The following is a 71269-nucleotide window of genomic DNA, read 5'->3' as shown; positions in this document are numbered from 1 at the left end:
CTGGGTGTGACCCTGGACGACCAGCTGTCGTTTTCAGCAAACATTTCATCGGTTACACGCTCCTGCAGATTCCTGCAACATCAGGAGGATTCTCCTCTTCCTCACTGAGGAGACGGAGCAGGTCCTCATTCAGGCTCTGGTCATCTCCCTCCTGGACTACTGCAGCTCTCTACTTGTCGGAGCCCCGGCGTCGGCCATCAGACCTCTGGAGCTCGTCCAGAAAGCTGCAGCTCGTCTGGTGTTCAATCGCCCCAAGTTCTCCCACAACCTCCCTTCTCCGTGCTCTAAACTGGCTCCCTGTAAGAGCTCTCATCCAGGTTCAGACTCTGGTGCTAGTCTACAGGTTCAGACTCTGGTGCTAGCCTACAGGTTCAGACTCTGGTGCTAGTCTACAGGTTCAGACTCTGGTGCTAGTCTACAGGTTCAGACTCTGGTGCTAGCCTACAGGTTCAGACTCTGGTGCTAGCCTACAGGTTCAGACTCTGGTGCTAGCCTACAGGTTCAGACTCTGGTGCTAGTCTACAGGTTCAGACTCTGGTGCTAGTCTACAGGTTCAGACTCTGGTGCTAGCCTACAGGTTCAGACTCTGGTGCTAGCCTACAGGTTCAGACTCTGGTGCTAGCCTACAGGTTCAGACTCTGGTGCTAGTCTACAGGTTCAGACTCTGGTGCTAGCCTACAGGTTCAGACTCTGGTGCTAGCCTACAGGTTCAGACTCTGGTGCTATTCTACAGGTTCAGACTCTGGTGCTAGCCTACAGGTTCAGACTCTGGTGCTAGTCTACAGGTTCAGACTCTGGTGCTAGCCTACAGGTTCAGACTCTGGTGCTAGCCTACAGGTTCAGACTCTGGTGCTAGTCTACAGGTTCAGACTCTGGTGCTAGCCTACAGGTTCAGACTCTGGTGCTAGTCTACAGGTTCAGACTCTGGTGCTAGTCTACAGGTTCAGACTCTGGTGCTAGCCTACAGGTTCAGACTCTGGTGCTAGCCTACAGGTTCAGACTCTGGTGCTAGTCTACAGGTTCAGACTCTGGTGCTAGTCTACAGGGCAGTGAAAGGAACAGCTCCTTCCTGTCTCCAGGCCATGGTCTAGCCCTACACCCCCCCCCGACCACTCCGCTCTGCTGCCTCGGGGCGATCGGTTCCCCGTCGCTCAGAGGTCCCTGCGGCCGATGGACCCGGTCTCTGTTCTCTGTCCTGGCCCCACGATGGTGGAATGAACTCCCCACTGACGTCAGGACAGCAGAGTCGCTGCCCATCTTCCATCAGGCTGAAGACTCACCTCTTCATGAAGCTCTACCCTGAGCCTTCCTCTCAGCACTGGTTGTGTTCATGCTAGTGTGTTTCTGTACGTCTGCTCTGGTTTCTGCTCTGAGATGCTTGTTCAACTATGTTGAACACACTTACTGTAAGTCTCTTTGGATAAAAGCGTCTGCTCAATGACTGTAATGTGATGTCTCGACAGACATGACACTTTATGCATTATTCGAAAAAGTATTTTATAAACATATACATATATATATATATACATATGTGTGTTATTTTCTCTTATTTTAAAATGTCTGCATTCTTGAATTGAGTTAAATTGTGTTTTTATTGTAAAGATGAGACTCTAGTTGATCCAATGAGCTTCTTTATGTTCATGTGTGATGTTTGTTACCAACTTTAAAGCCACAAACTAGAGACGCAGAGCGTTCAGAGGATGAATGTTTCTGAGCATCAGAACACAAGAACTCCATCCAATCAATGAAATATGAGGAGTCTTAATGTGGTATTTTGGAGGGATTTCTGATTATGTATGAGAATGAGCATCATACTCTTCCATCATAACGTCCTGACATTTATGAATATTTATGACTTGAATTAATGTTCAGGTTCTCAGCTTATGAGGAACATCTTCTCTGTGGTGTAGACCGTTAAAAAAGAAAAGAAAAGTGTTTCTGTGGGTTTCTAAGGGTTAAAAGGTCACGAAAGTCAATAACTGAGAAGCTTTCCTTGTTTTTTATTAACGTTTCTGTTGATTGTGTTTCACAGACCTTTGAATAAACTGCTGAACAGAAGCAGAACATCAGAACCACCAGAAGAGTCTGACTGGACCTGATTCTGGTGCACAGCTGGAAAATGTCGCTGAGCGACATCGGACGAGAAGCGGACCGGTGAGGCGGAATCAAACCCGCGTCGTTGGCGTGATGTTAGCGTGTCGCTCCCTGCTGCTCACCTGGGTGATGCTCGCCACCGGAGTCCGAAGCCACAGCTGGAGACCCTGTACAGGTACGAGTCCACCAGAAACCTTCAGAGGAAAAGTCTTCTCTCCTCCTCCAGAGGCAGATGGATATCATGTTTCCAAGGCCTGTTTAGCCTAGCTTAGCACAAAGACTGGAAACGGGGTGAACTGTTAGCCTAGCTCAACCGAAGCCCAAAACCAGCAGTGTTTATACTAATAATAATATTGTCATAATAGTAATATAAAAATACCAGCTGACTTCACCTAAACATTGTTCAATGAAAGTTTTATTTTATGAGAAGACATTCAACTTTACAGAGTTGGAAGAGGAGTTTTGCTGGCATAACATATTAAGAAAGAGACACTTTGTATGTGTTCGGCCTAGCTTAGCATAAAGACTGGAGGCTAATTCACCGTCCAACTTTAAAGTCTGTCAGATTTACATGTTAATTAACAAATTAATCATCAATCCATCCTGTAGTCAGCTGGGTTAACTCAGAGCGAACTAACTCAAAGATAACTGAACTTAGAAGACGACTTGATTGAAAATAGCTTTTTAAAACTATTTTGTATTTATTTTAGTTTTATTTATTTTCACTATCTAATCCAGGACCCTTTTAGCCGTCTAGCTTAGCATTGATACCTCGTTCACAATGAAACAGGTAGACGGCGGACAGACAACACCTTCTGAACAGAACAGGAAACACACAGTTTGTTGCTATCGCAATGGAATCAAATATATGAAATAAAGTTATTTTGTGTGTACTGTCAAAACTAAATTCCCTCTTAAACGTCCTCTGTCTGACTACAAGCTCTCTCTGGTTTACATGTTCGATGTTATTTACTCGACAGGTGCAGATATTAATTATGTAAACAGGAGACATTGTGGTTTTAGCTGTTAGCATTGGAGCTATTTGTTGACCAACATCAAAGTCCAGCTACTCAATGAGAGACTTCTTCTACTCCATTGATTGATTAGTTTGTCCTCTTAGTAAACTCCTGATATTAACGTCAGTGTACAGTTTGTGGTCGCTGTGTTTCATGTGTTTCAGACGACTCTCTGCTGCTTTGTGCTTCTTTGAAATGTGAGATCCGTTTCTGTGCATGTCGTCCCCTCCCTCCATTCATCCTCCATTCATCCTCCATTCATCCTCCATTCATCCTCCATTGATCTGTCTGCAGCAGCAGAACACACAGACAGACTCAGAGGAGCTTAAAGGGGAATTCCAGCTAAAAAGCTAACATCGAGCTTTTGCCCTCAGTTTAGAGACAAAGTATTTAACTCCCTCTACGTCTCTTCTTTCATCTAATTTCTGTCACCTTTCACTTTATGAACACAGTATATATTGGTCCTCGAGGCTGAAGCTTATGTTCGGCTGTGAAAAACACAGCAAAATCTTTTTTTAATATTACTTAAGGATTCCAGCTATTCCCAACGTTACTCCGTACGTTACTCCGTACGTTACTCCGTACGTTACTCCGTACGCTACTCCGTACGTTACTCCGTACGTTACTCCGTAAGCTACTCCGTACGCTACTCCGTACGCTACTCCGTACGCTACTCCGTACGCTACTCCGTACGTTACTCCGTACGCTACTCCGTACGTTACTCCGTACGCTACTCCGTACGCTACTCCGTACGTTACTCTGTAAGTTACTCCGTACGTGACTCCGTACGTTACTCCGTAGGTTACTCCCTACATTACTCTATAAGCTACTCCGAACGCTGCCAGAAGCTGATATCTGTGACTTGACTCACCTTTGGTTCTATTTTTAGATCACTGAAGCCACAGGTAGACAAGTCAAACGTCTTCTGAGGTGATAATGTGATCTGAGAGCAGATGAAGATTGATATCAAAGACCACAGAGTTGACTCTGTTCTGTTGTTCTCTACATGGTGTGTTTAAAAGGTTTAAAAGGCCAAAGTGTTTCTGAATGAGGAGTTTCTGTTTCTTTCTCAGACCTGCTGCCTCTTGACCTGCTGGCCAGAGCCCTGCCACGCCCAGAACAAGCCCCGCCCCCACAGGTAGGACAGGTGGGGGGAGGGATGAATGACTTGCTAGATAAACAAATGATCAATGAAATGACCGATCAGTTGCAGATGGTTCAGTCCAAAGGGTCCAGAGGCCTCCGATTTGTTGGCGCCGTGACGACAGCTCTGAGTTTTCCCGCCTCTCAAATCTTCAGCAACTGTGACTACTTCCCTGCAGAGTTCTCATTGGTCGCCACCATCAAGATACCGAGACTGAGACAGAAGGTGAAACCCGTAGAACCGAGTGGAACCTGGTCTGGTTTCGTTCTGGTTTGCTCTGGTTCTAACTTGTCTCGCTCTCTTGTTTCCAGAGGAACGAGTACATCTTCTCTGTCGTGAACGAGGAATCTGATTCGCTGCTGCTCGGCCTGCGTGTCTCAGAGACCCGCCTCCACTTCCTGACCACGCCCCCCGGTGTCGGTGGGCGGAGCCGGCTGACCTTTAAGGACGTTAGACTGGACGATAACCGCTGGCACACGGTGGTGCTGGCCATCACCGGACCGTACGCCACGCTGACCGTCGACTGTGGACTTCCTCTTGAGCTGTGAGTCTCCGTCAGACCACTTAAGACTGGTTCAGCTTAGTCCAGTTGAGACTGATGCAGTTCAGTTCACTTCAAGTCAAACTGGTTCGGTCCAGTTGAGCTCGGTTGGCTTGGTTTACTTTAGTTTAGACTGAGTCCTTCTGACTTAGTCTGGTTTTAACTTGACTTTGGTTCAGTTTGGTGAATTAAAGTAACTGAAATCAGAAGTATAACCCTGATTTGTCCCTGATTATTTCAACAGCACACAGACCAGTAGAGACCAGTGGAGATGAGTCTAACTGGTTTCTTGTCTCCCAGTAAACAGGTCCAGTCGTTCCCCAGCGCTCTGAGCACCAGAGGGTCCAGGTTCTTCATTGGCAGCAGGAGGAGGTTGAGGGGCCGCTTCTCTGTGAGTCTGTATTCAGGATCAGGACTTCAGATCAGTCCTTCAGGGTCTTGAGCTGGGACAAGATCAAGACCATGTGGATGACATGCTAGCACCAACATCTAACGTTAGCATCAAATTGAGTTCCAACTGGTTCTGTCTGTGTTCAGGGTCTACTTCGTCAGCTGGTTCTACTTCCTGGTTCAGACGCCACGCCCAGACTGTGCCCGACCTCTGACCCCAGCCTGGCTGAGCTGTCCGTCCCCCAGGTCCTAAAGTCAACCCCTCTGCAGGCCGAGCACCGTGGACCGGTGTACCCGTACGGTGAGGAGGGAACCTTTTCTAGTTTCTGGTGGTTTTCGGTCCAATTGGACATTTTTTGAACTATGTTAACACATATTTAGCTGTCCACATACTTCTGGCCGTGTAGAGAAACCCGGATCAGAACCTGTGTTGGTGGTTCAGGTTGTGATGGTATCAGGGACTCAGTAACCTGAGCTAATGAAGGACTGACAGGATGGAAGAGCTTCCTGTGTGTGTGTGTGTGTGTGTGTGTGTGTGTGTGTGTGTGTGATTGACAGACGGGGTCTGCTCTACTGTTTGATGTATGTTTCCAACATCACAGGTGCTGACTACCTGGTACAGGTGTGTTCTTGTTCCTGTTCCAGTTCTTTAACTTCGGACATTTAAAAATGTTTCACTGCAGTCTCATCTCTGTGTGTCCAGTACAGAACCCACGGTTAGCCTAGCTTAGCACAAAGACTGGAAGCAAGAGGAAGATGTTATCTTCCTAGCTAATGCTAGCATAGCTTTGTGCATCCCTAGCGTTGCTAGGATCTCAAGGTTTGATGTGATTATTATGGCTTATAATGACGCAGAGACAAAACTATATCAATCTGAAACATCTAAAGAGAGATTTCTGTGTGTGAGCAGCCTGAGGCTCAGAGAGGTAATAAAGCTCAGCAGACTGAACTCTCTTCTCTCTGTGACTCACAGTTTAAATTAACCTGTGTTTGTTTTATGTCTGCTTGACAAAGTTAACTTCAGTCTCAGGAGATGTCATGCTAACAGACTGAGGCTATGAAGGCAAATCACTGTTAAAATCCGAGAACGCAAATGAGATTACCTGCTTGACTCCATTCACAAGAGAAACACATTTTTAATTATTGTATTTCAAAACTCTATTAACATAATTTGTATTTCATCAGCCTCTACAGTCTGAAAAGTTTACAAAACCTGTAAGACAAATCCTGAGATATAGTGTAGTGTTTAGTGGCTCTAACAGACCGTCTGAGTCAGAGATATCCGGTTTATCCAAAGATGAGGATTGTAACCAATCAGATGTAGAGATACAAGGGAGACAGGCTCCGCCCACTTACTGTCAAAAAGAAAAACTACGAGCAGGTAAAAGACTCGCGAGCGACTGTTGCTCGTGCGAGAGCGACTGTTGCTCGTGCGAGAGGGAATTTTGCTCGCGGCGTGATGTAAAAGCGCTCACCAAAGTCAAATACACGCGCGGCTGTTTGATTTGCGTGTGTGTATGGATCTCATTTGCGCTCTCGGATTTTGACAGTGATTTGCCTTCATATGAGGCTAAACAGGTCTCAAGTCATGATGTCATGCTAACAGACTGAGGCTAAAGCTAACAGGTTTCAAGTCATGATGTCATGCTAACAGACTGAGGCTAAAGCTAACAGGTCTCAGGTCATGATGTCATGCTAACAGATTGAGGCTAAAGCTAACAGGTCACAGGTCATGATGTCATGCTAACAGATTGAGGCTAAAGCTACATCTTGTGCTACCAGGACCTGCTAACAGGAGGTGCTACCAGGCCGTCCTTATATAGCACTAACAACGACATCATGTCTGTTGAGTTCAGTGTTGTGTATCTTTGTGGTCGCTCTGTCTTCAGGCAGCTTAAAGCTTCAGGTGACTAATGTGTTATGATGATATATAAGTGATCGCTCTCTGTCTACTCATAATGAAGACGTGCGGTTGAAGGAGTGACGGAAACCTTCATTACCTTCACTTCATGAACACAGAGCTGTCAGTTCTCTCCGTCTGCCAACCACACAGTCAGATACAGTTACTGATTAAGTGCAGACGCTGAAATGACAAATGATAAATGGTTTCTACTTCTGTGTCACTGGGATTGTTCCAAAGAAAAAGGGGGTTTCCATCCCTTCACACTGTCTGCAGGGGTAGACTGTTAACGGTGAAAATATATGTAAGAATGTACTTTTAATGCCACTTAATACTTTTATACTCCACAATATTTCAGAGGAAATAGAAAGTATTCTTTTCTTTACTTTGGAAACTAGTTTTTCTCTAGTTGTTGTATAACCTACAGCTAGTAGTGAAAGGGTTGTGTACTGCAGAGAGTTTTAAATACCAGTCATGCATAATAATTATTCTATAATAAGTTCAATAAAATAATTTAAATGTAAGTTTGACGAACAACATTCTTTTTGGAAAATTGTCAATCACCGAAATTAGTAGTTCTACTACTAATATTGATTGTTTTCATTATGGATTAATCTGCTGATTATTTTCTCCATTTATCTATTGATTGTAAAAAGTGAGATATGGCTTCACAATTACTGAGACAAGGGACACGTTACAATGTTTGTTTAGTCCAAACATCTTTACTGCTGCTCTTTTTTTACTATACATTTACATATTTTAATATTATTACTAATATATGGGCATTACTAACATTATTACTAATACATTAACATTATTAACATTATTAACATTAATACTAATACATTAATATTTTAACATCTGGAACCAACAAATGGTTTTACAGGAAAATTACTTCCACCGCCACAATAGTTTCTGTCAATGGACTAATGGATGAATGGACTAATTGATGAATGGACTAATGGATGAATGGACTAATTGATAAATGGACTAATTGATAAATGGACTAATTGATGAATGGACTAATTGATGAATGGACTAATGGATGAATGGACTAATTGATGAATGGACTAATGGATGAATGGACTAATTGATAAATGGACTAATTGATGAATGGACTAATTGATGAATGGACTAATTGATAAATGGACTAATTGATGAATGGACTAATGGATAAATGGACTAATTGATAAATGGACTAATTGATGAATGGACTAATGGATGAATGGACTAATTCATAAATGGACTAATTGATGAATGGACTAATTGATGAATGGACTAATGGATGAATGGACTAGGGTTTTCACGATATCAAAATTATGACTTCGATACGATACCTGCCATAAATATCATGATACCCGATACTTACGATACGATACCAGAATTCGATACAATACCACAAATACGATACGATACCACAAATACGATACAATACTGGTATATTTATCTATAATAGTAATTATTAAAACATCTGTATGGTTCCCTTTTTTACCAGCTTGTTCCTGCCCAGCTTTTTGAACATTAACAAATGGCATAATATTAGTATTAGTCTACAGCAAGATATTAATGAGACTACCTGTCGTTCTTTGAACTCTGTGAACAGTTGGGGGTGTCTGTCTGAAAGGTGCGTTGCCATGTTTGACGGGTTGCCTCTCTTGGTCTGTGTGGCTTTGAAACACGTTTTGGAAGCGGAACAGCGAGTGCGCTCTGATCGCACGCTATTTTAATGAAGTATCGATACTAAAAATATGCAAAATCGTATCGTTTTTAACGTACGGGTACCGCGGTACTTTTTTAGTATCGATACACCGTGCAACATTAGAATGGACTAATTGATGAATGGACCAAATTTACTCAAAGTACAAGTACCTGAAATGTGTACTTATGTACAGTCGGCTACTTAAGTAAATGTTTCCAGCTGTTTACATAAACTCCTGAATACGTGTTGTTGTTGTTGTTGTTGTTGTGGTGTAGAGGCAGAGGCCAGAGTGACTCTGGGAAATCCTCTTCCATGTTCTGGACCTGAACAGGGTCAGCTGTGGTTCAACGCTCCGAGGAAAGGCCTGTTCATCTGTGACGGACTCACATGGAGGACTCTGCTGCAGAGTGAGTCTGCAAGTCTGGAAAGTTCAAACACTATTTGTGAAATGTGTTTGCATCCACATCAGATAACAGGAGTTGTAGTAATAATAGAGATTTGCAGTGAAATGAAAAAGAATCATGAGAGTAAAGTTTTAAATCAGGATGCTGTTTGTTCAACACTTTCATATCGTGACTGCGATGAAAACTGCGGCCTTTGACTTTTACTCAAAAAATATGATTAAAATAATAACTAGAAGGGACCTCCACAGTTTCCATGGGTGGACAATAATTAGTTTATCCGCTCCAACATGTAATGGCTTCCTCCTGGTCATTGATCCTTCTAAGTTTGGACCATCATTCTTTATCATTACAGTACAGTACATTACAGTCATTTAGCAGACACTTTTATCCAAAGCGACTTACAATAAGTGTATTCAACATAGTATTCAAGAGAACTACTAGTTACCAGAAGTCATAAGTGCATCTCCTTTAAACAAACATCTAAGAGCATAAACCAGAGCAGACGTACAGTGCAGAAACAAACGAAAACAATAAGTGCAACAAACTAGTATGAATACAATAAGTGCTAAGTGGAAGGCTCAGCGTAACACTTATCAGACTTTGTTTATGTGACCGGTGGACATGAAGGCCACGTGGAATAGTTTGCACTACCTGCTATAATCTTTACCAATCTGCGCTCCATCACCAACAAAATAGACGAGACAAGACATCTTATGTTATCTTAATGGAAATCAAACTAGTAGTTTTTATGCAATCCTGCTGACAAACAAACCCACAAACCCAACAGAAGACAAAACAACATAAAAACGTGTCTTGATCTAGCACATGTCCAGAAAACCAGTTATATCATTGCTGTCATTCAAGGTTCTGTATGGTGGTTCTACTTCATCCGTCTCCTCCACTGTCTCACATGTCAGGTCAGGAGCGTCTGGACTACATGGAGGACTACCAGGATCTGTACACCAGCTCAGAAACCTTTGATGTGGAGGTCTTCTCCATCCCGTCTGAAGGTCTGTTCATGGCTGCAGCCAACAGGTAACAACAGATATAAGAACAGGACCGGATTGTTGGACCACGTACAGGTCTTGAGGACACGAAGGACTGGCCTGTGTAACCCCTCACGTCTCGTCCTGTAGGGACTCTCGTCCCGGTTCAGGTCTCTACAAATGGAGGAACGGGTCATTCCAGCTCTACCAGAACGTCAGCACTCAGGAGGCTCGAGCCTGGAAACACTTCACCATCGGAGATCAGGTGAGAGCTGCTGCAGCTTTCAACACAAATCTCCTCCAGAGAGAATAAACTGGAACCTTTTACAATCAATCAAAACGATTAATTATCAAAAGATGCCGATCTACGAATCAACTAGAAAAAATACAGTCTTGTTGATTTAACCTAAATAGAATATTTTATTATGAGATGTAAGGGAACATATCAATCACTGTTTTGTATTTTCACACAAAAGTTAATGTTGTGCTTGATTTTGATTTCTGGTCATTTCCGGCCGCAATCTTTTCAGATTAAGATAAATTCACTCGTACTTCCTCTCACTGTTATGGCTGTTTGACCTGCTGCTGTTGTTGTATTACTTCTCATCAGATTTTCCTGGTGGTGGCGAACTCCAGGGAGGCGGAGCCTGAGCTGTCAGTCATCTATCGGTGGAATCGGCGGCGGCGGCGTTTCCTCCGTCACCAAACTCTGGAGACTCACTCCGCTCTGGACTGGGAGGCCTTCCACATCCACAACCACAGCTTCCTGGTGGTGGCCAATCACAGACGAGGTAAACAAACCAGAAGAAGAACCTGTAACAGGATCAAAAGCTCCAGAGCAGCTACCAAAGGGTCTCGTGTGAAGTTTAAAGCTCTGTGAAGAGTTCAGAGAGTTCAGAGCAACATTAACATCAAACACATCTCCACCTGCACATTCATGTGGTGTGTGTGTGTGTCCTATAAAGATAAAACACTCATTGATCTGAGCTGAAAGGAAGGAAAGAAAGATTGTTTATGATCTGACCGTCTGAAAGAAAAACACAGAAAGAAAGAAAGTCAGCTGATGCCGGTGTACTGTGGTTAGATCACACACACACACACACACACACACATTTAAAGCAACAGTCCAACGTGTCTTCTCCAGCATCAGATGAGACGTTAGATATTTATTTAAACTACATGAAACTAATTATATAATAATAATAATAATAATAATGTGATTAAAGTGTCTCTGTGTCCTCAGCCAGAGACTCCAATCACAACATCCACAGTGTGATCTACAGGTGGAACGCAGACACAAAGGTAACGTCCTCACAAACACTGTCCTCACAAACACTGTCCTCACAAACACACGGTCCTCACAAACACACTGTCCTCACAAACACACTGTCCTCACAAACACACGGTCCTCACAAACACTGTCCTCACAAACACTGTCCTCACAAACACTGTCCTCGCAAACACTGTCCTCACAAACACACGGTCCTCACAAACACACGGTCCTCACAAACACACGGTCCTCACAAACACTGTCCTCACAAACACTGTCCTCACAAACACACGGTCCTCACAAACACTGTCCTCACAAACACTGTCCTCAAACTCTGTCCTCACAAACACACGGTCCTCACAAACACTGTCCTCACAAACACACTGTCCTCACAAACACACGGTCCTCACAAACACACGGTCCTCACAAACACTGTCCTCACAAACGCTGTCCTCAAACTCTGTCCTCACAAACACACGGTCCTCACAAACACTGTCCTCACAAACACTGTCCTCAAACTCTGTCCTCACAAACACACGGTCCTCACAAACACTGTCCTCAAACTCTGTCCTCACAAACACACGGTCCTCACAAACACTGTCCTCACAAACACACTGTCCTCACAAACACTGTCCTCACAAACACACGGTCCTCACAAACACCTTAAATCCTTAATATCCTCTTATCTGCTGACCTGTTGTTTCTTGTCTTCACCCATTCTTTCCTGTCCTGTCCTTTCATACTGAGTTGTATCCTCACCTGTCCTCACCTGTTCTACCTTGTCTACCTTCATTGTGTCTCATCGTCTCTTGTCCTGACCCTCTGTCCTCTCTGTCACCTGCAGCTGTTTGAGGTGAACCAGACTCTGTCCACGTCCGGAGCGTATGACTGGGAGTTCTTCTCCGTGGGACCGTACCACTTCCTGGTGGTCGCCAACACCTTTGACGGTCAGACTACCACCATCAGCTCCACCGTGTACGTCTGGCTGGATGGCTGCTTCCAGACCTTCCAGAGCATCCCGGTCAGTGTCTGTTGTCTTTGTGTCGTAGACCTGAAGAAAGCAGGTCTGGTTTACCTGTACAGGTGAGTCTCTATCTGAACAGGTGAGTCTCTACCTGAACAGGTGAGTCTCTATCTGTACAGGTGAGTCTCTACCTGTACAGGTGAGTCTCTATCTGTACAGGTGAGTCTCTACCTGTACAGGTGAGTCTCTACCTGAACAGGTGAGTCTCTATCTGTACAGGTGAGTCTCTACATGTACAGGTGAGTCTCTATCTGAACAGGTGAGTCTCTATCTGAACAGGTGAGTCTCTATCTGTACAGGTGAGTCTCTACCTGAACAGGTGAGTCTCTATCTGAACAGGTGAGTCTCTATCTGTACAGGTGAGTCTCTATCTGAACAGGTGAGTCTCTACCTGTACAGGTGAGTCTCTATCTGTACAGGTGAGTCTCTACCTGAACAGGTGATGAAGAGGGTTATCTCAGTTGAATGTGTTATTGAAGCTTCTGTCTGGATTAAAGGAACATTCAGGTTCTTTGAAGACCTCGTAGATCTTTATCAGTTTACTGATGATCAAACTTCACCTGTACCTGGTTTATTGGGCTTTTGTAACCTGTATATTAATGAAATAAGATCCTTTATAACACAGCTGACCTGCATGTTTCCTGCTTCTTCATTCTCTCCTGTAATAATTCTGAAGGCAGGACGTCCTGCAGGTAAAAAGGTATTAAAACTAAATGTGATGACAGACGTTCACATGAAAGCACTTCTTTAAAAAAATCACTTTATGATTTATGAAAATGTCTTTTTACTTTTTCTGCTCAGTTAGTTCATTAAAACGGAAAATAAACCCTCCAATTAAAACACAGGAACCAGAGGACTGTAATTAATGTGTGTATGTGTGAGTGTGTCTGTCTCTGTGTGTGTGTGTGTGTGTGTGTGTGTGTGTGTGTCTATGTGTGTGTGTGTGTGTGTGTGTGTCTCTGTGTGTGTGTGTGTGAGGGGGTTTCCAGCAGCAGACTGTTTGGACTCGTCCATCAGGGCGGATCATCTCACTGAAGACTTTTATTGGATTTTTAAAAACCACAAAAAACATGTTAAAGTTTCATGAATCTTTAATTCCACTTCTGACAGAAACAGACACAGAACATGTTGTGTAATTGATCTATAAATAGATCTCAGATCACAAATAAACACCCTGCTGGCGTCCTCTAGAGGCTGCAGGAGGCATTACATCCACAACCAAAAATACACACTGATGATTTCTCTGATGACTGAATTAAAAAGGCTCTAAAATGTAGAGCGTAAATTCTCGAGTTCTGCATTTTGGCCGTCGTCATCTTGTTTTTTGCAACCAGTGAACAGGAAGTGACCATATTTGGACTGAGGAGGAGTGACGTAGAGACGCCGTATACGTCTCTGGTAGAGACCTGTCAATCACTGTGTAGCCCCGCCCCCCTAAAGAACTGTGATTATAACATGCTGTTGCTTCTTCTGTAACTCTTTTTTATTATTGTTGTAAAAATAAATTGTATTTTTATTCTTAAAGAGCCGTTAAAGTGGTAGAGAAGATCTTGGGCTGATTAAAATCTGAAGGGTTCACCCTCTGGAGCGCAGGAAGCAGATAAGAGCATTTCAGGACAATCTGATCAGTTATGATCAGAACGTTTTGATACTTCTTGTGTGCAAGTGGAACCTGATGGTGGGGCTGGAGAAAAGGTCAGGGGTCACCAGAATGACTGGGATTCATCCTGCGGGGAACATGAATTCCCACAGTGACTTTAATGGAAATCTGACCAGTCGTTGTTGAGATGTTTCACTCTGGAACAAACTGCTTTACGTGCTTATTTTAGAATAAAAACACCTGGTCATCTTTCCTGTTACGTCATTGTATTCAATGTTTGTTTTTAAAAAGTAAATGTACCTCGATGCGAACGTTTACCGTCAGTGGTTACCATCCATTTATTCCTCTCCCTAAAGACGGTGGGAGCGACGGACTGGGAAACGTTTCAGATCGACGGCAGGTTCTTTCTCGCTGTCGCCAACAGTCAGAAGGTTTCGAGCCACGGCCCGAATCTCTACAGCATCAACTCCACCGTGTATGAGCTCAACAGGCTCACGCAGACCTTCATCCGCTTCCAGGACATCCTCACACACAGGTGACCAACCGGCTCATTGCAGAGCAGCAGGTCTATAGAATCAGGTTTCTTTGGGCAATTCGGCAATGTTTGTCATTTTATGTTGCTAATTCAACAGTCTGCCTCAAAATATTGAGAACCGATCAGCTGCCTCACACACACTCACGTTTATACGAAATGTATCGCCAATCTCCAGTTGTTGGGCTGATGTTGGCCGGTTGTCGCCCAAACCTCATTGAGAATGGAGAGACCAAAAACATGACATGAGGTTGTTTTGTTCAGTGCTGTGGACTGGGAGTTCTTCACCATCGGAGAGGAAAAGTTCTTGGTTGTAGCCAACTCTCATGACGGCAGCTCCTACACTCTGAATAGTGTCGTCTACAGGTGTGTACTTCCTATCTGTTGGTGTCTGTTGGATTCTGTTAGTGTTTGTTGGTGTCTGATGGTTTATGTTGGTGTTTGTTGGTTTCTGTTGGTGTCTATTGGTGTTTGTTAGTGTCTGGTGGTGTCTGTTGGTGTCTGTTGGTGTCTGTTGGATTCTGTTAGTGTTTGTTGGTGTCTGATGGTTTATGTTGGTGTTTGTTGGTGTCTGTTGGTGTTTGTTGGTGTCTGGTGGTGTCTTGGTATTTTTTGGTTTCTGTTGGTGTCTGTTGGTGTTTGTTGGTTTCTGTTGGTGTCTGTTGGTGTCTGTTGGTGTTTGTTGGTGTCTGGTGGTGTCTTGGTATTTTTTGGTTTATGTTGGTGTCTGTTGGTGTTTGTTGGTGTTTGTTGGTGTCTGGTGGTTTCTGGTGGTTATTGTTGGTGTTTGTTGGTGTTTGTTGGTTTCTGTTGGTGTTTGTTGTTGTCTGTTGGTGTCTGTTGGTGTTTGTTGGTGTCTGGTGGTGTCTTGGTATTTTTTGGTTTATGTTGGTGTCTGTTGGTGTTTGTTGGTTTTTGTTGGTTTCTGTTGGTGTCTGTTGGTGTCTATTGGTGTTTGTTAGTGTCTGGTGGTGTCTGTTGGTATTTTTTGGTTTCTGTTGGTGTCTGTTGGTGTTTGTTGGTGTTTGTTGGTGTCTGGTGGTTTCTGGTGGTTATTGTTGGTGTTTGTTGGTGTTTGTTGGTTTCTGTTGGTGTTTGTTGTTGTCTGTTGGTGTCTGTTGGTGTTTGTTGGTGTCTGGTGGTGTCTTGGTATTTTTTGGTTTATGTTGGTGTCTGTTGGTGTTTGTTGGTTTTTGTTGGTTTCTGTTGGTGTCTGTTGGTGTCTATTGGTGTTTGTTAGTGTCTGGTGGTGTCTGTTGGTATTTTTTGGTTTCTGTTGGTGTCTGTTGGTGTTTGTTGGTGTTTGTTGGTGTCTGGTGGTTTCTGGTGGTTATTGTTGGTGTTTGTTGGTGTTTGTTGGTTTCTGTTGGTGTTTGTTGTTGTCTGTTGTTGTCTGTTGTTGATTGTTGGTTTCAGTTGGTGTTTTGGGGTTTATGTTGGTGTGTAATGGAGTCTGTTAGTTTCTGTTTATTTGTAGCTCACTATCTCTGTATGTTTTGTGTTTTCAGGTGGCAGGGTTATGAGGGCTTTGTTCCGGTCCACAGTCTGCCAACGTTCGGCTGCAGAGACTGGGAATACTTCAGCACCGATGAAGGCTCCTTCCTCGTGTACTCCAGCGCCACCTCCAGGCTCAGTAAGGTCTTCAAACTCAGGACCTACTGAAAGAAACTCAGACTTCGAAAACAAAACTACTGCAAGACTCGACTGTCGTCACCTCCAGACTCGACGAGGTCCTTAAACCCCAAAACAATTCATGATTGACCAAATTCATCAGCATCACAACACTATTGTTTTCTTCAGAACTGAGGGAAGTCTTCGGACTTTAATTGATTCACAGCTTCAGCTTGTGGAAGAAGTTTCAGGACTCCAGTCCAGCTTCATCTCTTCAGGGAAGGTAATGATAGTAAACTTGATCTATATATGAAGCACTTTTCTGAAACAAATTATTTAAAAAAGTGAAGTCATGTCAAGCTCAGGTGATAAGGACGCCGCCCCCGAGTACTCATCCAGGACGGGATGGTATCTTCTTATGTTGGATGTATCAGACTCTACTGTGGTCACAATTCAGGTTTACAACCATTAAAACACTCTGAACGTTTGGTTTGAATAAATGAGTCAACGGCTAATTTTTAGATTTTATGTTTTATCATTCAGCGTATCATGTGACTTCTTACCAAGACTTGAATATCGGCATTTGATCTATAAATTACTTGTTTTGTTCGAAACACAAAGATATTCACTAGACTATCGAAGACACAGAAAACCAGCAAACATTCACATTTGAGAACCTGAAACTAGAGAACTTTAAGCTCTTTAGCTTTTTTCAGTCTAAAGCTCCATTCAGACTGGATTTATGTCTGTAGGGGATTTAAACCTGAGCTAATCTAAGCAGGTGGAAACAGACACTGAACATCAGAAGAGGGTCTCAGCTTTAGTCCTGAGGCCAAACTCATCAGAGAAAGCTCAATAAAAACACTGAACACTCAAATGAAAATCCACTTAATCCATTCAAGTTCATGAAAACACACCTCAGCGTCTTTAACCTGAAGAATATCTTGAAAAATATCATTTGTGTCTTTGCTTCCTCCTGACTGAATCTTCTTTGGCTGCAGAAATAACCTAAACAGAAGTAAGATAAACGCTTTAGACGATTCAGTGAAGTTCATATTGAGTTGAAACAGCTGGAAGCTTGTGGCTACTTGAAGTCGTGACTTTCAGTAGCATGCTAGTGTAACCTCTGTGAGATGTCTCCTGGCTATGTGAATCTCATGGAGCTGGTCAGGCTTGTGGTAACAGCAGGTTTATTCCACAACTGCATTTATGACAAAGGACACAGTAGAATGTTCATCACTTGTGGACAACTGCGCATGCTCTGTCTAGAAAGACGGCATCACGCTAGTGTTAGCTAGCTACACTGGAGACATTTTTACTGGCAATAAAACATAAAAAACGTATAGTTAACTTAATGAAAACACGGCGAATATAATCTAAAACAAATAATATCCAACAAAATAAAGCCAGCTCAACTCTTATGTACTTTTTAAGTTAACATTATATTGTCCACGGACATTCACGGACACGTTACCTAATAGCGAATCCTCCGTTGTGTTGAGGATTACCCATAGTCCTTTGCGTCTACTATTCAGTGCAGGTAAAAATTTAACAATTCTAATAACTAAACATCCAGCCTTGAAACAGTGTGACTGGCTTCATGTATCTTTAGTTCGCCAAGCTAGCTAGCATGCTAACTAGACTTGGTACATGGACAGTTAAAGAAAACTACAAGTTAGCAAGTTAGCTAGCTAAGATGCTAACTGAATGCAGTTTGTACGATTACTTCCTGTCTGATGAGCAGTTTGAGCTTTAATAGAACTGGACGGTGACACGCAGCTAGCGACGATAGCTTCCTGCATTTTGTACTCTCCGGCTCTCCGTCCAATCACAGCTGAGCTCTGTGAAGGAGTTTTTTGATTGGTCAACATGGTGAATTCTGTCGTCAAAGCTGAACTTAAAAAAAATATGTCCAAAGTTTTATTTGTCAAAACTGCAGAATCTGCCAATTAAAAAAAAAAAAAAAACGCTTTTAGATTTTGAAACGCTGGTGTGACCACATCCTGAGAATGGTGTATTTTCAAAATAAGAGCACACCTTATTTTGAAAGTTGCTTTGCAAAGCAAAAGTGATTTATGTTTTTTTTCTGTAAATGTACGTTTGTTATTATTTATAGATGATTGATAAGCTATTAATTAAATGTTAATTAAAAGTGCCTCAGCTGTTTCTGATTTAGTAAATCAGAATATGACATCGTCATGTGATGCAGCATGTTTCTGTTAAACCAAAGAATAACTGAATATTATCTTAATATGTTGAGAGCTGTGCTGTGCACTTTTATTCTGAAATACAGATTTGTGTCGTGACTTTTGTTTTACACATCTAGAGACAACATTAGACCCTCGGGTGTCTTTTGAATATCATCACGTAGCCAAACAGTAGTTTATTCAATGTGTTGTGTTTGCTTATAAAAATTAGATATAAAATACGTGTTTTGGAGTAATAATATATATTATTTTCATGATAAACAACTCGTTATCTCAGAATATTCCAGTTTTATATAAAAACGAGCTGTTTGTATCTTTGTGTGATAATAAATTCTCTTCATTGTCTGATTTCTCTGATGTTTTTTATTTCTGTTTGATTTTATTTCTGTTTCCATGTCAACAGGTTTTCTATGATTTCAGCCTTATTTATATCTTCATACTTTATTTTCCTGTTATTTACAGATGTTATCGTGTTCCACCTGTGCCTCTGATGTGACTCGTGCTCAGTGGAGCTGTGATGTGTTCAATTCAATCTAAATTATTAGTATTTATTATAATTAATTTGCTATTCAAACTACACATTTGAAGTCAACATACATTTTTCTTATTCTTTTGAAATATACGTTTGAAGTCAACATTTTTGTATTATATTATATATATATATTTCGGTCAACAGGGGTCGCTGTCTGAATTTCATCGCCTTGTTTCCCGTGACGTGACCTCATTGTCTCCGGCGTCAAAGGTCACGTCCGCTGGTTTGAATATGCTAACAACAAACAGCAGCTCGTGCAGACCGGATAACTGAAGCGGTTTGTAGTTTTTAAAGTGTTCTAAAAATGTTTTCGACACTTTTTTGAGTGACGCTCGTACAGCAGCTTCAGCAGGTACCGTCACGCACTTGAATTAACTTTATTGACAGTCTTGTTTTCCTGCTGTTAGCATGCTAACAGGCTAGCTACAGTCTGCTGTCTCTGCACTTTAACAGATTAATACAAGCTGATTAGATACGCACACCAACAGAGTACCTGCTAATACTACCATTACTGCAGTACAAGTACACAGCACACACGTGTGAAGTATAATATTTATACGTTAATATTTAATGTTGGTTCAGAGAGTTGGAACTGGTGTTTCTGTTATTTTGTCCCCACAGAGGAAGTTATAGTACATCATAGTACATCATAATACACCATAGTACATCATAGAACATCATAATACATCATAATACACCATATTACACCATAGTACATCATATTACACCACTTTATATATGTAGAAGTATTAATACCACCCCATTATTGAAATACTCTGTGAATATATTATGTGACAGTAAAGGTACTAATACCACACTGTAAATATACTATGTAACAGTAAAGGTACTAATACCACACTGTGTTACATATATATAAACTCTTGTGGGTCTCCACTACACCAGGATCCCTGAAGACCAGGTCTACCAGTCAGCATGCAGTCGGAGCTGCTGATTGGGTGGCAGCAGGAGAAGGCGGAGCTTAAGCGGGAGGTGTGTCATCTGCAGGAGGAGCTGGCTGTGAGTCGAGCAGAGAGGGAGGAGCTAGAGTCCAGGAGCAGAGCTCTGAATGAGAGGGTGAGGAGTGGGAGGAGCTAGAGTCCAGGAGCAGAGCTCTGAATGAGAGGGTGAGGAGTGGGAGGAGCTAGAGTCCAGGAGCAGAGCTCTGAATGAGAGGGGGAGGAGAGGGGGGAGGTCATGTGATCATCGGATTGGACTAGAGTTGGACTGGCGTTGGGCTAGAACTGGGTTGGGTTGAACTAAATTCTCTCTCTGTATGTATGTAGCTGTACCAGTCAGTGTCTCCCTCCCTCTCTCGGCGGGGGGAGAGTGATCAGAGGGAGTGGAAGAGGAGGGTGAGGGAGGGGAGAGAGAGAGAGGCCAGACAGGCTCTGTTGATCCACCGCCTGCAGAACAAGGTGAGGAGTACTACTACAGTCCAGATATCACAGTATAGTCAGTAGTATTACTACAGTACTGAGAGTTCTGACTGTGTGCAGGTGTTGGAGTACAGAGATCGATGTCAACGGGTGGAGCTTCAGCTGGAGGACGTGAACAAGCAGCTGGTCAGCACCGAGGTACCAATACTACTAGTACTACTAGTGTACGATGTACTACTAGTACTAATACTACTAGCACTACAATTTTATTACTACTGATTCTAGTACTACTACGAGTAGTAGTTTGTAGATGTTGTGTACTGTAGTCTCACTGTAGTACTCCAGATGTTGTGTACTGTGTTTGTTGTGTAGAGGAGGATCAGGGATGAACACAGTGACTCTCTGGAGAGCGCCCTCATCAGGCTGGAGGAGGAACAACACAGGTGAGGATCAGGTGTGTGTGTGTGTGTGTGTGTGTTACAGTCTCTCGTGTGTGTGTGTGTGTTACAGTCTCTCGTGTGTGTGTGTGTGTTACAGTCTCTCGTGTGTGTGTGTGTGTGTGTGTGTGTTACAGTCTCACGTGTGTGTGTTTGTCTCTTCAGGTCTCTCGGATTGGCTGACACAAACGCTCTTCTCCGGGAGCAGCTCAGCCAATCAGAGCAGGCCAACCAGGCGCTGAGGGAGGACCTCCAGAAGGTGACATCTGATTGGACCAGAGCTTTGGAGGAGACGGGGCAGAGAGAGGATGATTGGCAGAGAGAGAGAGAGGTTTGTTGGTTTCACTCTTGTGATTTTTAAGATGGATTTTCTGACCGATCCACCTTAAAACTGAGAGCGTGTGTGTGTGTGTGTGTGTGTGTGTGTGTGTGTGTGTGTGTGTGTGTGTGTGTGTGTGTGTGTGTGTGTGTGTGTGTGTGTGTGTGTGTGTGTGTGTGTGTGTGTGTGTGTGTGTGTGTGTGTGTGTGTGTGTGTGTGTGTGTGTGTGTGTGTGTGTGTCCAGTGTCTCTCAGGTCATGTTGGTCATCAGCAGGATCATCTTCTCTCAGTCTGGAGGTCTGTAGTCTCTCTGAGGAGACACTGTCACACCGTGAAGACCGCCGCCGACAGGTACGTCTGTCTGTATGTTGACCCAACTTCGAAGTTGACCAACTTGATAGAACTTGACGACCTGATGTAAGTTGACCAACTTTATGTTAGTAGACCAACCTGATGAAAGTAGACCAACCTGATATTAGTAGATCAAGGAGGTAAGGAGGTAGGGATGTTTACTGTCATTGTAAAAACATACAACGAAATTAAGTTGTCGCCTCATCAGTCAGTACAGCAGCAACAGTTAAAAAGTGTATAAAAACATTACGACAAGGCGATTGATGTAAGTAGACCAACCTGATGAAAGTTGATCAACCTGATGAAAGTTGACCAACCTGATGAAAGTTGATCAACCTGATGAAAGTTGACCAACCTGATGAAAGTTGACCAACCTGATGAAAGTTGACCAACCTGATGAAAGTTGACCAACCTGATGAAAGTTGACCAACCTGATGAAAGTTGATCAACCTGATGAAAGTTGACCAACCTGATGAAAGTTGATCAACCTGATGAAAGTTGACCAACCTTGTCTCTCTGTCTGTAGGGATCTGTTGCAGTTGAGGGCGGAGTTTTCTCGTCTCTCCTCCTCTCTCCTGTCCAGCTGTGACTCCGTCTCCTCCTCTCTGAGGCTCACTGCTCCTCCCATCAAACCCTTCTCCTCTGCTCCTCCCCCTCCTCTCCCCTCTGACCTCACTCCTCTGTCCTCCACCCTGGTCCTTCCTCCTCCAGACTCCTCATCATCTCTACCTCCTCTCACCTCCTCCTCCACACTGGGAACTTTCTCCTTAGGAGAGCTGGAGCACAGAGAGGAGCAGGAGGAGGAGGAGAAGGAGCGAGAGATTTCAGAGTTGAAGCTTTTTCATGAGACGAAGGTTTTCCAGCTGACAGAACGGTCAGTTAGCTACTGAGCTACCTAGCATGCTATGGCTAGTTTATATATATATTATGTTAATATGTAACAATGTTATACTGTTGATCTGTTCATATCATTTCTCTCATTGTCTACATTTGGTTTGTTTTGCTCTATTGATTATCTTTATTTACATTCTTTCCTGCTGCACATCTCTCACGTCTCCCAGCATTGAGGAGCTGTCTCGCTCGCTGCAGGCTGAGGACAGACAGAAGGAGGTGCAAAGACACGAGGACACAGAGAGGAGTCTTCAGTCGGTCAGTCAGGCTGTGGTCAAACTGGTGAGTCAGTGACATCACCACAGGTCAGAGGTGAGAGGTCAGAGTTTAGTGTGTGTTCTGTCTCCAGTCCAGAGTCCTGAGCAGCAGCAGGTCCATGAGCGTCTCCACAGACGGCGTCTCCACAGACGGCGTCCTCAGTCTGGACCTGTCCTCCCTGCTGTCTGTCCTGTCCCACACTGAGAGCGCCCTGCAGTGGAGACACGAGGAACTACAGGTGAGTCCACAGGAAGCCCCTTCTGCTGCAGGTCAGAGGTCACGACGTCATGAAGCTCATCTGAGTGTGTGTGTGTGTGTGTGTGTGTGTGTGTGTGTGTGTGTGTGTGTGTGTGTGTGTGTGTGTGTGTGTGTGTGTGTGTGTGTGTGTGTGTGTGTGTGTGTGTGTGTGTGTGTGTGTGTGTGTGTGTCCTAAGGGGGCGGAGCTCTCTCTGCGGCGGCTCGGTGAGGAGAAAACAGCTGTTCAGCTCCGACTGAAACAGCTGGAGGACGACAACCAGCTGCTGCAAACACACTCACAACACACACAGCTGGAGCTCACACACACTGTGGACTTACTGAGCAGGTACACACACACAACACACACACACACAGATAGTAAGTAGTTAATAGATAAAACGGTGTGTGTGTGTGTGTGTCACAGGGAGCGGGAGGCGTCGTCCTCGCTGCATCTCCGGTTGGAGGAGGTGCAGAGAGAGAAGGAGTGTCTGAGGAGGGAGAGAGACAGACAGGAGGAGAGAGACAGACAGCTGGAGACAGAAACACTCAGACGGTGTGAATAATATTCTATATATTGTTTATATTTCATGACATATCTGATTTAAAACAGTTCATCTTTGTCTCAGAGTGGAGGCTGAAGCGATGGAGAAGCTCCAGCTGACGGAGACAGAGACTCTTCAGAGGATGGAGATCTTCTCTCTGAAGGTGAACCCTGGTCTTCTCCTCCTCCTCCATCATTCATTCATTCATTCATTCATTCATTGAGAGCGAGAGACAAAGTCAGTAGCTCCTCCTCTCCTCTAGGGGGCGCTGGAGAGGCAGCAGCTGGACACCCAGAGAGCAGAAGAAGAAGCAGCTGATGCCAGAGACACTCTGCAGAAGGTACAGCTGATGATGACATCATCTTTATCTGAACATGTTAGAACCAATCAGTGAAGGTCAGAGGTCATCTGTGTTAATGTCTCCACATGAACATGTCTCCTCCTCGTGTCTCCTCCTCGTGTCTCCCCCCGTGTCTCTCCCTTCAGTGCAGAGACAGAGTGTTGTGTCTCTCGTCCTCTGAGTGTGTGTTGAGGAGGGAGGTGGAGGATGGACGTGACTCTTTGGACAAGACGGCCGCCCTGAACTGGTCTCTGGCGTTGGACAAGAAGGAGCTGAACAAACAGCTGCTGAAGGTACCGATGCTGTCCTCACCTGTCCTCGCCTCTCTTCACCTGTCCTCACCTGTCTTCACCTGTCTTCACCTGTCTTCACCTGTCTTCACCTGTCCTCACCTGTCCTCGCCTCTCTTCACCTGTCCTCACCTCTTCACCTGTCCTCGCCTCTCTTCACCTGTCCTCGCCTCTCTTCACCTGTCCTCACCTGTCCTCACCTGTCCTCGCCTCTCTTCACCTGTCCTCACCTCTTCACCTGTCCTCGCCTCTCTTCACCTGTCCTCACCTCTCTTCACCTGTCCTCACCTGTCCTCACCTGTCCTCGCCTCTCTTCACCTGTCCTCACCTCTCTTCACCTGTCTTCACCTCTCTTCACCTGTCCTCACCTGTCCTCACCTGTCCTCGCCTCTCTTCACCTGTCCTCACCTCTCTTCACCTGTCTTCACCTCTCTTCACCTGTCCTCACCTGTCCTCACCTGTCCTCGCCTCTCTTCACCTGTCCTCACCTCTCTTCACCTGTCCTCACCTCTCTTCACCTGTCCTCACCTGTCCTCACCTGTCCTCGCCTCTCTTCACCTCTCTTCACCTGTCTTCACCTCTCTTCACCTGTCCTCACCTGTCCTCACCTGTCCTCGCCTCTCTTCACCTGTCTTCACCTGTCCTCACCTCTCTTCACCTGTCCTCACCTGTCCTCACCTGTCCTCGCCTCTCTTCACCTGTCTTCACCTCTCTTCACCTGTCCTCACCTGTCCTCACCTGTCCTCGCCTCTCTTCACCTCTCTTCACCTGTCCTCACCTGTCCTCACCTGTCCTCGCCTCTCTTCACCTGTCCTCACCTGTCCTCACCTGTCCTCGCCTCTCTTCACCTCTCTTCACCTGTCTTCACCTCTCTTCACCTGTCCTCACCTGTCCTCACCTGTCCTCGCCTCTCTTCACCTGTCTTCACCTGTCCTCACCTCTCTTCACCTGTCCTCACCTGTCCTCGCCTCTCTTCACCTCTCCTCACCTCTCTTCACCTGTCCTCACCTGTCCTCACCTGTCCTCGCCTCTCTTCACCTCTCTTCACCTGTCTTCACCTGTCCTCGCCTCTCTTCACCTGTCCTCACCTGTCCTCGCCTCTCTTCCCCTGTCCTCACCTCTCTTCACCTGTCCTCGCCTCTCTTCACCTGTCCTCGCCTCTCTTCACCTGTCCTCACCTCTCTTCACCTGTCTTCACCTGTCCTCACCTGTCCTCACCTCTCTTCACCTGTCTTCACCTGTCCTCACCTCTCTTCACCTGTCCTCACCTGTCCTCGCCTCTCTTCACCTGTCCTCGCCTCTCTTCACCTGTCCTCGCCTCTCTTCACCTGTCCTCACCTGTCCTCACCTCTCTTCACCTGTCCTCACCTGTCCTTGCCTCTCTTCCCCTGTCCTCACCTCTCTTCACCTGTCCTCACCTGTGTGTTTGCAGCTGGAGTGTGAGCTGTCTGACAGCCAATCACAGCTGCAGACAGTGAGGTCAGAGGTCACCTGTCTGCAGAGAGAGGTGAGAACCCTGAACCTGGACTACAGCCAGCTCAGGTGAGTTTATTTACATATAAACATTGATCATAATTGAATCTGGATTGTAAATATGAATAATATAAATTGATAACGTTGATCTCTTGTGTTGTCCAGAGCTCAGAGGGAGGAGGAGGTCGATGTCCTCGGTCAGCTCAGAGGAGGAGCGAGAGAGATGGAGAGAACTCTGGAGGAGAAGGAGAGACAGCTGGTCTCCCTGAAGGAGGAGAGAGGGAGGGAGGGAGGTCAGCTGGAGGAGGTAAGGAGGAGGAGGTGACAGTCATGGGACAGTCATGTGACCGCGCTACACCTGGCTGATGCATCATGGGTGTGCATGTGGTCCTCAGCTGTTCTCCCAGCATGCCTCAGTGTGTGTGGAGCTAAAGGAGGCGCAGCAGCAGCTGAGGCAGGAGGAGGAGGAGGTGAGGAGGAGAGACTGGCAGCAGGAGGAGCAGCAGAGGGAGAGCAGGAGGCAGCAGGAAGAGCAGAAGCGTCTGCAGAGAGAGAGGGAGCAGCTGGAGGAGGAGCTGGAGGAGCTCAGGTACTGAACATTACACCTGTGTGTGTTTGTGTGTGTGTGTGTGTGTGTATTTAGTGTGTACTTGTACTCTCTCTCTCCAGGTGTGTGTCGGTGTCTCTCCAGCAGCAGCTCTCACAGTCGGAGGTAAACAGAAGTCAGCTGATCACTCACATCAGCACCGTGCAGCAGGTCAAAGAGGCTCTACAGGGTGAGTCCATCTTCATCATCTTCTTCATCACCTTCATCATCACCTTCATCATCACCTTCATCATCACCACTGTGTAACGCTGCTCTGTGAACAGAGTTCACCTCCTTCTGATCAAATCATTTCATGTTTGACATGTTTGAACAGATTTAAATGATTCTGAATCTTCTCTTTTGATTTACTGTCAAAATAAACAAATGCTTGAATTGTAGTAGTAGTATCAGTAGTATTTATAGTAGTAGTATCAGTAGTATTTATAGTAGTATCAGTAGTATTTATAGTAGTATCAGTAGTATTTATAGTAGTAGTATCAGTAGTATTTATAGTAGTAGTATCAGTAGTATTTATAGTAGTAGCAGTAGTATTTATAGTAGTAGTATCAGTAGTATTTATAGTAGTAGTATTTATAGTAGTAGTATCAGTAGTATTTATAGTAGTAGTATCAGTAGTATTTATAGTAGTAGTATCAGTAGTATTTATAGTAGTATCAGTAGTATTTATAGTAGTAGTATCGGTAGTATTTATAGTAGTAGTATCGGTAGTATTTATAGTAGTAGTATCAGTAGTATTTATAGTAGTATCAGTAGTATTTATAGTAGTATCAGTAGAATTTATAGTAGTAGTATCAGTAGTATTTATAGTAGTAGTATCAGTAGTATTTATAGTAGTAGCAGTAGTATTTATAGTAGTAGTAGCAGTAGTATTTATAGTAATAGTATCAGTAGTATTTATAGTAGTAGTATCAGTAGTATTTATAGTAGTAGTATCAGTAGTATTTATAGTAGTAGTAGCAGTAGTATTTATAGTAGTAGTATCAGTAGTATTTATAGTAGTAGTATTTATGGTAGTAGTATTTATAGTAGTAGTATCAGTAGTATTTATAGTAGTAGTATTTATGGTAGTAGTATTTATAGTAGTATCAGTAGTATTTATAGTAGTAGTATCAGTAGAATTTATAGTAGTAGTATCAGTAGTATTTATAGTAGTAGTATTTATAGTAGTAGTAGTAGTAGTATCAGTAGTATTTATAGTAGTAGTATCAGTAGTATTTATAGTAGTAGTATCAGTAGTATTTATAGTAGTAGTATTTATGGTAGTAGTATTTATAGTAGTAGTATCAGTAGTATTTATAGTAGTAGTATTTATGGTAGTAGTATTTATAGTAGTATCAGTAGTATTTATTGTAGTAGTATCAGTAGTATTTATAGTAGTAGTATCAGTAGTATTTATAGTAGTAGTATCAGTAGTATTTATAGTAGTAGTATTTATGGTAGTAGTATTTATAGTAGTATCAGTAGTATTTATTGTAGTAGTATCAGTAGTATTTATAGTAGTATCAGTAGTATTAACAGCAGTAGCAGAAGTTGTATTTGTGTTTATAACAGCAGATTTATCGTGCTTTTATTCTGAAGGGGAGATCGAGTGTCTACGAGGAGAACTGAAAAGAACAACAACCAGGAGAGAAGAGGAGAAGGAGAGGACAGAAGACGAGAGGAAGAGGAGTGAAGAGGATAAGAAGGCGCTGAGGGAGGATACTGAGAGGCTGACTAAGGAGGTGGAAGACCTGAGGAGGAGGAGGAGGAGAAAGGAAGAGAAGGAGGAGACGGAGGTCTGGCAGAGAGAGAGGGAGGCTCTGAGCGAGGAGCTGGGGACGAGGGACGGGGAGGTGGAGGCGCTGAGGAGGCGAATAGAGGGGCTGATGGAGGAGGAGCAGGAGAGACAGAAGGAGGTAGAGAGGCTGAGGGAGGAGGAGCAGGACAGACAGAAGGAGGTAGAGAGGCTGAGGGAGGAGGAGCGGGACAGACAGAAGGAGGTGAGGGACAAACAGAAGGAGGTAGAGAGGATGAGGGAGGAGGAGTGGGACAGACAGAAGGAGGTGAGGGACAAACAGAAGGAGGTAGAGAGGCTGAGGGAGGAGGAGCAGGACAGACAGAAGGAGGTAGAGAGGCTGACGGAGGAGGAGCGGGACAGACAGAAGGAGTTGAGGGACAAACAGAAGGAGGTAGAGAGGATGAGGGAGGAGGAGCGGGACAGACAGAAGGAGTTGAGGGACAAACAGAAGGAGGTAGAGAGGATGAGGGAGGAGGAGTGGGACAGACAGAAGGAGTTGAGGGACAAACAGAAGGAGGTAGAGAGGCTGACGGAGGAGGTGACGAAGAGGGAGGTGCGTATCAGCCACATGATGGAGAGACTTCAGCAGGAGGAGGGAGAGAAGGAGAGACTGGAGGAGGAGGCGAAGAGGACGGAGGTCAGGCTGAGAGAGGAGGAGGTGAAAAGAGAGGAGGAGATGGAGGCACTCTGCGACCGAATGGAGAGATTAGAAAGAAAGAAGGAGGAGAGGGAGGAGGAGATGGAGCGATTGAGGAGGGAAGCAGAGGAGGCGAAAAGATGGAGGGTGGAGGAGGTGGAGGAGGAGCTTAACAGACTGAGAAAAGAAACCTCCGAGCTAGAGGAGAGGAGAGAGAAGGAGAGACTGCAAGACGAGGAGGAGGAGAGGAGCAGGAGGAGGAGAAGAGAGGAGGAGGTGGACCGACTCAGGGGGGAAGCGAGGAGAGCAAAGGAGGAGGTGGAGAGGCTGAGGGAGGAGGTGCAGGACAGACAGAAGGAGGTGAGGGACAAACAGAAGGAGGTAGAGAGGATGAGGGAGGAGGAGTGGGACAGACAGAAGGAGGTAGAGAGGCTGACGGAGGAGGAGCGGGACAGACAGAAGGAGTTGAGGGACAAACAGAAGGAGGTAGAGAGGCTGACGGAGGAGGTGACAAAGAGGGAGGTGCGTATCAGCCACATGATGGAGAGACTTCAGCAGGAGGAGGGAGAGAAGGAGAGACTGGAGGAGGAGGCGAAGAGGACGGAGGTCAGGCTGAGAGAGGAGGAGGTGAAAAGAGAGGAGGAGATGGAGGCACTCTGCGACCGAATGGAGAGATTAGAAAGAAAGAAGGAGGAGAGGGAGGAGGAGATGGAGCGATTGAGGAGGGAAGCAGAGGAGGCGAAAAGATGGAGGGTGGAGGAGGTGGAGGAGGAGCTTAACAGACTGAGAAAAGAAACCTCCGAGCTAGAGGAGAGGAGAGAGAAGGAGCGACTGCAAGACGAGGAGGAGGAGAGGAGCAGGAGGAGGAGAAGAGAGGAGGAGGTGGACCGACTCAGGGGGGAAGCGAGGAGAGCAAAGGAGGAGGTGGAGAGGCTGAGGGAGGAGGAGCAGGACAGACAGAAGGAGGTAGAGAGGCTGACGGAGGAGGAGCGGGACAGACAGAAGGAGTTGAGGGACAAACAGAAGGAGGTAGAGAGGCTGACGGAGGAGGTGACGAAGAGGGAGGTGCGTATCAGCCACATGATGGAGAGACTTCAGCAGGAGGAGGGAGAGAAGGAGAGACTGGAGGAGGAGGCGAAGAGGACGGAGGTCAGACTGAGAGAGGAGGAGGTGAAAAGAGAGGAGGAGATGGAGGCACTCTGCGACCGAATGGAGAGATTAGAAAGAGAGAAGGAGGAGAGGGAGGAGGAGATGGAGCGATTGAGGAGGGAAGCAGAGGAGGCGAAAAGATGGAGGGTGGAGGAGGTGGAGGAGGAGCTTAACAGACTGAGAAAAGAAACCTCCGAGCTAGAGGAGAGGAGAGAGAAGGAGCGACTGCAAGACGAGGAGGAGGAGAGGAGCAGGAGGAGGAGAAGAGAGGAGGAGGTGGACCGACTCAGGGGGGAAGCGAGGAGAGCAAAGGAGGAGGTGGAGAGGCTGAGGGAGGAGGTGGGGGAGGTGGAGCTGCTGAGGGTGAGGCTGAACGTGGCCATGGAGGAATGTGAGGAGATGAAGGAGGAGGTGCAACGGAGGGAGCGCAGCCTGGAGCGACAGATGAGCGCAGTGAGGGAGCGGGAGGAGGAGGTGGAGGAGCTGAAGAGGCAGGTGAGGTTGGCAGAGGAGCAGAAGGAGGAGGGAGAAAGGGAGCTTCGGGAGACGAACAACAAACTGAAGCAGAAAGCCGGGAGGGAGGAGCAGCTGGAGGCGCTGCTCAAAGAAACCCGGCTGCTCCTGGAGAAAGAGAGGAGGGAGGGAGGAGAAAAAGATGTCACAGTCTCCTCCCAGGCCAAGGAGGTGCAGGCAGCCCGGGCCGAAAGGGAGGGAGCAAGAAGGAGAGCCAGAGAGAGGGAGGAGGCCTGCGACAGGCTGGAGGAGGAGGTAAAGGAGTGGAGGGAGAAGGCTGAGCGGAGCTTGAGGGAGGTGGCAACGTTCAACCACATCCTGAAGGAGCGGGAGGAGGAGGCGCAGTACCTGAGAGCTACGCTGGAGGAGAGGGAGGAGGAGGCTGGGAGAGAGAGGGAGGCGCTGAGGAGACTAGAGGTGGAGATGAGGAGAAGGCTGGACAACAAGCTGATAGACATGGAGGAGGAGAAGAGGAGGCTGGAGGAGAAAGTGAGAGAGATGGAGGAGGAGCGGGAGGAAGAAAGGGAGGCACTGAGGAGAGCAAGGGAGGAGAGGAAGAGGATGGATGACAGATTAGAGGAGATGGAGAGGGAGGTGCAGGAGAAAAGAGAGGATCTGAGGAGGAGAGAGGAGGAGAAGAGAAAGCTTGACGATGAACTGAGAGAGGAGAAAGAGGAGCGAGGGAGACTGGTGGAAGCTGAGAGAAGTCAGCACCTCCTGTTGGAGGAAGGAGGGAGGTCCAGAATGAGAGAGCTGGAGGAGGAGAAGGCGGGACTGTCAGTGGAACTGTGGAGGAGCGAGAGGGAGGTGAAAGCTCTCAGGCAGGAGGCGCAGAGGGAAGAGAGGAAGAAAAAGGAGATCCAGGAGGAGATGACATCCCTCAAGGAGGCAGTACAGAGTGAGCAAAGGAGGTGGGAGGAGGCCCAGGAGGAGATGAGGAGGGCTGAAAAGGAGGTGGTAGGTCTAACACAGGAGGTACAAAAGGAAAAAAAGGAGAAGACTGAGGCGCAGGAGGAGCTGATGACGAGAAGAGAAGAAATTACATCACTCAGAGAGGAGGTGCAGAAGGAGCACAAGGAGAAGGAGCATGTACAAGAGACGTTAATGAAGACAGAGAAGGAGGTGACTGCTCTCAACGAGGAGGTGCAGAAGGAGCACAAGGAGAAGGAGCATGTACAAAAAACGTTAATGAGGAGAGAGATGGAGGTGACTGCTCTCAGCGAGGAGGTGCAGAAGGAGCACAAGGAGAAGGAACGTGTACAAGAGACATTAATGAGGAGAGAGAAGGAGGTGACTGCTCTTAGCGAGGAGGTGCAGAAGGAGCACAAGGAGAAGGAGCATGTACAAGAGACGTTAATGAGGAGAGAGAAGGAGGTGACTGCTCTCAGCGAGGAGGTGCAGAAGGAGCACAAGGACATGGACCGTGTACAAGAGACGTTAATGAGGACAGAGAAGGAGGTGACTGCTCTCAGAGAGGAGGTGCAGAAGGAGCACAAGGAGAAGGAGCATGTACAAGAGACGTTAATGAGAACAGACAAGGAGGTGACTGCTCTCAGTGAGGAGGTGCAGAAGGAGCAGAAGAGGAGGCAGGAGGCCCAGGAGAAGCTGAAAGAAGTGCAGCAGATCATGGAGGTGAACCTGAGCTCCCTGCAGAGTCAGGGAACATTTGCACAGTAAATATATACACATATATGTGTACATACATACATATATGTGTATATATATATATATATATATATATATATATATATATATATATATATATATATGTATTATATGTGTATCTACATACATATATGTATATGTATACACATATATGTGTATATACATACATGTATATATGTATATATGTGTGTGTGTGTGTGTATATATATATACTATATATATACACACATATATATATATACACATATATGTGTACATACATACATATATATATATATGTGTGTATGTGTGTGTATATATATATATATATATATATATATATATATAGTGTGTGTATATATATATATACTATAAATATATACACACACTATAAATATATATATATATATATATATATAGTATATGTGTATCTACATACATATGTGTGTGTGTGTGTGTGTATATATATATATATATATATATATATATATATATATACGTTTGTACGTATATATACAGTACACGTACAAACTTATATTTATATATATATATATATATATATATATATATATATAAATACTACTGTATAAACTGACATGACAAATTCTCATTGTGCTTCAGGTGTCTGATGTGAGTCGCAGCAGAGAGCGAGTGAAGGAGAAGGAGAGTCTGAGTGTCGCTCTGCAGGAGGTGACCAAGCTGAAACTCCTCCTGCAGGTACAGCACCTCCTGCTGGTCTCAGTATTAGTACTTCAATAAATGAAATACCTCAGACACATTCAAACTCACTATAGTTACCAGAGGTGTCCTGGGTGTCCATAAGGTGTCCTGGATGTTCAGGGTGTTCAGGGTGTTCAGGGTGTCCTGGATGTTCAGGGTGTCCTGGATGTTCAGGGTGTTCAGGGTGTCCTGGATGTCCTGGATGTCCTGGATGTTCAGGGTGTTCAGGGTGTCCTGGATGTCCTGGATGTTCAGGGTGTTCAGGGTGTCCTGGATGTCCTGGATGTTCAGGGTGTTCAGGGTGTCCTGGAAGTCCTGGATGTGGACTGAAGGTTTTATATTGTGAATCTGAAGAAGAGGAACTAGATATATCAGATATTTGTCATGCAGTAAAAACTACAATATTTCCCTCTGAGATGTAGTGGAACAAAAATATACAGTGTCAGAAAGTGAAATTACGTAAGTAAAGTACAAGTACCTCAAAGTTGTACTTCAGTAGAGTACTGTAGTAAATGTACTGACTGTGGTGCAACAACATGATAGCTTTAGAGGAGCTGGTGGGGGGATATGAGCCAGGCTATCAGTTTCCCTCCGTTTCCAGTCTTTATGCTAAGCTAAGCTAACACACCAGCGTTTCGCTCTGTACTGAACAAAAAGAAACATAAAGTTTTCCTTTAAACATTAATCATTCAGGAGAGCCACACGGAGGAGGAGCGTCTGAGGAGCACCCTGAAGGAGGAGGTGGAGAGGTTCAGAGAGGAGGAAGAGGAGACAGAGAGAGGAGAGGTGGATGAGCTGAGAGCAAGAGCCAAGGCCCTGGAGAGGAGGAGGAGAGAGATGATGGAGGAGCTGGAGGAGGCACAACGGGCGAAGGAGAAGGCAGAGGAGAGGTGGAGGAACAGAGTGGAAGAGGTGGAGGAGGAGCAGGAAGTGAAGCTGAAAGCTCTGTTGAGAGAAATCCAGAGGCTGAGGGAGAGAGAGAAGGAGTGGAGGTCGAGGGTGGAGGAGGCGAGGAAGGAGGTGGAGGAGAGCCGGGTCAGAGCCGTGATGGAGGAGCAGAAAACTCAGAGACAGGAGATGGATGGAGGGAGGAGAAGGAAGAGAGACCAAGAGACAAACATGGAGAAAGGAGGAGGAGAGGTAATGTGTCTTCTAGAAAGTTTTTAAAACTCTTGATGGAAAGAGGACTCACTGTTGAAAAGTCATCACATTAACAATTTTATTGTTTCCCGAGGAGGAGCAAGAGGAGGAGGAGCAGATCTCATCATTGCAGCAGGAGGGGGAAGAGATGAGGAGGCTGCTGAGGCAACGAGAAGCTGAGGTAAAACATTTAAGAAGTGATTTAATGAATTCCTCACAGCAAATATTCAGACCCTTTACTTCTGTAAGAGTACTAATATCCCACTGTTCAAATACTCTGTTACTGTAAGACTATGATGTTGTTGATTGTTATTGTTTATTGTTTATTAACTGGATCCCCATTTGCTGATGCCTTAGCCTAATATTGGTTAATGTTGTTGTGAAGGTGTACTCTCTAACTATGTTGTTGTTATGATGAAGGTGTACTCTCTGACTCTGTTGTTGTGAAGGTGTACTCTCTAACTATGTTGTTGTTGTTGGGAAGGTGTACTCTCTGTCTCTGTTGTTGTTGTTGTGAAGGTGTACTCTCTGACTCTGTTGTTGTTGTTGGGAAGGTGTACTCTCTGTCTCTGTTGTTGTTGTTGTGAAGGTGTACTCTCTGACTCTGTTGTTGGGAAGGTGTACTCTCTGTCTCTGTTGTTGTTGTGAAGGTGTACTCTCTGTCTCTGTTGTTGTGAAGGTGTACTCTCTGACTCTGTTGTTGTGAAGGTGTACTCTCTGACTCTGTTGTTGTGAAGGTGTACTCTCTGACTCTGTTGTTGGGAAGGTGTACTCTCTGTCTCTGTTGTTGTTGTGAAGGTGTACTCTCTGTCTCTGTTGTTGTGAAGGTGTACTCGCTGACTCTGTTGTTGTTGTGAAGGTGTACTCTCTGACTCTGTTGTTGTTGTGAAGGTGTACTCTCTAACTCTGTTGTTGTGAAGGTGTACTCTCTGACTCTGTTGTTGTGAAGGTGTACTCTGACTCTGTTGTTGTGAAGGTGTACTCTCTAACTCTGTTGTTGTATAGGTGTACTCTCTGACTCTGTTGTTGTTGTGAAGGTGTACTCTCTAACTGTTGTTGGTGTTGTTGTGAAGGTGTACTCTGACTCTGTTGTTGTTGTGAAGGTGTAATCTCTAACTGTTGTTGGTGTTGTTGTGAAGGTGTACTCTCTAACTCTGATGTTGTTATTGTGTAGGTGTACTCTGACTCTGTTGTTGTTGTGAAGGTGTACTCTCTGACTCTGGTGTAGGTGTACTCTCTAACTCTGTTGTTGTGAAGGTGTACTCTCTAACTCTGTTGTTGTGGTGTAGGTGTACTCTCTGACTCTGTTGTTGTTGTGAAGGTGTACTCTCTGACTCTGTTGTTGTTGTGAAGGTGTACTCTCTGACTCTGTTGTTGTGAAGGTGTACTCTCTGACTCTGTTGTTGTTGTGAAGGTGTACTCTTTGACTTTTTTGTTGTGGTGAAGGTGTACTCTCTGACTCTGTTGTTGTTGTGAAGGTGTACTCTCTGACTCTGTTGTTGTTGTGAAGGTGTACTCTCTGACTCAGAGGACAGACGAGCTGGAGAAAGACAGGGATCGTGTCCGATTGGCTCTGGAGCGAACAGAGGCAGCTATGATTGGCTACAGGGAGAGAGCCCACCAATGGGAGCAGAGCCTCGGGGCGGGGCCTAACAAAGACGAGGTCAGTGAGTCTCTGATTGGCCGGTTAGTTTGTCAGTTTGGTTTGACTGTGAATATAAAGTTGACTGTGTGTCTCAGCAGGATGTGGAGGACAGACTGGTGGTCCTCCAGACACTGGTGGCTCAACTAGAGCTGGACCAGAAAAGACTCAACGAGAAGAACTCTCATCTGGAACATCAGAGAGACAGACTGAAGAAAGACAGACACTCACTGAGAGACACTCTGAGACAGGTACACACTCACTGAGACACAGACAGGTACACACTCACTGAGACACAGAGAGGTACACACTCACTGAGACACAGACAGGTACACACACTGAGTGTGTACCTGTCTCACTGTGTCTCACTGTGTCTCACTGAGACACAGACAGGTACACACTCACTAAGACAGGTACACACTCACTGAGACACAGACAGGTACACACTCACTGAGACACAGTGAGACAGGTACACACACTGAGACAGCGTGTTGTTTGTGTGTTTCAGGTGGAGGCGGAGCGTTGGAGGTTCAGACAGCAGTTGAATGACAGCAGCAGATCTCAGGTGAGAGACGGACAGACAGACGTACGGATGGACGGACGGACGTGTGGGCGTGTGTATAAAATGCTGTGCTGTTTGTTCAGGAGTCTGCAGACACCACAGAAGAAGAGCGCCTGAGGAGCAGAGTGAGGGAGCTGGAGGACCAGGTGAGAGCACCACAGAAGAAGAGTGTCAGGTGTTTGTTTTTTGTCAAGTGGGTGCTGATGATGTCACCGTGTCTCCTCCCTCTCAGGTGACTCAGCTCCGGCTCTCATTGGCCGCCGACCAGCAGCAGAGGGCGGAGTTTATCCAGCAGTCCTCCAGGAACAGCCAATGGCTGATCTCTCTGAGACACGACCTCACCGATTCGCTGTCCGAGGTCACGCGCCGTCCAATCCCGTCCGTCCTGGAGTCTGAGACGCAGCGATTGGACCGCAGCCTGAGGGAGGAGGAGCTTAGGTCGTCCCTCAGCCAATCGTAACGCCTGAATCCTAAAAAACACTGAGTCTTCAGTGTTTCTCCGGACCAAATGAACAGAACTCTGAGATTCACAGAATATATAAATAATACATTTTGATACTGTAGTTTTATACAAAGTACCTCCAGCAGGATGGTTTGTCCAGAGGGACCCTGAACGCCTCACGACTTATTTGAGTTTACAAACTTTTTAAAGTCACAACAAACGATCAGTTATTAAAGTTATGAGCCAGTTTAAAGGTCAATGAGTGAGTTACTGTGTTGTATTTCTATTCTGTTTTGACACACTACGTTTCCCATAATCCTCCAGTCCGGCTCATGTGACGGTCAGAGGTCAGCTGTGTGTGTTTTTATATGAAGCTCAATAAAAACCTAAGTGTTCATCAGGAGCTTCTCTCTGTTGTGATGCTCTGAGCCGCCTGCAGGAGGCGCTGACGGCTCTCTAACTGGAGCCTCACATGGAAATACTCAGGTAAAATACTTCTACTTCAATACGTGTACTACGTGTACTTTGTTCAGACTGAATACTGCAAAGTTAATCTGTGATGAGGTGTTTGAATGTGTCTCCCTTTGTTTATGGAGGACAGACGTCTGTCATTCAGCACACTGATAATCTACTGGAAGCTATTTTTAACCGCTCTCCCCCTTTCTCTCTCTCCGAGTCTCTCGGCTGACTTTTCTCTCCAGTGTCGGCGGACTAACGTCCTGATCTCCATGAACGTGTCTCAGGTACTGTTTACTTTATGTAGCTTATGTATTTATGTATAAACACAAACTTTAAAGAGGAGTAAATGTGAATTCAATAAACAGTGAAAACATTTTACAACCCGTCAGCACTTTTTGTTTCTCAGTGAAACAAAAACAAAAAAAATATTGATGTATAAATTTATATAGAAGCTGAATAGTAGTTGAAAGATATTTGATATTTTTATAATTTTGTGTACGGAACAGGCAGCGTTATCAGTTACTTTGCATTTATTTAATTTAAATGTTCCATGTTCCTGCTTCTCTTAAAGGATTGTTTTTAATATTGTTAACATTTTAAACATAAATATGAGTCCGGTGGAACAGAACACTTTTAATCATTTACTGATAAACTATTATTTCAAACTTTTGGGTGGTCAGTCACTTATTAATAACTTATTAATCATAACTAACATTTATAACAGTACTACTACCAAACAGAATAATCACTGGACAGATGTTAGATAATATAAATAGATGTAATGAATGTCTCTTAACTGGTCTATGACGCATTAACTAATTTATGATGCATTAATAACTAATTTATGATGCGTTAATAACTAATATACGATGCGTTAATAACTCATTTACGATGCGTTAATAACTCATTTACGATGCGTTAATAACTCATTTACGATGCGTTAATAACTCATTTACGATGCGTTAACTCATTTACGATGTGTTAATAACTCATTTATGAAGCATTAATAACTCATTTATGAGGCATTAATAACTCATTTACGATGCGTTAATAACTCATTTACGATGCGTTAACTCATTTACGATGCCTTAATAACTCATTTATGAACCATTAATAACTCATTTATGAGGCATTAATAACTGAACAGATGTTTCTGTTGATGGAGAAATTGAGTGTTTGATGAGTGAATTTAACAGAATAAGGGAAGCTCTCATTTAAACACATTATGACCTCGAACGCACCGCCAGCTGCTCAAACTGACCCTCTTTATTTACTCACCAGATGTTTGAGTAGAAACAGACTGGAGAGCACAAAGCAATGAAAAGAATCAGTTATATTTAGAATATATTCACCTTTTTACCTTCATGACTGAAGGAGCTGAAGCTGCTAAACCTTATTTCACAAAAAATATGTACGATAGTCAACAAGGAGAGACACATAATTATTTTAACTCTTTTGAAGTGTGCCATGAATTATACATATGTTTGTCTTTTTTAATAATTTATCAAGCATAAGACAGTGAAAATATGTAATTATTAAGACTACAAACCCAAAAGTGTCCTCAGTGTCTCTCTCTAAATTCCTGTGTGTTTGGTACCAGAATGTTTTCACACCAACAACTGGTCTCACTTTCTAAAAAGCAGTGGTGGGCCGTGCATTTTATACCTGGGCCTTCACTGCTGAAATACCACCTTATAACCACATGATGGCGCCACATCTCCGGCTATTATTCGTTTCTAGGGCTGTAACTATATAAAGTTACGTATTCGTATTAAACCGTTCGGTACGAGGCTTACAAACCGAACAATACGTTTGAATAATACTAGTGCATTTGGAAAATGCAGAAGCTTAAATTGTAGGAAATATAATGTTTTCTGCGCTCACTAGGAGACAACGGTCTGTGTGACCTCTGAACCGGAACAAAAAGAACCACAACAAAAAACAGCTGGGGCTCCGCACGTGTTCTTGGAGGCTAGGCTAACTAGCTTAACGGGAAAACAACAGCAGTAACACGCATTCTGCTACACACTCAAGGGCCATTCAGGTATTAGATGTAAAAAAACAAACCAGTTACTTACCAAATGCTGATCAAATCCTCTTTTCTTTGTTGACAAAGAGTTTAATCCCACGGTTAAATCCCAACTCACAAATCCGTTTCTCCTCCTTCAGCCATTGAGTGTTAAAAAACAAAGCTAGGTAAAAAAAACAATAATCTACCAAGCAAAATGCAAAAAATATAATTTCTTCCATATCTTTCAATTTGAACTCTCACTACTCCGACTAAGCCTCTGCTTAAGTTTTGTTTCACGATAGTCACGTGCTCGCCCACTGACCAATCACAGCGCACGCTGCACCTCACTGCAGAGCTGCTGCTGAAAACTGAGCTGTGTGTTAATGCTGACGTAGCTGTAGGCCAGCTAGCAGCTCTGACACGTCAAAGAATACGCCCAACATGTCAAACTAAAGATCTGATTGGTTGAACACTATGACGATCAACAACATCGTCCCCATTCACTTAACCTGCACATGGATTCACTGGTGAGTCTGCAGGCCTGGGGCCTCTCTTCTACCTAGAGACACAGAGGTGAACTCTGATTGGATAAAAGCTTTACTTAAAACAAGCTGCATTTATACATTATGACACATGTAGTGTATTTAAGAAACATTATTAAATTATAAAGTAGCTCTAACTTTGTGATTCTGTTTAGGCCAGCAGAGAAGGCTTTGCAGGCCCTGACGGCCACCACTGATAAAAACAGATGCTGATAAAACACATCAGCTGAGATTACATTACATTTGGAACTTAGCTAATTTAGCTAGCTAGCTAGATGGTGGGAGACGTATTCAGATCTTTAATTACTGCAACTTAAGAACTTAAAGACACTTTTAAAGCCGGCGTCCACGTGAAATAAAACTAAGTTCGGTAGCTAGATGACTCATAGAACATCACTGCTGCCCCTTTAACTGTGATCAGTATTTTAAGAGAGTACTTTAAAACAACTTGTTCATGACATTCATTTCCTTCAACATGACATTATATTTAGAGACTCCTGCTGTGAAGTCTCTTCATGACTAACTGCTGCTGGGTCACATCTAGACCAGGATCAGGTTTCATCTAAATCTGGTTCAGGCTCTTTAGCCGTTGAGCTAATGTTAGCTAACGTTATCGAGTTATAGGATAACTGTCAGGAGGTTGAAGTGATGGGACATGTTGTGTGTTAAAGAGTCATCATCTCACTGTGGATTCATTCATGTTCTCCGTGTTCTGTAGGACACTAAAGAACAGGAACCTCCCAACAACACCAGCACCAGAACCTGCGTTCTCCATGGGAACCAGACTCGACACAAACTGGTTCAGGGACTGTGAAACTTCAAGATGACTTTAAACATTTAAAGAGACGCAGCAGAAGAAGAAGAGATAACTTCATTTTCTTTGTTCATGACGGCCGGAGAGGCCGAGGAGACAGGAAGGATGGCTGGAGGAGAAGGGAACGTGAAGCGTCCTCGCTCTGTCACCACTCTGAGCACCATCGCCATCCAGGCCGGCCAATCGCTGATCGTTGTCTCCGTACTCAAGGTTTGTCTGAGGGACGGTTCCTTACAGGACGGTGATGGTGGGACACGTATTCAGATCACATCTATTGTTTTACAACCCACCATCAGACATTAGACATTAGACAAGAATTAGCTCGTTAGCTAGCATACCCCTTCACACTCTTCACCAGGAGGAGACACTCTTCACCAGGAGGAGACACTCTTCACCAGGAGGAGACACTCTTCACCAGGAGGAGACACTCTTCACCAGGAGGAGACACTCTTCAGGGTCAATCTGCTCCTGTTGGTTAATGTTAACTTTCTGAAAAACTATAATTACAAAGCCTGAAATATTAGGAAATTCTGACCAATAAAAGTGTCCTAAAACCAGTGAACCAGTTAACTTCTCTGAGCTTTGACTTTAGTTGGACATCAGAATATTTAACTTAAATTAAATAAGCGTTGACTTTAAGTCTTGAAACTGAGTTTGTTCCTTTGGAGGCTTCAGGAGATCTGAGGTCAGTCGCTGTCCTGTTCATGTGCTGTTTCCTGTTATAGAACTGTGTGTGTGTGTGTGTGTGTGTGTGTGTGTGTGTGTGTGTGTGCGTGTGCGTGTGCGTGTGCGCGTGCGCGTGTGTGTGTGTGTCACGCGTCATGTTGTCTTTTTCGGTCAACATGCCAGAGATACTGTATCATCCTGAGGAATGTAACACACACACACACACACACACACACACACACACACACACACACACACACACACACACACACACACACACACACACACACACACACCTGATCTGAAGCCGTCAACATGTCGCTGTGTGGAGAACAAAATAATATTCACAGTTTAATGTGACAACAAACTAGTTAACTGACTCCAACCAGATTCATTATTATTGTTATTATTATTAATAACAATAATTTACATAAAAGACATTTGATGAACTTCTAAAGTTGTGTGTGCACACAGAGTGGGTCTCTGGTCCGCCTCCAGCTGGTCCAGGTTCATCCAGGTCTCTGTGAGGTCGGATCGAACCAGAGAGAAAACCAGACTCTGATCCAGGATCAAGACCAGCTGATGGAGAAACTCAAGGTACCAACAGCAGACACACACACACACACACCAGACACACACCAGACACACACCACACACACCACACACACCACACACACACACCAGACACACACCACACACACCACACACACACACCACACACACACCACACACACACCAGACACACACCAGACACACACCAGACACACACCACACACACACACCACACACACACCACACACACCACACACACACCAGACACACACCACACACACACACCACACACACCACACACACACCACACACACACACCAGACACACACCACACACACCACACACACACACCACACACACCACACACACACCACACACACACACCAGACACACACCACACACACCACACACACACACCAGACACACACCACACACACACCACACACACACCAGACACACACCAGACACACACCACACACACACCAGACACACACCACACACACACCACACACACACCACACACACACCAGACACACACCAGACACACACCACACACACACCAGACACACACCAGACACACACCAGACACACACCACACACACACCACACACACACCAGACACACACCACACACACACCACACACACACCACACACACACCACACACACACCACACACACACCACACACACACCAGACACACACCACACACACCAGACACACACCACACACACACCAGACACACACCACACACACACCAGACACACACCAGACACACACCAGACACACACCACACACACACCAGACACACACCACACACACACCACACACACACCAGACACACACCAGACACACACCACACACACACCAGACACACACCACACACACACCAGACACACACCACACACACACCAGACACACACCAGACACACACCAGACACACACCAGACACACACCAGACACACACCACACACACACCACACACACACCAGACACACACCAGACACACACCACACACACACCAGACACACACCACACACACACCAGACACACACCACACACACACCAGACACACACCACACACACACCAGACACACACCACACACACACCAGACACACACCAGACACACACACCAGACACACACCAGACACACACACCAGACACACACCAGACACACACACCAGACACACACCAGACACACACACCACACACACACCAGACACACACCACACACACACCACACACACACCACACACACACCACACACACACCAATCCGACCGGACACGGCGACGCTGCACGCTACAGTCTGTTCTTGTTGTTCCAGAAACATGAGGCGGAGGTTCTGGCTGTGGTGGAGAAGAACCAACAGACAGAGCAGCTGAGGAGGAGGAGGGATGAAGGGCTGATGGAGCACAAGAGGACGAAGAAGCAGGAGGAAGAGGAGGAAGTGCACAAGGCCATGGTGGCGTCTCTGACTGAAGGATGGTCGCTGCTCCTCCGCCTGCTGCAGAGACGACAGGAAGTCTTGATGCTGGCTCAAGTCTTCTACAGCCGAGCTGAGGAGGTAGGAATCTACATGGACCATGTTAGGAAACGACTTCATTCACAACCTTGCTGATCCCCAGAGGATAACCCCAGCAAGTAGTCGTAGCCCTGCTGTGTAGTGTGGTTCAGTTCTGATTCATATTTGTCATAATTGATCATAATCTGTGGTTCAAGAAGAGGAATTTGTTTCAGCCTCACGTTCCTCAGGCGGTGCAGGGATCCGTTTTATTAGAAACACCTGCTGCAGCCTTTATTTAAAGCGGTCCCAACAAAGAGCTTTGTGCTTCTATTTCAGTCTGTGAACCAGAGACGGGTCCTCCTGGGTCCTCCATCATATTTAATGATGGAGAGAGACGGGTCCTCCTGGGTCCTCCATCATTAAATATGAGACGTCACCTGACCAATGTTTATATTTCACTTCCTGTTTTACTTCCACACTTTGAACACATCTGAGAAACCACCAACACCTGTTTGTTAACATCTATCTATCTGTCTGTCTGTCTGTCTGTCTGTCTGTCTGTCTGTCTGTCTGTCTGTCTGTCTGTCTGTCTGTCTGTCTGTCTGTCTGTCTGTCTCCAGTTTTCTGTCTGTCTGGACAGGGTGGAGGATCTACAGTTCAGACCAGACAGACTGATGGAGGTTCAGCTCTCATACGACGTTCTGAGGAGAGGTAACCAGTCATAGTATTATTCGTAGTATCAGTAGTATTTATACTATATATATATATATGTACGACTGAGTTAACACAATTCAGAAAGAAGTGCTTATAAAAGGTATATTACTGCAGCTTGTTTACTGTTGCTGCTCGGAGCGCCATCTTGGATTTTAAGGTTGGGGTTTCTGCACTTTCACTGTAGTTGGCATCGTTAGCATCGTTAGTTATTAGCCACTGGCTAAGGAGTCACCATGTTGAAAACAAAAAGGTAGATCAGCTGTAGATAAACTGGTTTAAACGTTATATAAACTAGTTTAAACGTTAGATAAACTGGTTTAAATGTTAGACAAACTGGTTTAAACGTTAGACAAACTGGTTTAAACGTTAGATAAACTAGTTTAAACTTTAGATAAACTGGTTTAAACGTTAGACAAACTGGTTTAAACTTTAGATAAACTAGTTTAAACTTTAGACAAACTGGTTTAAACGTTAGATAAACTAGTTTAAACTTTAGACAAACTGGTTTAAACGTTAGATAAACTAGTTTAAACTTTAGATAAACTGGTTTAAACGTTATATAAACTAGTTTAAACTTTAGATAAACTGGTTTAAACTTTAGATAAACTAGTTTAAACTTTAGACAAACTGGTTTAAATGTTAGATAAACTAGTTTAAACATTAGACAAACTGGTTTAAACGTTATACAAACTGGTTTAAACGTTATATAAACTAGTTTAAACTTTAGATAAACTGGTTTAAACTTTAGATAAACTAGTTTAAACATTAGACAAACTGGTTTAAACGTTATACAAACTGGTTTAAACGTTATATAAACTAGTTTAAACTTTAGATAAACTGGTTTAAACTTTAGATAAACTAGTTTAAACATTAGACAAACTGGTTTAAACGTTATACAAACTGGTTTAAACGTTATATAAACTGGTTTAAACGTTATATAAACTGGTTTAAACATTATATAAACTGGTTTAAACGTTAAATAAACTGGTTTAAACGTTATACAAACTGGTTTAAACGTTATACAAACTGGTTTAAACGTTATATAAACTGGTTTAAACTTTAGATAAACTAGTTTAAACTTTAGATAAACTAGTTTAAACTTTAGACAAACTGGTTTAAATGTTAGATAAACTAGTTTAAACATTAGACAAACTGGTTTAAACGTTAGATAAACTAGTTTAAACGTTAGACAAACTGGTTTAAACGTTAGATAAACTGGTTTAAACTTTAGATAAACTGGTTTAAACTTTAGATAAACTGGTTTAAACGTTAGATAAACTGGTTTAAACATTAGATAAACTGGTTTAAACGTTAGACAAACTGGTTTAAATGTTAGATAAACTAGTTTAAACATTAGACAAACTGGTTTAAACGTTAGATAAACTGGTTTAAACGTTAGATAAACTGGTTTAAACGTTAGATAAACTGGTTTAAACTTTAGATAAACTGGTTTAAACGTTAGATAAACTGGTTTAAACTTTAGATAAACTGGTTTAAACGTTAGATAAACTGGTTTAAACTTTAGATAAACTGGTTTAAACGTTAGATAAACTGGTTTAAACGTTAGATAAACTGGTTTAAACGTTAGACAAACTGGTTTAAATGTTAGATAAACTAGTTTAAACATTAGACAAACTGGTTTGAACGTTAGATAAACTGGTTTAAACGTTAGATAAACTGGTTTAAACGTTAGACAAACTGGTTTAAATGTTAGATAAACTAGTTTAAACATTAGACAAACTGGTTTAAACGTTAGATAAACTGGTTTAAACGTTAGACAAACTGGTTTAAACGTTAGATAAACTGGTTTAAACTTTAGATAAACTGGTTTAAACGTTAGATAAACTGGTTTGTTGTAGGTTGTAATGTGGTCATAAGTTATCATCAGTTACAATCTTCATCGTTGTTTCGTTGTGTTTTGATTCCAGATCTTCTGGGAAAATCTCTGCAGGTTTTAACCAGCAGCAGCGTTCTGCTGCAGAAACTCAGACAGCTGCAGAGGACCGAGGACCTCCAGAGGAGAGGAGGAGGACTGCAGGAGGAGGAGGAGCAAGAGGTGAATGTCATATGTTTATAGAATTAAAGCTGCAGTCGTCATGCATTTAGAGGCTACTTCACTGACAGTCAGGTATTTACAGTACCTGTTGACTGGATTGTGTGGATTGATGCCGATGCTGCGTCTTCTTCCCAGAGTTCCCAGTGCAGCGGGGGGGCGGCTCTGAGGCTGGAGGAGCTGGTGGAGGCGCTGCAGGACCGGAGGAGGACGGCGGACCAGGCCGTTAGGCTGCAGCTCCAACAGGCGGAGAACGGCATCATGGTCCGTGAGAAGGATCACGAGGTACAGACGTCCATTAGGTTACAATGTGATGCCTTCAGGCTCTGCTCAGTTACATCGTGATGCCTTCAGGCTCTGCTCAGTTACATCGTGATGCCTTCAGGCTCTGCTCAGTTACATCGTGATGCCTTCAGGCTCTACTCAGTTACATCGTGATGCCTTCAGGCTCTGCTCAGTTACATCGTGATGCCTTCAGGCTCTGCTCAGTTCCATCGTGATGCCTTCAGGCTCTGCTCAGTTCCATCGTGATGCCTTCAGGCTCTGCTCAGTTACATCGTGATGCCTTCAGGCTCTGCTCAGTTACATCGTGATGCCTTCAGGCTCTGCTCAGTTACATTATGATGCCTTCAGGCTCTGCTCAGTTACATCGTGATGCCTTCAGGCTCTACTCAGTTACATCGTGATGCCTTCAGGCTCTGCTCAGTTACATCGTGATGCCTTCAGGCTCTGCTCAGTGAAAATAGTGTTAATAACGTTATCATGTTTGAAGGAGATGTTTTCACATGAATATAAATCAGATATTCGTATTGAGTTTTAGTACTTTTACTTCAGTACTTCCTCCATCAGTAAGACAGGAAGTAGTATTTATACCAGTTTTACTGCGGTACTCAATGAAATGCTTTGTCCTCATTACAGGACTGGAAGATCCTGGACCAGGACCTGCAATCTAGATCCACATCAGCAGAGAATTCAGACCTGGAGTCAGAATCCAGAACACAACAAACCAGAGACCTTCAGCCTGGATCCAGATCGGACCAGACACAGGGATCCGGATCAGATGACAGGCCTGGATCCAGAACAGAACGAACCAGAGACGTGGCTCCTGTATCAAAATCAAAGGAGACCAGTAACTTCGAGTCAGGTTCCAAATTATATCTGAAACCTGAATCCGGATCAGAGCTGCAGCCTGGATCCAGCTCAAAGGAGAACAAAATGTTCGAGTCAGGATCCAGATTAGAGTTAAAGTCTGGATCTAAACCAGAGGCCACCAAAAACCTGCAGTCTGGATGTAAATTAAACCTGACGGTTGACTCTAGATCAGACCTCAAGTCAGATTCTGGATCAGAGGAGACCAGAGACCTGAAGCCTGGATCCAGATCAGAGGAGACCAGAGACCTGAAGCCTGGATCCAGATCAGAGGAGACCAGAGAGCTCCAGTCAGGATTAAAACCAGACGTGCAGATAGGATCCAGATTAGAACTGGACTCTGCATCTAGATCAGGCCTGAATTCAGATTCTAGATCAGAGGAGACCAGAAACCTGCAGCCTGGATCCAGATTAGACCAGATGCCAGGACCAGGATCAGAGATCCACCCTATATTCGGGTTAGATGTGCAGCCTGAGTCCGGATCAGAGGAGACCAGAGACCAGCAGTCTGGATCCAGGTCAGATCTCTGTGATCCACCTCATGATGAAGATAGGAAACATCAGTGTTCATCGTAATGACTGTCGTCTTCTTCTTCTTCTTCTTCTTCTTCTTCTTCGGTGTAGTGTGCAGGCATCAGGGCAGCAGAGCATGCTGGGAAAGGAGAATCCTGGTGGAGAAGGCCACGCCCACCAAACGCTCCCGACCAATCGGAGGCTCCAGCTGTTGTCGTCATGTGAACGCCTGGTGGACAAGGTGACTCCGCCCTCTTTCTGTCAAACTACGGCCGCTGATGAGAATTTAATGAAATAAACTATAATATATTTAATAAATTAACGTTTCACATCTTATTTAAACAACGTCGACTTAGAAACAAATATTTAACCTTTTCTGTCTCTTTCAACTTTACAGATTTACAGAGAACGTTCAAATATATAGAGTTTGAATTAAATTATATTTAGTTTAAGAAAAACTTTGTGTGTGTGTGTGTGTGTGTGTGTGTGTGTGTGTGTGTGTGTGTGTGTGTGTGTGTGTGTGTGTGTTATAGATCAGCAGCTGGCTGCAGCAGAGCAGCAGTTTGTTGTCTATCAGCTCTGAAGCAGGACGGCACCTTTCTGCAGCCGAACACACTCTGAACACACACCTGCAGCTACATACACAAGCTGAGGTACACACACACACACACACACACACACACACACACACACACACACACACACACACACACACACACACACACACACACACACACACACACACATTATTTCTTTATAACATGACATTTGTGTGAAGGTTTCAGTGTTTGTTTGTCTCCAGTCTGCAGGTCAGGATGCAGAGAACATGAAGCAGATCCTGGATCAGATCAGAGCTCTGCACCCCAGCGAGACCAGGTCCCAGCCTCCCAGTGAGACCAGCAGACGGCTGTCCCCTCTGAAGGCCCTGACGGAGCAGCTGAAGAGAGGCGGAGTGGGTTCACGGACCAGAACTCGGCTCGATCCTCCAGCTGCCGACCTGACCGGTCCACCGAGTCCTGAATTCTCCGTTCGAGTTGATCTGGTCTTGAAGGAGCTGCAGAGTCGGAACAGGAGGATCGACTCAAACCTGCAGCTGCTGCAACCCTTGGTCTCTTTCCTCCGGACCGCCCAGCAGGTCAGAGTCCCCTATGGTGACCTCAGTCCACCGGATCCAGGTCTTTCTAACTGGCAAGACCCGGATCATATGCAGCTCTTTTCTTCGCTTCTCTGCACACTAAGAATCCTTTCAGCTGAACCGATGATTATTCGTGTATTTGTGCGGGACTGCACGGGGCGACCTGCGACTAAGTGGAGCGCAGGGCCGTCCTTCAATCAGAGGGTCGGCGGTTCGATCCCCGGCTCCGCTAGTCACATGTCGATGTGTCCTTGAGCGAGACACTAAACCCCAACACTGCTCCCGTAGCTGTGCCCACGGTGTGATAGGATGAAAGCGTCTGATGAATGGCTGTAATGTAATGTCATGGTGTGGTTGCTAGAACCTCACAGCTGGACTGTGTGGAGTTGCATGTTCTCCCCGTGTCAACGTGGGTTTTCGCCGGGTTCTCCGGTTTCTTCTCACAGTCCAGAGACCTGCAGCTCTGTCTATAACTGTCTGTCTCCCTTTGATAGTCTGGAGACCCGACCAAAGTGTTGGACATTGTCTTCCTTTGACCTCTGACCCATACGTTTGCTCTGTGGAGTCCTGTTGAGTCCGTCAGAGGAGTGATGAACTGTGCTGTTAGCTGATGGTGCTGCTGTTCTTCAGGTGGAGGAGGAGATGGAAGAACTCATGGAGATCTACAGGAAGAGACCGGAGGAAGAGGAAGCTGGTACTTCCAGGAAGAAGAAGACGCAGCTGGACGCCTGCTGGCAGGAAACGCTCCAGAAGATCCTCACCTGTCAGGAACTGGGAGACGACTGCGTCCAGACTGTCGCAACGGTAACGAGTCTGCCGTCGAGGGTTCAGATGAGAAGTCCTGAATCTGTACGAGATGTTTCTGTGAACCATGAAGAAGAGTTCAGTGAGATGTTCTTTGATGTGTCAGGTGTTGGGAGCGTTGAACCTGCAGTCGCTGGTGTCGACAGTGCAGCAGACGGTGGAGCGACTCGGCAGAACTAAACAGGAAGTGAACAAGCTGCGGAGTCAGCAACAGATCCAGCAGCAGCAGCACTGCAGGAAATACCAGGAGAGACTGGACAAGGTAGGAGCTACTCTGTGCTGGTGCTGAATCTGATGCTGCAGAGTCATTGTACCCGGGTACCAGAATGCTTTGTGTTTTCAGACCCTGCAGGACTTGAACTGCGTCTCTGAGATGCTGGACTCCTGCACTCTGATAGATCTGGGTTCAGACCTGCAGACCTCCAGGCTGCTGGAGCACTTCAGCCAGGCCAGACCACATTTTACCGTAAGTCTTTGAACAGCTGGGACATTATTGGGACTTTTTCATCATGAGGACTGTTGGGTCCTTGGAACCGGTGGAACAGCTGGACTGGTGGGTCCTTTGGACTCTCTCCAGAACCAGTACCATCGGGCCTCCTGGGACAGCTGTGATTGTTGGACTGTGGTTACAGCTAGACTTTGGGACCCTTGGGATTGTGACATTAAGGACTACTGGGTCTTTAGGACTTTGGGGACTCCTAAGACTTTAGCACATGTAGGAATCTACGGGACCACTGGGTCTTCTGAAGTCCATGGAGTACTTGTAGGGGCTCCAAGAACGTTTCTGTTTCAGCATCAGACGCGCTCTCTTTCTCTCTCCAGCGACTCGACGCCGAGGTGGAGTTCATGGTGAAGAGCTGGGAGACTCTGAGCGGCGTCCAGGACCGGCAGGAGGCGGAGGAGTCGGAGGGAGTGAAGGAGGAGGATCTGTCCAAGCTGCTGAAGCTCCAGGAGAAAGTGAAGAACAAGATCCATCAGAGCGAATCTATCCTGGACCTGAGCAGCAGCTTCCACCTCACAGCCAAACGGGTCAGAAACGTGTTTAACAGCCTTTAATCTGAATTAATGTGTGTTTCACAATCTGTTCTGTTGCATCGTGTTCGTCATTAACTCCACTGAAATAAAATGATGAACCCTGAGAGCTAAAAATATAATATAATATAAAGAAACTGGAAGTCGAAGTGGAAACCGGAGTGAAATTCCATGTATGCGTACACACACATGGCCAATAAAGCTGATTCTGATTCTGATATTATTTAAAGAGACTAAAACTGTTTTTTGTTTCAGGCTGTAAAGTTAATTTTAACATGGAGCTCTATGAGGATCGACTCTTTAGGAGCCTCTAGTGGACATTAGAGGAAGTGCTGTTATGATTATGATCGACAGATAAAACCGTCATATGTTGTTATATATACGTGAATCTGACTGTTGGACACAGTAAAAGTATTCATTACTAGTGTGCGTGTTGTTGTCTGTGAGTCCAGCTGGAGGCGCTGCTCCAGTCGGACCCTGGAACTGGTCCCGCTGGTCCCGCTGGTCCCGCTGGTCCGTGTGGATCCAGTGATCAGAGTGGACTCAGAGAGAAACAGATCCAGACTCTGTTGGAATCGGCTTCAACACTGAGGACAGAAATCTGCTCCGCTGTCACCATCAGTGTGAGTACTTCTACTGCAGTACCGTACTGAAGTACCACAAGGAGCTCCTGTACTTCAGTATTTACTCTGTGTGCTACTTCTAGTCTACTACATCTCAGAGGTAATAGTACCTTTTACTACATTCATCTTCAGCTTTAGTTACTTTAATCAGATCAGAGACCAGTACTTTAGATACTTGTGTACTTCTACTGTAGATACTTTAACTATATTTTACCAATAATACTTCTATATTTGTCCATAAAGTAATATTTTGAATGCAGGACTTGTACTTGTACTCCTTGTCGTACATTGCTGTACTTGTACTAGTAGTACATGATCTGAATACTTTGTGTACCTGTAGTGTTGGACATGTTTCAGAGTGGAGCAGCTGGAGACTCGTCTCGTCTCTCTGGACTCTCTTTGTGTCTCGTCTCCGAATGAAGAGACTCATCGGGAGGACGAGCTGCTGACCCGCCTCCTCAACGATGACATCACACAGGTGAGGAGACGGGGGACGGGTAGACAAGAGACAGGAGACAAGAGACAGGAGACAAGAGACGGGAGACAAGAGACAAGAGACGGGAGACAAGAGACGGGTAGACAAGAGACGGGAGACAAGAGACGGGAGACAAGAGACAAGAGACGGGAGACAAGAGACGGGTAGACAAGAGACGGGTAGACAAGAGACGGGAGACAAGAGACGGGAGACAAGAGACAAGAGACGGGAGACAAGAGACGGGAGACAAGTGACAGAGACATCAATATGTAATATATATTATATATCGAGATATAATCCACGTTCGGTACCTGGACAGGTGACACTGACACTCGGCTCTGATTGGCTGTTGAGCTGCTGTCTGTTAGACTCATTTAGATTGATCATCATTTTATTATTGATTCATGAAATGTTGTTTTATTTTAAAGGTCTGTAATAAAAATGAAAATAAACGAATCATTTTATTGGATATTTCCTGGAAAAACTCACTTATATTCTTTAATAGTTTATTATAATCAGTTAAACCGTTTTATTCCAGGAAGCTACCAGCTAAAACATGTTCTTTAGATCCTGAAACTATCATTTTTATATATGTTATATTTAACATATTGGAGCTACATTTCACAGCTGGTGTGAAGCAGATTGATTCTCCTGCTGGAGTTCATCTGTCAGGATGAATGTCTGCGGCGGCCTCTCGGTTTATCAGAGTCTAAATATAACTGAAGTCAGCCGGACACTTTTAGATCAGAGTCCATAAAGAGCCTCAGAAACCAGACCTCGTGGTCCCCTTTCCTCCAGCGGGTTTATCAGAATGAAATAAATAAATTCAAAGAAGAAGAGTTGAGTCTGTGGTTCAGCTGCAGTTCCTCTAATGCCCACTAGGTGCTGCTGCAATAAACTGTTTCAATGAAAATGAATGAACATGTTGAGTTAACGTCAAACGGAGTCAGACCTCTGTGGATATGTGTAGGACTGGGTCTGTGTGACTCTAAATGAACATCATGCTGTATTGAAGAAGACTTGAAACTAGAGATTGAGACCATAAACTCATGTTTACAATGTTTACTGAGGTAATAAATCAAGAGAGAAGTAGAGTCATTTTCTCATAGACTTCTATACAACCAGAGGAGTCGCCCCCTGGTGGACACTAGAGAGAATGCAGCTTTAACACGTGAAGCTTTGACTTCACTTAAAGAACCGGAGGTTGTGTCCTGGTGTTGGTGTATGTTTCCCCTCAGCTAAATACTGTTAGCTCTGTTGTTGTTAGCGGTTGGATTTCGTGGCTCCAGTAAAAAGATGGAGGTGAATAATGAAGCCAGAACACTTTGGCGCCCTCTTCAGGTGAAACTGTGTCCATCTGCTGTGTCACTGAGCAGCAGCTGTTGGAGGCATGAGAGAGTTGGGGGGGGGGGGTTAGAGCAGAAATACAGGCCGAGTCAGCCAACGGGTATTTCCCATCATGCACCTGGTGCTGCATGTCACCAGCACACTGAACCCTCCAGGAGCAGCTGATCCTGATATCAGAGACTCTTTGACGCTCAAACAAAGTTCTTAGAGTTTGGATCAATACTCTGATGTTATAATATTATTGTTCATGTTAATGATAAAGAAGCACTTTGTCAGAGCTATAACCTTTATTTTAACATTACCGACGAAGTGTCTGATGTTCAGAGAGTCTGTTCTGTCATTTGAGGAATGTTTTCTGTTGTGAAGCTGCTTCAGCTGGAAATATACAACCGTGTGTTATTGTTTGTTGTGTTTGAGGTTCTCTTAAAGATTACAGGAACCCTGTTTACGGTATGCTGTTGTTTGACCACTGAGTGGCGCTGTGGAGCCAAGTGTTGATGAACTTGGGTTCTTTGTGGTACCATTGGGTGCTTTGTGGACTCCCTGATTTGTCTACTTCATGGTTATCTCTTGGTGGAAACTATCCAGTCGTACCATGAAGTACATGAGGAGATGCATGTTTCTGTTGGTGGCGATCAAACACCCTGAAATGTCACGATTGTTCTTCCAGTAAGAGATGAAGAAGAAGAGTTTGAGCTTTGTTTAATATGGTTTAATGTGCGTATTGTTGCATCATGGCCTCTCTGCATTTGTTCTTCTTTTCAAAGCAAAGATCCACTTCAGCTGTAATAATGATTCAACCGTCAAAGTAAATGTCCATTTGAATTTGGACCGGTGCTTCAGTCACTGAGAGCTTCAAGGGTTTGTGGTGAAACGACTCCTGTGACTGAACCAGGTCTGTGTCGTGACCTCAGGGACCTGGACTTCAACTAAACGGATGAACGAGGCCGTCCCGTCCCAAAGGATTTGAGAAGTGTCCTCTTTCCTTTCCTTGGATGTGGAGGACACAACTTCTGTGTCATTGGTTCAGTATCCCAAGATCCAGTTCATGTGGATCAGCGCAGGTTCAGCACTCAGTCCTCTGAAGGACATGGACCACGCCCCGTTAGTGGACATGAAGCCTGAAAGGAGACGCAGCGAAAGAAAAAACACTTTCCAGGTGTGTACCTGTGGAGGTCTGTCAAGAGTCCGTCAAACTTCTCGATCATGTCCAGAAGACGTCTCTACACGTCTACGGAGTTCCAGAAAGTCCACTTTGGGTTCAGATCACCCGTAGTCTAGATGTGTTCATTTATGTAGTGACGTTTGATCTTTGATTCTCAAGGTGTCGACGATAACAAGATCAGTGAACTTCCAGTTGGAGGTCTTCAGAACACAGTTTGGAGGCTCTGTAATGGGACCACTGAGTCAACTATGAACCATGAACACTGGATCAGAGGGAGGAAGGGTTGAGTGCTGAGTCACCTGAAGGGGATCTACAGGTCTTCTTTTTTAAACATGGTTCTATTTCTGTTCTCCGGTGGGATGTTTATTCTCACCACAGACATTCAGAGGATTCTGGTTCTCATTAAGGGTCCCAAGAGGTTTCAGAGTCCACCAGCTGAACTCTGAAAGGTATCTGAATTAGGTCTGTGGGTACTGTTAGGGGTATTTCATGGTACTTTGAAGTACTACGGGGTACTGTGTTACTTCCTGCTACTTCCTGGAAGTTGTGGGTCGTCTTCGTATTAGATTTCTTTGGCTCTACTCAGGTTTTCCCTCAATGGTTCAGAGATCTGAACAGTCTTCTGGGGTACGACTCAATACTGAAGGGTATTGTTACTTTGTGGTACTTCCCTGGATTCTATGATAATCTCTGGTCCTCTGGAGTACTTCATTGTACTCTGTCAGATTCTTTGTGGTACTTCCTGGTACATTGTGGTACTTGTTGGTAATATGTGTAGCTTTTGTTATTTTTGCCTTCTGGGGTACTTCGTGGTCCTGTGGATAGATACTCTGCGGTAATCTCTTTTGGGGAACTTCATGGTCCTCAGGACTGCATTAGTTCTAAATTAATGGTACTTTATGGTATACTGGGACACTTTTATAGGTTCTCTGTGGAAGTCAATGGTGGTTCTTGGTCATCGTGGTCTTTTATGTTGCTTGGTGGTAGTTCTTGGACCTGAATCTCTTGTGGGGTCTTTTGGTTCTTAGGGGTGGTTCAGTGTACTTCATGGTCTCCTGTGATACTTCATGGTACTCTGGTGTAAGTTACAGTCATTTGTAATAATCTTTTGGGGTCCTTAATGGGATCTCCGTGGTCCTTCCTGGTGGTCTTCATGGTGAACTCTCTGCATTCCCTCCTGGTGGTTCTGGGTAATAACCTTTTGTCATTTTAGTGCTCAGTCCAGGGTTCCTCCAGACGTCTCTGTCTCTGTCTCTCAGCTGTCCTCCGCTGAAAGATCAGACATCCGACACCGAGGCAGAAATGTCCCTCTGGATTTAAACTCTCCGGCTCTAAAAATAATCTCATCAGAGCTCCGTCTGCTGAGTTACAGCTCCGAGCAGAGAGCAGAGGATGGACGTGTACGAGATACCATGTGAAACCACTCTTCATGTTCCCCAGAGGATGAATCCTACACTGAGCTTTAGTGATTCTGTGGCTCCGGCGTCACCAGCAGGTTGATGGTTTTTGGCTTTTAGTGAAACATCTCAACAGCTGTCGTTTCCAGATGATGCAGCATGAAAACCTCTGAACTAGCGCCACCATGAGGTCAAAGACTGTTTTTATGTTGAACAGGAATCAATAGATCATAAACCTGATTCAGGAGCTCGATGAACAGTCAGAGGATTATATTATAAAACCATGTTTCATCACCATCATATCAAAAGCTGATGAGACGTTTTGTTCAAAACCCCAAAATGTCGAGCGATGACAGAAAGGTTCATCCTCTGGGAAACATGAACATTTAATTCTTCAGATTCCTGCTTCCTGGTGTTCAGAATATTAATAGAGAATAAAGGAAGTGAAGCTGTCAATAAATAAGATAATAAATCCGGTCCAATGAGTCAGGAACAGGTTTTTAAATATTAGAAACAAAAAATAGAAACATAGAAACCTACAATAAAATATAGAAATATGGTAAATAGACAAACGGATCAGAGTTTATTAAAACAAGTATATTATTATTAAAGTGTCAAGTTATATTAATAGAGAAAAGACTAATTCTCCCGTGCAATATTTAAGGCCAATTGATTAAAATAAGCACAAATGAATAATCAGAGTACATGATGGAATAAAAATGTGTGTTTTGCAGCTTCGTGACTCCTTCAAGGAGCTGAAGAAGAAGTTCAGCAACCTGAGGTTCAACTACCTGAAGAGAAACGACAGGACGAGGAACACGAAGGCCTCCAGGAACCAGCTGCAGCAGGTGGACCAGTACGAGGAGAAGCTGCAGGTGAGTCCTGGTCCTCATCTGGTCCTCATCTGGTCCTCGTCCGGTTTCATTCAGAAGCATCAGGTCTGAGGGTTTGTGGTAAACCAGCGCTTCAGTATCTGATGTTAGACCTCCTCTACTGTCATCTGTCCCATAATAACAACAATCTTTAACGTAGCTCAGCGTGATGTGAAGAAGCCTCCTTTCACAGATAAAATCAATCAGTGGCAGATAGAAGCAAAGCAGTTTGCACAACATTTTACATTCAACAGATGAATTAAAACTGGAAAACATTTTACATTTAAAATGACAAAAAGTACAAAAGATCATTTTGTCTGAAGTGAAAGCAGATTTAATGATGAATCAGTGATTCTGACTCTGGATGCACGAGAGCTCCTCTGGTCTTTATTTTGTGGTCAGTCTGAGGAGGTCTGAGGAGGTCTGAGGAGGTCCGTGGCAGCAGACATGAATGTTCTGTCCACAGTAGAAGAAGACACGAGGAGCACAATCAGTGTTTGTAACATATCGAAGCTGCTTGTCCTCCTCAGCCACAAACTGTTTTAACAACGCTACATAAAAACCTGACGTTCACGTTATTTCAAAGATCTAAATGTAACATGAAGAGCTTCTGATCCTGCAGGTGCTCAGGAAACGTCTGCAGGGCGTGACGGCCCGGCTGGGGTCAGAGGTCAAGGACGGGGGCGTGGCCAAGGAGGCGGAGGACGCCGTCAACGAGCTGCAGAGACAGACGGGAGAGTTTGAGCGAAGCGTTAAGGAACACCAGAAGACTCTGGAGATGAGCTGCAGACTGCAGCGAGCCGTGGAGGAGGTGGTTTCTCCTGCTGATACGAGTCCAGCTGTATGTGATATCTGTGCTGAGTAATAACGACGCGTCGCTCCGTGTTCACAGTACCAGTTCTGGTGTGAGGACGCCGGCGCCACCATCGCTCGCGTGGGGAAGTTTTCCTCCGAGTGTCGCAGCACAGAAGCCGTCTCCGTCCTCTACCGGCAGTTTGAGAAGTTCGTCTGGCCGACGGTTCCTCAGCAGGAGGCGAGGATCAGTCAGATCACCGAGCTGGCTGTCCGGCTGCACGGTGAGGACCAACAGGGACGCTGGTTTATTATTTCATTTTCTATTTTTTAATAAAACCTCTTCCTCTAAATGTCCCTGGACCGATGCTACAAACAGGATATAAGATGTTGAAATGACAGCGTTCAGCCTCCTCGTGTAGCTCAGGGCTGCGTCTGTGTTTCAGGCGTGGAGGAGGGGCGTCGCTACACGGAGAAGACGGTCAGTAAACACTCTGAGATGGTCGAGGCCATCAGAGAGCTGAGCGACGGACTGATGGAGCTGGAGACCAAACTGAAGGTGAAGTTTCACTCTGACGTTTATCAGACTTAATAATATAACGACACGGTCAGCTGATTGACTGTTTACACGCTGATATCAAAGCTGGAGAATCTGAAACAGGAGGAAGAGAAAGAGAAGAAGATGAAGGAAAACAGACAGATGAAGAAGAAGAAGGAGCAGACAGATAACCGCTGCTCACTGGAGGCTGAGATGGTAAAAACTAGAAGAACTGAACTCTTTCAGTGATGTCATCAGACTGCTATAAATAAATACATATATATATGAGATGTTAAATCATAATCAGCTGATCTGAATCCTCCAGTATGAGCTAAAGGAGACAGGCCACACCCCCGAACTGACCGCTGAGCATGATGGGAAGGATGTTCCTGTGAAGAGGCAGAGCGCGGCCAATAGGAAGCCTCCGTTACAGAAGAGCCGCAGTCAGGAGGCAGACAGACAGACGGACAGCAGGTTCATCCTCTGGGAACCATGATTCCTTTGATCATGAGTGAAAGAGCAGCTTCTTATCTGTTATTATGAATACAGGTTTAATATGTGGTCTCTCCTTCAGACAGCAGTCTCACACCTCCTCCTATAGCTCCACCCATTCCTCCTTCAGCCTCTCCTGCTCCCCAGTGGAGCCCAACCGACGGATCCACGTCGTCCACGGCCAATCACAGCCGGCCGCTGCTGACCTGCGGGCCACGCCCCCTCCCGCTGTGATTGGCCCGACGTTCTCCGACATCCAGAGGGAGTTTCAGAAGAAGGAGAAGCAGGCGGTGACACCGCTTCAGGTAAATCACCCCAGAGATCATGAAACATGTGGCGTCCCTCAGGAGTCCAGTTCAGATCCTCTTTTGTTTTATGTTTACATGAAAAATAAATGTACTAACGAGAACAAATGGGGTTCTGTGGCTCCTACTCAAAGAAGAACATTTGTTGGTTCCTAGAACCCGACATAATTGGGTGAAAGGTTCCACCCGGTTCTACAGAGAACTCTTTTATGGTGTAATCGTTCCACCCAGGGGGTTCTACCGAGAACCCTTTAATATCACAAGGGTTTCATCCAGAAGCCACACTAGCCTCACTAATCTCTGGATTAAAAGGGTTCTTAATTACAAAGAACATTTGAAAAACCCTTTCTTCAAAAACAGGGTTCCACAGAAGCAAACAGTCTACTGTTGAAACGTTTTGGTCGTCTAAGTATTTAAGCATTTTGTCGTTTGTTTGTTTTACTGCTCTACTTTTCGTTAGCTTAGCTGCAATGCTAGCCGCTTCAGGGAGTAGATGTGAGTTATTGTACAAGCTATAAATGCAGAAAGTCAGATATAAAGTGACAACAAACCAGCTGCACAGACAACCCTGTTCCTGTGACCGTGAGCCATATATGTACATGTTTTTTACCCAGGATGCATCTGCAGGACACCTGTCCGAGGCGCAGCTCCAGCAACAGGAAGTGATGTCGGACGATTCTCTCTCCAATGACGAATACGACTGTGCGTCACCTGACGACATTTCCCTGCCGCCGCTGGCCGAGACGCCGGAGTCCATCACGGTTCAGTCGGACGTTGAGGAGAGTTTCAGTTCCCACAGCGTCCACATCAACCAGTCAGAGCACAGCGCTGCTGGTGCCGCTACTGGTGCTGCCCGACAACAGAGAGAGTCCAGTCGGACAGAGAGCTGTCCAACTCCTCCAAACAGCCGGCACAGCAGCACCAGGTCTGGATCAGTTACTGAAGTATAATAATGAGCTGAGAGCTCGTGTTAGAAGTTAAACAGCTCATAATTCATCTATTTCATATTCATAAACATCTCCTTCAAACTACTGGATTTATTCAAGTTCATCACCAAAACTACATTTTACAGACTACATGTGAACACATCATGATGACGTTATAATGTAGCTTCAGCCAGTACTCATGTTCACTGAGCAGAGCCTGAAGGCATCATGATGTCACTGAACCTCCGTTGGTTAGCCGTTAGCGGTGCTGCTAACGTTACTAGCTCTCCTCTGATTGGTTGTTTACAATGAAACATGATCAGAGATCAGAGAATAGAAACATGTTCTACTGAGTATTGGAGGAGAACCATCGTCAGTAGAACTTTAAGACGAACTGTGAGGGGGGACCAGTACGGATCACTAGTCAATACCCAGCACTGCTAACGTAGAATCTAATGTAGACGTGAGGACATAGAACACGTTTGTTGGTCTGAGTTGGTTCCTGTTGTGTGTGTAACAGGTTCAGAGCAGAGTCCAGTTCGTTTGTCCAGAGTCCGCTGATGGTTCCTGCTCAGAGTCTCCTCACCAGCACTCTGTGCAGCATCCTGAAGACCGGAAAGACCAGCACAGCCAACGCCCACTGGAGTAATGACCCTGAACCCGGCGTCCCCTCCGGATCACACCCGGTCCACGAGAGCGACCCTCCAGACAAGAAGAGGAGCCCCTCACGCACTGATCCTTTATTGAAGGAGCACAACAGTCGGTACCACCAGCCTCAGATGAGTCCAGGTGTCCAGGGTCAGATCACCCATCATGTGGCATCCAAAGGGGAGACCTTGTTACAGACTGATCCTGTTCCCCGGGTTGCAGAACTTAATCACAGCACCACACTCTCCCGGTCCAGCTGTGGTGGTCCAGACCCTGACCTCCACAAAGACAACACCCCTCCACAATACACCGGGTTCCTCAAATGCAGCACTACCTTTCCTCAAAACAGAACTGCCCTTTGTCGAGACTCCGGTCTTCCACAGTCCTTCCCTGAGTCTGAGAGTGGCCTCGATCGGGACATGAAATCCACCGTCTCCAAACCTCAAGGAGACGTTCTCACCAACAGCAGCACGATTACCCAGCAGACCATTTTCTTCCAGTCCTCCCCTTCAGACATCAGTCATCGTAACGGCCTCTGTTCACCCCAAGACGGCCCCTCATCCCAGAGGGAGACCTCGCCACAGATCGATCCGGTCTCTCAGGCTCTCACAGACCCTGTTCTCCACAAAGTCAGGACCTTTGGGCTCCTCGAATCCTGTACACCTTGCCTCCAAACCACCACAGCCCTCCCTCAAGACGGAAATGTTTCACGGTCTTACCTGGATTCCAGGAGTGGTCTTGATCAGGATGCACCTTCCTCCCAAACCAGCAAAGACACATCCTCAGTCGTCGCGCCCCAAAGCAGCAGCCCGACCACAGCCACGACCTCCTTCTGCCAGTCCTCCCCTCCAAACAGCCGTTGCACCTTGGCACAGAGTAGCATTAATGTAGGGTCCCAAGAAGAAAGCCCCTTCTCCCAGAGTGGTGCAGGTCCACCTGAAGTACCAGCCCCCGTTCTTCCAGAGCCAAACAACATCAGTTTATCCAGCAGTGCCATCGCCAGCAGTCAGAGCCACCAGACAGTCTGCTCCTTCCACGAGTCCTCGACCTCCAGCTGTACCCAGCAGTGTGTGCATGACCCTGGCATGACCCCCAGCAGCCCCACCGAGCCGGCTGCACCTCCTCCACCCGAACCGCAGACCCAGGCTTTGGCTCTGCAGGCTAATCCGCATGTCACCCCCCTTTCCTCTCCACTCCATCTACTAACTCCAAACCAGGACCCAAACATTTGTCAGCCCGTGGCCATCCGTGAGGAGATCAGGCTTACTCCTCAGATCCAAGGGCCTCCCTTTCCTCCTCCTCCTGCCCAGGCAGAGTCTCTTCCCCAGGGAAAAGCCTCTAAACCGGGCCCTCCCTGCTTCACCAGGCCAATGTCTAGAGCCACCGTCATGGAGGGCTCTCCAGTGACGCTAGAGGTGGAGCTGACGGGAGACCCAGAGCCCCGGCTCACCTGGTGGGTAGCTTATAACCGGCTCCACAATAACACACTCGCTCTCTGAGGTTAACACACAGCTTACCTTCACCTGCATTAACACATGCTTCATATATACGTCGTTGGGTTCTTACCCATCTGCTTCTTTTGTGTTTGCGTTTCACTGAAATACATCATTTTAGATTTCCCGTCACCTGCTGTGCATTAGTGATGTAGACCTGCACCACATTAAACCTGTGTGGTGGTTTGTAACCCAGCTTGAGGATCTGCTGATCCAGGTGCAACGCTGCGTTCACACCAAACACAAAGCCAGATTCCGTGTTGCGTTACTCGCGGGATCATTTGTGTTTGTTTTGCTGTGATTTAATATCAATAAACAGATAAAAAGGAAGCTGAAATAACAACATAATGAAGATTTGTAAAAAGTCTGAATTCATGTTTTGTTAGTTCTCTCTGCAGGACGACGAGCAAATAACTTAAAATGCTTGTTTTCTAAATAGTTTGGTTTGATCGATGCTATGCTATGCTAACAATGTAGCTAATTGGTTGATCCAACTTCTGTCAGGAGGCGGATTCAAAATGTTAAAAATATATATATCTACGTTCTATATATAGCTACGTTTAGACATCGGCATCGGTTTTAAATTGTGCTGAAGTTACATTTTAACGTGTGTGTTAATGTTAATATTGTAGTTTGATAATATTTTTGATAATTCCTCACTCTAAATCACTGGTTGTTTTCTTTCTCACTCTTACTTTAATCATTATTAACTGGGGCTGCTCGCAGAGAACATGGAGGTCGATGAAAGTAATGTGGAACCAAAGAACGTTTAGCCGTACGTCGTTAGCAACATGTGGTGATGTTAGCACAACAAGCTGATTGGCCTACGAGTCCGTCACACTCAGGAGACAAACCTCCAGTTTAAAGTGAAGTCAAAGCTTCACGTGTTAAAGCTGCATTCTCTCTAGTGTCCACCAGGGGGCGACTCCTCTGGTTGTATAGAAGTCTATGAGAAAATGACTCTACTTCTCTCTTGATTTATTACCTCAGTAAACATTGTAAACATGAGTTTATGGTCTCAATCTCTAGTTTCAAGTCTTCTTCAATACAGCATGATGTTCATTTAGTAAATGATGGTCCATTTAGAGTCACACAGACCATAAAGCAGGGGATGCTTTAGGGGCGGGGCTACACAGTGATTGACAGGTCTCTACCAGAGACGTATACGGCGTCTCTACGTCACTCCTCCTCAGTCCATATACGGTCACTTCCTGTTCACTGGATGCATTAAAACTAGTGTTGGGCAACGATTACAATTTTTAATCGCGATTAATCTCATTGTTATGCACAAAATTCAATAATGAATCTAAAGTAGTGTGTTGAGCTCTTTTATGTTAAAGTGCTGCTCTATGAACTAAAGGTCAACAACATTTGGTTTAAACACGTTAAACTCATCAGGTTCTTGTTAACAGCAGGATTCTCTTCACACAGCAGCAGTTATAACACAGTTATAATGATTCTGATCATAGATATTCAGCCGGTGTTCACAACTTTATCTTCATGTGTGTCAGAGATGAATTTAAATATACATCTTAAACCTGAAACCTATCTACATCATGTTTTAATGTTTGATAAATTCTCAGTAGTGATAACTAAATGATATGATTATTATACATATTACAAACTAAACACTTTAAAAAATATATTATTTATCTTTTGTTGGTATGTTGGTCAGACACTATGCAACGCTGATTACTGTAATATGTGTTATAAATGTAATATGTGTGGTGTTTGTTATAAATGTACGTTGGTACATAGAGGGTGATGAGAAGCTGTACATGGAGGGACTTAGGACCCAGGGGAACGTAGGGGAAGGAAACAGGAAGAGACGGAAGAGACGCCACACAAACAGCTGTTCACCGCTCGCTGCCGGTTCTTGTGTTAAAAATGTTGCTTAATAATAAAAAAAAAACTGCGTTAATTAATGAATGCGTTAATTAATGAATGCGTTAACGCGATAATAACGCGTTAACTTGCCCTGCACTAAAAAAAACAAGATGGCAATGGACAAAATGCAGAACTGGAGGCTTCAAAACATCTGACGATAAACCAAAGAGAGACGTCATGACGACGAGCTAGTTAACGTTAGCCGTTAGTTGTTAGCAGCCAGTGGGAAGCACAGCCTTGATTGGCTAAATTACGGAGCTAACAGCTAACGTACGGAGGTTCCATTCAGTTCCATTATGAAGCTCCACTAACACCTTCTCTGGTTCTCTGTGTGTTCTGTGAGTCCTTTAATGGTTTAACTGGTTTGTGTGCTTCAGTAACAACACAAAGACAAACTACAGGTAGAGTCTCAGGTCATCATGTGACTGTCTGGTGACCAATCAGGGTCCTGTATGTGTCACAGCTGTTGTCATCGGGCTCGTCATGTGACCCAGAGTGAGGATGTGTGTGCTGTCTTGACTTCCTGTCATCATGGTCGCTTCAGGTGTAAAGACGGAGAGGCCGGGAAACACTTCCTGTTCATCCCTGGAGCGACGGACTCAGATGGCGGGTTGAACGAGGCCGCCGACCGGCGTGAAGACGACGGTGATGATGAATGGCTGCTGGCTCAGGTGTTTGACATCATCACTGTGGACTGGCACGCCTGGTTCGGGACGCTGTGTGTTCTGCTGTGGCTGATCTACCTGATTCTACTCTGATGAGTCTTTATTGATCCGGGACTCAAAGACCTGAAGAACCTGGATCCGTCCAGAACCAGGACATGAAGAACCGAGGTTCAATACAATGACTTTGTATTTGTAGAGAAGTTTTCTCATGAAGTTCTGCAGGATGTTATTTCTGTAGTCCGACAGGAAGTCATCATGTTTCTATAGTCTAACAGGAAGTCATCATGTTTCTGTAGTCCGACAGGAAGTAGTCATGTTTCTGTTGTCCGACAGGAAGTCGTCATGTTTCTGTAGTCCGACAGGAAGTCGTCATGTTTCGGTAGTCCGACAGGAAGTCGTCATGTTTCTGTAGTCCGACAGGAAGTCGTCATGTTTCTGTAGTCCGACAGGAAGTCATCATCACTGGTTCCCTCCTTAAACAGCCAATCAGATTCCTTCATTTGATTTTAGATTATTACATAAAATAAACAAGCGTTTCTGATTCGTCCAGGTTTAGTTCATCAAGATAATCTTCACTAAACTCCACTTTGATGATGTTTGAAGTGTAAAATAGAAAGCTAATAACATGATGAGGGAACAGGAAGTGATAAAACGCTGAGTCATGTCTGATTTTAGGACTCATTCCTGCAGAACTCTGTTGACTTCAGTCTGAGTTAGATCACAGCAGCACCTGGTGGACGTCAGAGGAACTGCAGCTGAGTCGCATTCATGATTTATTAGATTAATTCTGTAATTATTAAGTATTGAATCATAATCACTAGTAGTTATTGATTGCAGATGGTTTTATAGGATTTATTTCCTGCAGTAGAACAGAAGTGATGAATAAAACCACCTTGTTTGTGTATTATTTAGTGTTACTGACAGTTATGACTATTTTATCCAGATATTATGGGATTAAAACACCAGTCAGATTTAATCAATTTAAACTGAGAATTACAGTTTATTGGGATTAATGGAGTTTTAAAGGAATGTTTCAGTCTCTACATTATAAGGAAGTAGGCAGTCAAAAATTAAACAATCATATATTTAATCGTCCGCCTATTACCTAATTCTATTTATTTATTTACAACAGAACATTGTTTTCAACGTGACAGTTTATGTTCCAAATCTCATGTTTTTGGATGTTTTTCTTGAAATAATAAAACAGTCATACATGACATGTGAAGTCTTGTATTCATTAAATCTTACGACCAGTTTATTATAAGCACAATAATAATAAACACATGAAGGGTCAGCAAAGATTAGGTGCAAACCAACCAGGAGTTTATTTCACCAACAATGATCATAAAAACATGACTCGGCTCATTACGTGGTGGACTACGGGCAGCATGTGGTCCTGGCAGCGATGGACTAGATTGAACATTACATTACAGCAGTGGGCCGTGCATTTTATACCTGGGCCTTCACTGCTGAAATACCACCTTATAACCACATGATGGCGCCACGGCTCCGGCTATTATTCGTTTCTAGGGCTGTAACTATATAACGTTACGTATTCGTATTAAACCGTTCGGTACGAGGCTTACAAACCGAACAATACGTTTGAATAATACTAGTGCATTTGGAAAATGCAGAAGCTTAAATTGTAGGAAATATAATGTTTCCTGCGCTCACTAGGAGACAACGGTCTGTGTGACCTCTGAACCGGAACAACAAGAACCACAACAAAAAACAGCTGGGGCTCCGCACGTGTTCTTGGAGGCTAGGCTAACTAGCTTAACAGGAAAACAGCAGTAACGCACATTCTGCTACACACTCAAGGGCCATTCAGGTATTAGATGTAAAAAAACAAACCAGTTACTTACCAAATACTGATCACATCCTCGTTTCTTTGATGACAAAGAGTTTAATCCCAACTCACAAATCCGTTTCTCCTCCTTCAGCCATTGAGTGTTAAAAAACAAAGCTAGGTAAAAAAAAAAAAATCTACACCAAGCAAAATGCTAAAAATATAATTTCTTCCATATCTTTCAATTTGAACTCTTACTACTCCGACTAAGCCTCTGCTTAAGTTTTGTTTCACAATAGTCACGTGCTCGCCCACTGACCAATCACAGCACACGCTGCACCTCACTGCAGAGCTGCTGCTGAAAACTGAGCCGCACGTAATGCTGACGTAGCTGTAGGCCAGCTAGCAGCTCTGACACATCAAAGAATACGCCCAACACGTCAAACTAAAGATCTGATTGGTTGAACACTATGTCAATCAACAACATCGTCCCCATTCACTTAACCTGCACATGGATTCACTGGTGAGTCTGCAGGCCTGGGGCCTCTCTTCTACCTAGAGACACAGAGGTGAACTCTGATTGGATAAAAGCTCTACTTAAAACAAGCTGCACTGAAGCAGAGCAGCTGAGGAGCACAGTAGCTGTGCAATGAGAACATAAGATAATGGGACACATATTTGTATAAATTATAATACATGTAGTGTATTTATGAAACATTATAAAATAGCTCTAACTTTGTGATTCTGTTTAGGCCAGCAGAGAAGGCTTTGCAGGCCCTGACGGCCACCACTGCATTACAGTCATTGAGCAGACGCTTTAATCCAAAGCGACTGACAATCAGTGTATTCAACATCGGTATTCAAGAGAACTACTAGTCACCAGAAGTCATAATCTCCTTTTTTAAACAAGCATCTAAGAGCATAAACCAGAGCAAACATACAGAAACAAACTAATACAATAAGTGCAACAAACTAGTATGAATACAGTAAGTGCTGAGTGGAAGGATCAGGGTCGTACTTCTGTCAGATTTATATAGTCTGCCACTGATGAGGACCTCAATCCACTACAATATAGGTAACTATGCCCTTTACCTGACAACACAATTACGAAACTATAACAGCTTCATTAAAATGGATTCCTAACGTCCTAATGTGAATCATCTGTATGATCTCTATTGTGGTTACACATCACAATATAAACAGGTCATTCAATTTTACTACCGTATGTATTCAGCAGCAGGGCTCTCTGTTGGATGGTCAGTTATGTTTCAGAGTCTTTTATAATAGTAATATTATATATTATAATGGTAGCTTATCAGACTGCAGATACATCAGCTTAGGCCCCTTTACTGTTTTCTACTTTCACAAATGATCTGCCTCTAGCAATGAAGAAGGCCAGCATGGTAATGTATGCAGATGACTCAGCACTGTATCATAGCACTGCTTCAAATAAACATGAACTCGTAACCATCCTGAACCAGGATCTAGAGAGAGTCTGATTGGGTGAAAGTGAACAAGCAAGTCCTGAACATTTCTAAAACTAGCAGTATTGTTTGGCTTAATGGTGACACACAGCTTCACCTGTCGGTGTTCAGCTATAGAAGAAGAAGACCAAACTACTAACTAGTGTAGTGCTGAACGAACCGTTGGTCTGAATGTGAAGCGGCAGAGCTGTGAGTAGAAAGTGCTCCATTTATTTAACTCTATCAGGTCAGGTGATACAGTCCTTGGTCTTTGGTCATCTGCTCTACTGTCCAGTCACATGGTCAGCAGCAGCTAACAAGGACTCAAATAAACTACAACTGGTTCAAAACAGAGCTGCCACATTAGCACTAATAGAGCATATATGCACTCTCACCTGTCATGGTTCTCAGTTAATTAAACTCCACTACAGCCTTCTTATGTTTTTCATAAACGTAGTATTTTATCAGACACCTGAATATTTCTTCAACCAATTACAAAACACTTGCAGCAGACGTAACCGTCACACAAGGGATGCAGCTCAGGGGGCTGCATGTTTTTATGTTTGTTAAATTATCAGTAGTGATAACTAAATGATATGCTTTGTATACATATTCCAAAGAAAACTACTTTAAAAACTCTAAAAAATAATTTAAATGAATCATTTCTTTTCAGACACTATGCTACGCTGATTAGCGTAATATGTGTGGTGTTTGTTATAAATGTACGTTGGTACATAGAGGGTGATAAGAAGCTGTACATGGAGGGACTTAGGACCCAGGGGAACGTAGGGGAAGGAAACAGGAAGAGACGGAAGAGACGCCACACAAACAGCTGTTCACCGCTCGCTGCTGTTCGGCCGGTTCTTGTGTTAAAAATGTTGCTTAATAATTTAAAAAAAAACTGCGTTAACGCGCGATAAAATTATTGTTGGCGTTAATTAATTAATGCGTTAACGCAATAACAACGCGTTAACTTGCCCAGCACTAGTTTTTACCTGTTTGTTTCACATCATGTATTGTTTGCATTATGTTTTGTTCTTTCTATGGACTCCAGGAAGAGGAGCGGTCAGCTAATGGGGATCCAGTTAATAAACAAGAAACAATAATGTTAGCTAGTAACGGCTAACATTAGCCGTTACTAGCTAACATTAGCCGTTACTAGCTAACGATAGCCGACAGACAACAGTTCACACAAAGCAGGTAAGAAGAGTTATTACTACAAATATATTAAAGTATTTGATATGACGGTCAACTATCAACTTTATGTAGTTAAAGTATCAGTAGTATGTACTAATACTACACTATATAAATACTGTGTTACAGTAGAAGTACTAATACTACACTATATAAATACTGTGTTACAGTAAAAGTACTAATACTACACTATATAAATACTGTGTTACAGTAGAAGTACTAATACTACACTATATAAATACTGTTACAGTAGAAGTACTAATACTACACTATATAAATACTGTGTTACAGTAGAAGTACTAATACTACACTATATAAATACTGTGTTACAGTAGAAGTACTAATACTACACTATATAAATACTGTATTACAGTAGAAGTACTCATACTACACTATATAAATACTGTGTTACAGTAGAAGTACTAATACTACACTATATAAATACTGTGTTACAGTAGAAGTACTAATACTACACTATATAAATACTGTATTACAGTAGAAGTACTCATACTACACTATATAAATACTGTATTACAGTAGAAGTACTCATACTACACTATATAAATACTGTATTACAGTAGAAGTACTAATACTACACTATATAAATACTGTGTTACAGTAGAAGTACTAATACTACACTATATAAATACTGTGTTACAGTAGAAGTACTCATACTACACTATATAAATACTGTGTTACAGTAGAAGTACTAATACTACACTATATAAATACTGTATTACAGTAGATGTACTCATACTACACTATATAAATACTGTGTTACAGTAGAAGTACTAATACTACACTATATAAATACTGTATTACAGTAGAAGTACTCATACTACACTATATAAATACTGTGTTACAGTAGAAGTACTAATACTACACTATATAAATACTGTGTTACAGTAGAAGTACTCATACTACACTATATAAATACTGTGTTACAGTAGAAGTACTAATACTACACTATATAAATACTGTATTACAGTAGAAGTACTCATACTACACTATATAAATACTGTGTTACAGTAGAAGTACTAACTTGTAGCTCTCTGTTAAAGGTGTGAGTTGCATAAAATGGCTCCCCCGACCTCCCATGATGCCTTGCAGCCCGACCAATGGCAGCCCTGTCCCGTGTGATGTCACGGCGGTATAAAGCCCCCCCGCCCGGCTGCAGGCTCTGTCTCAGCGTTCCCGGCCTGGATGCCTCGGCTGGTGGAACTGCTGTCAGAAGAAAAAACAAAACTACAGCGCCGACTGTAGTTTTGTTTTTTTGGTGGATCGGGTCTCTGGAGGTTCAGGTTCTGGATTTTGGAAACTAAACTTTGTGGATAAAGAGACTTTTGTGTGAGAGAAGAACAGCGACGGCATCCTTGTGCAGACAAGTAAGTGTTTAAAGTAGCTGGATGAGCAGAGACTCATTTTGTGTCTTTTAACAAACAGCCGACACATGCAGAGGGATTCTTCCCCCTGAAGGTTAGAACGGGACGTCCCAGAATAGACCTGATAGCATCAGACTGGACCCCCTCAGCCGGCTGATGGCTTTTTAAGGGAATCAGCAGCACAGATATCAGTTGCTCCTCCAGCTATGTGCCACATGGTGGCTGTCACTCAAAGGGGGGGGGGGGGGGGGGGGTATTTATAGAGCTGGTGTCCTGTGTTAGATAAACCAAGGGTCTCACTTCACTGGAGCTTTTATTTTGGAGGAGAGGGAACAGCTGTTGGTTTGTTATTTTTAGGTTTTAGTGGAGTCAACCTGCAGCTGTTGTCTTATTTTGAAGGATTTCACTTTTATTGTGAATATTTCCTCCTGCTGCCTCTTCATTTCATGACTCCATCTTCTATTTATAGAGACATGTCTTTATTCATATTTGTGCATTTGATGGACATTAGACTGTTTCAGTGTTTTATTATTATATATATGTGTTTTTATTATTATTATATCTGGTTTGAGTTTCAACAAACTGCATTTTTATATAAAGAGAAAACAAAAATCATTTAAAACGTTACAAAAAACTAATCTTCAAAGTAAAAAGTACAATATTTATATTTACAATGTTCTATTATTCATGTTGAAGTAAGAAGTAGCAGAGAGTAGAAGTATTCGGGTAAAGTAAAAGTACTTTAAGAAGATGTTGAACAGATCAGATCTGATGAGGCGTTCAGGGACCCTCAGAAACCAGACCGCTGCTCTGAACCCTCCAACCAGCACGAGAACACGACTCTATGAGTTCAATCTGATTCTGTATGAAACAAACGCACAAAAAGATCACATCAGCAACTCACAACACTCTAAATGAGCCTTCATGAATCTCTCTCTCACACACACACATACACACACACATACACACACACACATACACACATTCACACACACACACACACACATTCATACACATGCACACACACATTCATACACACGCACACACAGACACACACACATACACTAGCACACACAGACACACGCACACACATACACTAGCACACACAGACACACGCACACGCACACAGACACACACACACACACACACAGACACACACACACACATACACACACACACACACACACACACACAGACACACACACCTTTATCTGAGTCATATATAAATAAATATATATTTATAATATAAAAATAAATATTTTTATGGGATTAAATGTAAAAACTTCTCATTTGACTTTACTCTTAATTTACGCATTCATTTGGAATAATCAATATTTCCATTTATAGATAGTTTGAGTTTTAGGGATTTTAACTCTAAATGTTTATGTACTTTAATGATATTTAATAAATAGGCTTTATTTAAGGCTTTTTTTAAGGGATTCTTAACGTGTAAAGTTAATGTAATGTAAATGTAATGTTATGGATTCACTTGATATTTGTATTTTTGTACTTGTATATTTAATTGAAGGGTCACTGTTCCACCTTAATTCAATGTTTTGATGTTAATCTC

At 44.2% G+C, this 71269-nt stretch overlaps 4 protein-coding genes across 5 annotated transcripts in view; all 4 read left to right on the top strand.

Moving 5' to 3' along the window:
• Positions 1-2187: 2187 nt before the first annotated feature.
• Positions 2188-16262, top strand: LOC306703880 (thrombospondin-type laminin G domain and EAR repeat-containing protein-like; the record flags this gene model as incomplete). The annotated part of the gene is made up of 15 exons (XM_079170029.1): positions 2188-2269; positions 4184-4248; positions 4318-4479; positions 4566-4798; positions 5096-5186; positions 5333-5486; positions 9060-9191; positions 10106-10223; positions 10325-10439; positions 10785-10965; positions 11418-11476; positions 12289-12465; positions 14425-14603; positions 14865-14966; positions 16109-16262. The coding sequence occupies 15 exons, from the start codon at positions 2188-2190 to the stop codon at positions 16260-16262; spliced, it is 2004 nt and encodes a 667-aa protein (XP_079026155.1).
• Positions 16263-19172: 2910 nt separating this feature from the next.
• On the top strand, positions 19173-36634 carry LOC306704530 (uncharacterized protein). The gene is made up of 29 exons (XM_079170918.1): positions 19173-19302; positions 19854-20024; positions 20234-20365; positions 20447-20524; positions 20699-20769; positions 20929-21094; positions 21327-21433; positions 21960-22307; positions 22495-22606; positions 22674-22820; positions 23017-23165; positions 23244-23372; positions 23446-23524; positions 23624-23701; positions 23848-23994; positions 25424-25533; positions 25630-25771; positions 25860-26053; positions 26134-26240; positions 27650-27966; positions 29515-31779; positions 32413-32508; positions 33205-33651; positions 33749-33832; positions 35162-35314; positions 35395-35544; positions 35802-35858; positions 35939-36001; positions 36088-36634. The coding sequence occupies exons 2-29, from the start codon at positions 19884-19886 to the stop codon at positions 36313-36315; spliced, it is 6297 nt and encodes a 2098-aa protein (XP_079027044.1). The 5' UTR covers positions 19173-19302; positions 19854-19883; the 3' UTR covers positions 36316-36634.
• A 328-nt stretch (positions 36635-36962) lies between these two features.
• On the top strand, positions 36963-65080 carry ccdc141 (coiled-coil domain containing 141). Of its 2 annotated transcripts, none has more exons than XM_079170174.1 (26): positions 36963-37040; positions 40028-40333; positions 41264-41386; positions 42667-42906; positions 43467-43557; positions 45489-45616; positions 45752-45898; positions 46532-47280; positions 47387-47516; positions 47809-47928; positions 48078-48410; positions 49041-49214; positions 49321-49476; positions 49558-49680; positions 50037-50243; positions 50699-50869; positions 51210-51347; positions 55988-56128; positions 56748-56936; positions 57018-57201; positions 57364-57476; positions 57579-57671; positions 57781-57929; positions 58030-58252; positions 58867-59177; positions 59699-65080. In XM_079170174.1, the coding sequence occupies exons 2-26, from the start codon at positions 40196-40198 to the stop codon at positions 61323-61325; spliced, it is 6198 nt and encodes a 2065-aa protein (XP_079026300.1). In that variant the 5' UTR covers positions 36963-37040; positions 40028-40195; the 3' UTR covers positions 61326-65080. The 2 variants fall into 2 exon arrangements, with proteins under 2 accessions (XP_079026300.1, XP_079026299.1); XM_079170173.1 differs by having other exon boundaries at positions 57561-57671.
• Positions 65081-69535: 4455 nt separating this feature from the next.
• The window catches only part of ttn.2 (titin, tandem duplicate 2), a 202061-nt gene continuing 200327 nt past the window's right edge, over positions 69536-71269 (top strand). Inside the window, exon 1 of the mRNA XM_079170044.1 lies at positions 69536-69702. The gene's annotated coding sequence lies outside the window, so the exon portion shown is untranslated. The remainder of the gene's footprint in view (positions 69703-71269) is intronic.

Source organism: Pholis gunnellus (genome assembly GCF_910591455.1).
Source record: "Pholis gunnellus genome assembly, chromosome: 12".
Lineage (NCBI taxonomy): Eukaryota > Metazoa > Chordata > Actinopteri > Perciformes > Pholidae > Pholis > Pholis gunnellus.
Note: the sequence above shows the minus strand (reverse complement) of the source record. Positions and strands in the feature narration are given on the sequence as shown.

What these genes read in the sequence shown, in the direction of transcription:
- ccdc141 (XM_079170173.1), top strand. Translation starts at nt 40,196, where the DNA reads ATGACGGCCGGAGAGGCCGAGGAGACAGGAAGGATGGCTGGAGGAGAA. An exon ending in TCCGTGAGAAGGATCACGAG is followed by an intron (nt 45,899 to 46,531) that starts GTACAGACGTCC and finishes TCCTCATTACAG; the next exon opens with GACTGGAAGATCCTGGACCA. An exon ending in GCTCACTGGAGGCTGAGATG is followed by an intron (nt 57,672 to 57,780) that starts GTAAAAACTAGA and finishes TGAATCCTCCAG; the next exon opens with TATGAGCTAAAGGAGACAGG.
- LOC306704530 (XM_079170918.1), top strand. Translation starts at nt 19,884, where the DNA reads ATGCAGTCGGAGCTGCTGATTGGGTGGCAGCAGGAGAAGGCGGAGCTT. An exon ending in GTTTTCCAGCTGACAGAACG is followed by an intron (nt 22,308 to 22,494) that starts GTCAGTTAGCTA and finishes CACGTCTCCCAG; the next exon opens with CATTGAGGAGCTGTCTCGCT. An exon ending in TGGAGATCTTCTCTCTGAAG is followed by an intron (nt 23,525 to 23,623) that starts GTGAACCCTGGT and finishes CCTCTCCTCTAG; the next exon opens with GGGGCGCTGGAGAGGCAGCA.